Here is a 72,089-nt window from a genome sequence, read left to right as displayed (position 1 = left end):
TGCATACCACTATTCTCTGAACCTATGATCAGACCACTGGCCCTAGATCTGCAATGTTAATGAAACACCAAAGCACCACAGGTATCCAACTGTATTTCTTCTCAATAGCTGTCATCAGAACCTATGTTTCTCTGCATAAGCTGGTTGTTTATCATGGGGGGGGGATAATTGGTTCGTCTTGTTTGTCAGTCCACAGGCTCGAAGGGCCTGGAGTCTAGTTGTTCCCAGTCTGAGGGTGTCCTGCACATGGTGCTAGTTCCCACACTGGACTTGTTTCCTGATGTGGCTTTGTTCTCTCTATCCCCAGTCTCTGAACAACCTATAAACCCATTTTTGCATTTCATAAATAAATAAATTTAGTTATGTCTTATAATTCTTCAAATAAACATAATTTTGGTTTGTCAGCATTTTGTTGAGGATTTGTGAATCAATATTCATAAAGAAATGTTCCACAGTTTTCTTGTAATATTTTTGTTTGGCTTTGGTATCAGGAAAATGCTGTCATCTTAAAATGAGTTAGAAAGTCTCTCTCCTCTTCAATTTATTGGGAATGTTTGAGAAAAATTATTATTTGTTCTTTAATATTTTGTATCATTTCCTGATATAATCATCAGATCCAGAGCTTTTATTTTGTTTGAATATTTTTGATTAATCATTCAATCTTCATATTAGCATTAGGTCCTTTTCTGGAATCTCTGCCTATCATGTTTCCTTGTTAGATATTTTGCTTCTAGAAATTTGTCTGGTTTACCTATGTGTTTCAAATTTTGACATAGACTTTTTTCATAATATCACAATCTATCTTTTTTCAATAGAATGAATAGTAATCATCTCATTTACATTGCTAATATTAGGAATTTGAGTCTTCTACCTTTTTCTTTACCCACTTAACTACAAATTTGTCAATCTGTAGCTTTGCCGATTTTTTTGATGAATCAGTTATTATTTCTTTTAACTTCCTTGCTATATTCTCTTTATTATAATAATTTTCTTCTTAATCATTATTATTTTATTGCCTTTGCTATCTTTGGGTTTAGCTTTCTCTTTTACTGATTACTAAACTTTTAAAGTTAGATCATTTTTATAAGATATTTCTTATGCTGTAAAGTAAGCATTCACAGCTATAAATTTTGGACCAAATTGCTTTCAATATATCTTGTAAGTTTTAATATGTCATATTTTTCATTTTTACTTTTAGTCTTCTCTAAATCTTTCTAATATTCTTTATCATTTTTAACTCATTAGTTGAGTATATTACTTAATTTCTAAAAATTGTTGACTTTTCCAGTTCCACCTATTTTTGATTGCAAACTTCATGTCAATGTAAAGAGAGAAAATATTTTTTCAGATATGTTTAATCAATGACCAAAAGTTTGGACACAGTAACTGTGACTTGTACTGCTTTAACCTATTAAGATTTACTTTGTGGTTTGGCATTTAGTCTAACATGGAAGATATTCCCATGTGAGCTTCAGAATATGTGTGGCATCCTCATTGAGTAAAATGTACAATATGTACCTACTAGATCTCATTTTGGTAGCATTAATTCCCTATTTAAACATTATCCTTTCTCTATTATTTTATCCATTATTGTAGAAATGTTCACTTATCCTTTATATAAAGTTTTTGCTTTTATACTTGGATGGTTTGTAAATTTTTACAATTGTTTTATCTTCTGATTATATGAAACCTTTCATTACTATAGAATATCATTCTTTATCTCTTTCTTGAAAAATATTTTATGACTTAAATCTCTTTCTTTCTAATAATAATCTCTCTTTTGGTTACTATATGCCTGAGATATCTTTTTTACTCCATTACGTTCAGTATATTTGTGTCTTTCATTGTAAACCTAGAAAGTACACAGGTGAATCAGATGTTTTATGGACTCTCCTTATCTACATATTTGGTTGGAAAGTATAATTGCTCACATTTAGTAATTACTGATAAGGAGGGAATAATTATGCCATTGCAAGTTATATAAGCCTCATGGCTCTTTGTCCTTTAGTTTTTTTAATTATTGTCTTTTTTATGTTTTATTTTTGAACAGTGAAATGCTTAAATTCTATTTAAATGTTCTTTGTAATGTATTTTACAGCTTTTTTAAGTTATCACAGGGTTACATTTAATGTTCTAAAGTTATAGTACTTTAATTTGAATTGATAGTAGTTTAGCTCTACTATCATCCTAGAATTTTGTCTTTTACAGCATGGTCCTTACCCCTTTTGATTTTTCATATCATAAAATTATGTCTTTAAACATTATTCATCCTAAAGCAAAACTTTTCTGTTTTGAAAGAAATGAATTAGTCTTTTAAATTATGTAGTAAACAAAATTTTAGCAGCACCAACTTTGTTACCATAATACTAACTTTTACAACCACTTATATATTTGTTTCAGTAGGCCCTTCATTTCTTCATGCAAACCTGAGTTATTACTGTCTAGTGTCTCTTCATTTCACCCTGTATTCATCCTTTGAACTTTTCTTACAAAGTAAATCTAGAGTTAGAAATTCTTTCAGGATTATTTACTTAGGAATTTCTTAATTTATTCTTCTATTTTTATGGACAACTTTACAGCATATAAGATTCTTTACTGACATTTTTTTTCTTAGCACCTTGAATATATTGATCTACTGTCTTCTGATTTTACATTTTTTTATTCAAAATATGGTAATAATGTCATTGAAGAATCTTGTATATATGATTTGCTTCACTCTTGCTGGTTTATAATTCTTTGTCTTTCAGAAGTTTGATTATAAAGGATCTGGGTGTGAAGCTCTTTTTGTATACATCTCCTTTGGTGTTTATTCAGCTTTTTGAATATGTAGAGTCATGTTTTTTATAAAGTGAACAAAATTTAAGTCATTATTCTGTAAATATTCTGTCTTTCTCTTTCTTTCTCCTACTTTTGAGACTTCTACAATACATATGTTGGTCCGCTTCATGGTGTCACATATGGTCTTCAGTTTTGTTCACTTTTGTTTATAATCTTTTCTCTTTTGTTCCTCAGATATGAAATTTTCCATTGTTTATGCTTCAGATTCACTGCCAATAGTTTCTATTAGCTCAAATCTTCCTTTGATCTTTCCTAGTGAAATTTTAAAGGAATTATTATATTTTTCTGCTCTAGCATTCTTTGGGGGTGATTCTTTCAGATTTTCCCTTATTGATATTTCTATTTTAGTGTGATAAAATATTCTTGACTTTCTCCATATTTTCCTTTAGTTCTTTTTTTTTCTTTCTTTCTTTTTTGTCTTTTTTGTTTTTATTGGTACCAGGGATCGAAGTCACGACTGCCTGCTTGCAAGGCAGGCACTTATGCCGCTGAGCTAAATCCCCAGCCCCCATATTTTCCTTTAGTTCTTTAAACATCTGCAAGACCATTGTTTTAGTATTCACCTATTTTATCTGAGATCAAGTCTTTCTGAGGGACACTTTCTTTAGATTTGATTTTTTTCCTTTGGGTGGGCCAGTATTTCATATATTTGGAACTTAGAATTTTTTGTTATTGAAAAGAGAATGTTCGAATCTAATTGTATGGTAACATTGGAAAGCAAATTTCCTCCTTTCTCCAAGATTTTAAGTTTTTTTTTAATTAATATTATTACCAATAAAATTATTGTTTTCTGTCCCTGTGCCAAGGATAAGTCTACTTGAGTGTTTTTTCAGTCTTTCTCTGAGTGTGCAGAGTCACTTCCTAATTTTCTCTGTAAGTACAGTTATTTCGAGTTTCATTTCCAGTGACTAATGCTCAAAAGCAGAAAGTGACAAAACAGTGAAGAGGAGAGAAAAGGTGACATCCATTTAAGGTCCTTGGATGTCTTGTCAGTTGAAAAGAGAAGAGCTTGAAACAATGGAGGGAAGTGCAACAGTAATACTCACTTGTTTTTAGTACCTTTGCCATGAGAAGCTATAATCCCAGCATGGGTTGTCAACGCTGAGGGGAAAGTTTCTCTTTGTTCCTCCTGTTTCCTGCATGATGTTTTTAAGCTATGCCAGGGCCTTGTCATAGAGCTGGCAGTGAGAAGTAGTTTGCTACTACTACATGAAGATCAGATAATTACCGAAATCAATTTCAACTTACTACCCAAGCTTTTCTCTGGAAGTTGCAAACCTTCAGTATACTCTGGAATTTAAAATAATTACATCAGACATCATCTTCTTGTGCAGTTGACATATGGATGGGAAGATAGATCTCAGTACCTCATGTTACAACACCTCCCCAGAATTTTCTTTCTCAGTCTTTGTCTTTATCTATTCCTCAGTTTTGAATTGTAGCTTTTCTAGGTATCGTATTCTCTGATAATAATTATTTTTTTCCTTCAAGATTTGTTTTAATACATCATCTTATTTCTTTCTGGCCTGTAGGTTTTCTGCTGAAAAATCTGCCAATAGTCTAATAGAGGTTTCTTTGTACATTACTCTGATCTTGCTGTTATAAAAATTCTTTTTGATTTTAACTTTTGACAATTTGATTGCAATCTGAATCTCTCAGGATATCTTAAATGAGTCTTTTAGTTTTCCTATGTCTGGATGTCCATTTTGTTTTGTATTTTGTGATCATTTTCAGTTATTATTTTAAAATAACTTTTTATTCACTTCTGAACTCTCAAAATGCATGTATTGGCCTACTGCTTGTCAAGCTTACTGCAATACTGTCCCTAGCTGGTCTACATGCTTTAGTTCTGCACACCCTACAATCTTTTTCAAATGAGCAGGTAAAATGTAGACTGGCTGCAGACCTCTGTTTGCATTGGTGTAACATTCTTGCTCTGCAGAGGCTACTACCATACTCAGTTCTGGTTGACACATTAAATTTGGATTGGTATGGCTCGGTGCCCAGAGCAATCTGGTTTTATTCACTAACAGCAGCTCGCAGTTTTATTTGTACCATTAGAGAAAAATGTATGGAACTTCCCCCAAAGTACAATGGCACCATATATGCAAGAACCGCGGTATTTCTTATAGAGCATTTACTAGTGACCAGCTAGTATTAAATGATCCTTGGTCAATTTTGTTGAGGTGCACTATGTGATGGGTGAATAATTTCAAATGTTTAAACTGGGTACACTTACATTCATGTAGATAATGTAGTTTTCTATTAGCTTGTGTCTTACATTTGTGACATAGGATTATTAAACCTATTTTTCTTACTAAAATCACCTATTTTGGGAAATTTCCTTTCTATTTATTCTGATGAGAAGCATTTGGTTTTTATCCTTTTTAACAAATTACATAAAAGGCAATTGTGATACCACATGTGATCCCACTACATTAACCCACTTGCTGTGTGGCTGCATGTATTAACTCTGGGACTATATCTGTCTCCTTTACATTTAACATGAGTATTTTCCTACTTAATTTTCAGAGCCCCCTGAGGTATGGTGTTACTTGCAGGACATATAAACTGACAGGAGAGTGAATATCAATCAATCAAATATTTATTGTGTGCTTACTATGTGTAAGGTATTGTGCTAAGCTGGGTTTAAGCAGAGTATTAAGAGGAGTTGGAGATTTTTTTTTTTTAAGCTATTAGAGGCTGACTGTCAGACAGACGGGAAAAGCTATGTAGAATAATACTTTTCCAGACTGGAAAATTGTGAATTAGCTGCATTCAGCTCGTTGGTTTTTTTATTTCCTTTTCTTGATAAGTCTTCCCTTACATCTTTCCTTATTTTAACAGGCTCTTCATGTTTTTCCAAACTATACTATTCCGCCGGACATGATTTCCTGCAGCTGTACTAGCCCCACTTACACTTATTATAAGTATAATTTTAGATGCCATCCAATTGGGTAACAATCTGTTCCTTAGTCTCATCTATAAACTAATGGTGAAAAATCATCTAATATATTTATTTATCATAATCATTTACATTTTTAATAGGCGTTTTACACATGACAATATTTTCTCAAAGAAGCTCCTCAAGACCTTACTAACTGTCTTAAAATATTCTGCAGATTAAACAGGGAGATTTATTTTTAGGTAAGTATGAACTTTAGGAATCTTTCAAATCACACATCTCGTGACAGTCAGATATTTTATTCTAAAATAGAATTGATTCTATTCACTACTTGTTCACTTTTGTTCTCCCATGGATTCAATTTAAAAGAACTTTTAATTTCTTAAATTATCTAATTTCTCTTTCACAGTTTCATTTAACAGTCTGCTGAAAAGGAATAGAAAAGAGATTGCATTTTAGACTTCAGAAACCCAGAGTTGCTTTGATCACATTTTCCTGTGTTTGGGATTCACCTTCTAATGTGAAGGTGATCAGTTCTTTAGATTTCCAATAAATCTCATCTGTATTTTCCAAATCAGAAGCATTCTAATATGAATGCCATGCTGAAGTATTAATGGGATGCTAAGTGGATTTCAAAACTATTGCACTCTGTTAAAAATTGATTATAATTTTAGAAAAATAAAAAAGACAAAAGCTAAGTACATGAATGATGAGATTGAAGGGCAACACAGAAGATTGACAGCCAGAAAACTACTGGTCGTCACCAGGTCTTAAGAGAGTAAAGCCTGATGAAATGTGTGCACAGGTTTCCATGGCACACATGCATGAAATTGCCTGTGTGCTCAGCTAGAACCCTGGAAAGAATAAGAGTAAAATAGTGATCCAGGTGTAATGTATTTGGTTGCTAATTTGTGTAGATTATTTATCATACATCTTCTTAAATGAGTAAAAGAGTAAAATTTTAAAAATGGGATTTCTCTGCACTTTTGACATTTTGGGTTGGATAGTTGTTTGTTGTAAGGAGATATTTTGTATATTGTAGGATGTTGAACAGCAGCCCAACCACCTACTTACTAGACGCTAGTAGCGTTCTCTATAGTTACGAAACCCCAAATATTACTAGACACTGCTAAATATCTCCAGGGACAGTATCACTGCTGATTTTGAGAACCATTGCTTTAAACCCACTGCATTTTTCCTTCTCTTAAGATCTCCAATTTTGAAGAAGGAACAAATCAAAAACAAATGACAAAAGAAACAAACATCATATATTCATTTAAAACAATACCAGTAGCATTTCAGACACTATGATCATTCTAGCTACCCCACTCACAATGTGAGTGATTACTTAGAACATGTTATTAGCTGTCTCTTGGACTTGGGCAATGCTAGAGCCTTTTGGAAACATGAGACTAGACATAGTCAGCCTGTTCGCTACATTTTTCACCTCTGTGTGTGGGCAGTGAGATTTCAGGTCCTACTACACCATTTCCCCAAAGTAGAAAACTCTCCATTATGTTCAACATGCTATGTGAAAAATGGCAGGGAACCATTTCCTAAAAACATAGACGAAATTACAAAAGTTTTGTATATAACCTTCAGTTGTTCAGTTAGTATCCTGTAAATAGTGACTCATTCCTTAAATATTCTATTTATTTGAGGAAGTTGTTATAGTCTCAATAATAATTGTTCCTCCATGATATTTTGGCAAATAGTGAAAATAAATCCTAGTACTGGAAAGAGCTAGTTCATTCAATGATATTTATTTCAGCATATATTACCACCTGATGAAATCTACAATTCCAAACTCTGCCAGTAGCTTCAGGTAAATCTGTTTGTAATTATCTTATTATTTACTGGTTATTTCTTCTGCTGTTTCACAGCTCTGTATATTCTCTGAAAATGGTAAAAGTTGATAGTTTTCTCCTTTATTGGAATATTTCTCCTCTTTAACCAGTTTCATTCCTGGCTCCCATATAAGCTTTCCAGTGAAAGCTTTTAAGTCAAAGGTCTAGTTAAAATTTGAACAACCCAAAATGGTTTTTGGCAATCTGTAAGACCAGGGTAGCAGGACATTTTATTTTGGATACTGCATGTGCCAACTACTTTACTGCCATTTTCCTAAGCAGCTACAGATGCTGAAATTTTAAAAATTGTGAAATTGCACATATGTGATGCAAGAAATCTTTGTTTATTGTTATTTTTGTTTAAAATCTGAACCTTGTATACAATAAAAAATGAGCTAATGACTGAGTTTTTTTCCCTTGTTCTTCTCTTCCTCCTTCTTTTCCTTCTCTATCTCTTCCTTTACCTAGTCTTCCTCCTCTTCTTCCTCCTTCTTCTTCATTTGTGGTGGTACTAGGGAGACAAAGCAGAGCCTTCACACTATAAACTCAGACTTTTAAAATTTTATTTTGGAACAAAGTCTCATTAAGTCACTAAGTTGCTCAGGCTGAGTTCAAACTTGTGATTGTTTTGCTCCCCAGAGTGCTGGGATTATATGTACGCACCATCATACCTGGGTATTTCCTAGTTCCCTTCCTCCCAGTTCCTCTGCTCAAATACATGTCCTTTAATTTTAATAATGCTTCCCTTTAGAGTCATCCAAATCACCATCCCTGTGCTAGGAAAAACAGATATCTGTTGCATGTCTGCCACATATTGGACACTACACTCAAAAATTAGGATCTCTCATTGTCTTGACTTTATTTATTTATTTAGAGGTAGTGTTTCACTATGGAGAGTTCAGGCTGGCCTCTAATTTGGTATCTTTCTGCCTCAGCCTCCAAAGCAAACTTAGAAAGTCATATAATATGGTGCACAATATTATTATTGTCCTCCAAGAGACAAGAATAGTGAGGATTGGAGTACTGGTTAACCTGTCATTCTTGAAGTTCATATGTGACCTATAAGGTTCAAAGGGAAAATGAACGCTAGTGCTGGATTGTGTTCTCATATGAATGCACTTATCAAGACATGCAACTTAGTGATATGGTTGTCAGACCTTGTCAATAATCACCTTGATTTTCATCTGAATATCTAGTGAGTCACCCCCTCATCCTGCTAGAAGCAAAGTGCAAGCATAATAGAAGCATATACAGTATTTTCTCTTTGCACCCATTGTTTGCTTAATTTGCATTTTTAGCAGACCTTTTCTTTATTTTTTCTTTTCTTTCTTTTCCAAAGGGCAAGCTCTCTAATGATAAATAGATAAAATGATTTGCTGATGATGTCGTTTGATTCAATGATTGTCTAATGTTGTGTATATACCACTGGTCATTATTGTCCATCATCTTCTATCCCTGATTTTTGACAATATTTTAAAATTTAATTTCTTCAACAACCACTTGACCAATGGATGTAGGAATTTTGAATCTTGCCTTTGTTTACTGTCATCTGTGCAGTTCCTTGAGGGAACATGAAGTAGACTTCTGGAGGCATTGTTAGCCCTGTCAGGGTACAGAGAGAGATGAGAGGTCTTAATTTCATATTCATGAACCAGAAACCATGAATTACATAGTGAGAATTCCCATGTTTTCTTTTATGATTATGATAAAAATAAACAGCTGAAGTTCTCTGCGACTCTACTTTTTTTTTCCCATTCTGCCTTTCCTATAAGAAAAATAAATGTATCAAGTTATTTAATTTAACCTATTTAGGTTTCAGTTTCTGTATGTGTAAAACTGAAAGAAATAACAGTAATACCTACCTCATAGGGTCATTGTGAAAACTGGATGAATTAATAGATGTAAAGAGCTTGGATAAGTTAACATGTAAAAGTGCAAAATAAGTATGTGTTTTTATTATCCAGAGTAGCCTTCAGCGTGAGGGATTAACCAAAGAAATATCTCTAATGGTAATAACTTTTTAAACCTTTCAACAGAGGCCACTGACAATTGAATTGCAATTAGCTCTGCTTCTCCAGAGAAAGTGCCAAAGAAAAGGTCTTTTTAAGGGCTTTAAGATAAAAGCACTTTTTGCTTTTAATGGCCGGTATTTGGAAATGTTGAGAATATTGACTGAAACTTTTCCTAGCATTAGGACTAATTTCAGGATATGCAATAGAAGTTGAAATCATATAGCCAGTTACTTATGCATGAAGCAATCTTTAAAATATAGAAAAAATATATTGTAGTAATTTAAACACAGAAAATTTGTGTTGAGTTATATTACACATTACTATAAATAGTAATTTATAGAGATACTTTATGGAAAATCTGCTTATTATCATTTAACAATTATCTGGAGCTTTGCCAAATGCTAAAATATGAGAAAAATAGAATACACCACCTTTAAATGAGTACTTGCAGAAAAAATTTCCTCGAGTACAATTATTTTATGCTCTAGTTGCAGCATGAAGTTATTATCTTCTTCATCACTTTATTTCATTTTAATTTTCAAGGAATTGAAAAGCTGTCTCATAAGATGGAAAGTGAAAACAGGAGAAAAGTCAGTAAGAGATACACCATAAAATACAGCACAGTCAGTAAGTGTGGACTGAAAGCTTGTCTCTAAGCTTCTAATGGTGAAAGCAAGAAAAGAATATACGAACTGCAAGTTTTTTCTGACCATATAATAAATAGACCACTAAGTTTCTTAAGAGAAGAAAAGAATTTGTTAGCACTGAGGTCTAAGAAAAATTTCTCTAGTGGATTCTTATAACAGAAGTGTTGAATGAGGAGGTGGACGCTGTTTCTGGTCCCCTAGCAACCATAAATACAACAGTAAATATTATAAGATTCTTTCTTGGGTCCCTTACAGAGGTCAAGGCTGAACATTCACTCACTTCAGTAGGAAAAAAAACTCTGCAAGAGTATAAAGTAAGGTGGTTGGGGTTAAATATGACACCTTAACTGGATGACATGAGCATTTCTTCTTATAGCAGAATTTTAGGCACTCCTTGTACAGAGCTGAAAAATGTACTAGAGTAGGAGGTACAGTATCTGCCCTGGCCTGCTCACTGGTGATGTGGTCACAGGCACACCAACTCCAGTCCACATATGCTCCCTAGAAGCAAATTCTTGGACTTGGATACAAATGGCCTGTTAGGCTACTGCTTTCTGGAAAGTTCAGTCAGGAGTTTGGGAGCAGGACAGATCAAAGGCAGAAGCCAACAAGTAAGAGGGCAATTTCGGAAGAAATCTGTGCCTTAGTCTAATCTGTAGAAGTTAAACCTCACATAAGAATTTACTTGAAAGGGGCTGGGAATTTAGCTCAGCAGCATAAGCACTTTCTTGGCATGTGCAAGGTCGTGAGTTCGATCCTTGGGTCCACAAAAAAAAAAAAAAAAAAAAAAAAGAATTTGCTTGAAGGTAAAGCCTCTGAGATTTGCATCCATACATCCAATAGTTCTTGGCTGTTCTAAATTGAGTAGGGTTTCAGTAATGGGGAAAAGTAAGTCATCAAATTTCTCAGATCCCATGAAAATATAAGACCTTTGAGACTCACAGGAGATTCTCTAAATGACCAAGGGCAAAGTGTTAGCCACCAAGCAAAACAGAATCCTTTGAGTGAAGAACCAGAAGATTATTTTTCAAATTTTCTGGGTCTCACAACTTCATCTATAAGATAAAGTGGAAGAATTTGATGATCTTGTAGGCATTGCTAGTAATGACTATAAGTACATAGTTCCAAGTAATGACTATAAGTATATAGTACATAGTTCCGGAGCATCTTGTTTAAATTATAGCATGACTATGTGACTTTAAAAAATAGAAAGGGAAGAATTATGATCCTGTAGTAAAGCAAAGGTGAAATGTTGAACTGGGTAGATTGCTAGTTAATGTGCAAAGGCATCCAAGACAGTCTGTCTTAGTAGATACAGAGAGGGAAGGAACGCTTTCTAAGGGGAAGGAGGAGGTGGAGAAAAGCAAAGGGCTGAGCTTTGCTAGAAGGTGGCACAGCATAAAGTAGGTTGAAAGGTAATTATGATGGATGAAAACTGCTTTTTCTTGCAACCTCTGAGACACATGTTCAGGCCAGCTTTTTTTTTTTTTTCTACCTGTACAAGTGGAAGTATTGTGTAGATTCCAGGAGGCTTTGACTCTCATCTTCTGCTGGATATTCATTTCATCTTCATTCCATGGAACACAAGAGCATAGGAGGAGGTGAGATAGTTCATTTGCATTTATTCTATATATGAATGAACCTGACACATAATAAGCATGATACATGTTATTCTCATGTATAATACTAAAAATAATCAGAAACATATGTGAGAAAAGTAATCTATTAAAACAACCACATTGTAACAAAGACTAGAGAATATCTAGAAATACATTTTTTAGAAAGTGTTTTTTTTTAAAAAAAAACAAAGTATTTTAATTAAATGATGATTTAAACCAAATACCAGCAAATATTATTTTTTCCAGAAAGATCTAGAGAATATTTTTGGCTTCATAGTCCATATGATTTCAGTCACAATTATTTATTCATCTTTGCCACAACTTTACCATAGAAGTATGAAAACAGCCGTGGACAATACACCAGTGAAGACGCTGCATAGGTTATACTTTTCTAATCTTTGATTTAAAATGAGCGGTATAACATATCATATCCTTGAAAGAAAAAATTTGACAACCTACAAATGCATTTTTTTCAAACTAGGAAATAAAGACAGAAATGCATGGGGAATACAATTACATCAGAATAGTGAAAAAGATTAGTGCAGTTGAAGACAAAGTGCAGAATAACCTCTTCCTCTTCTCATTCTAAGCCTCCTTTCTCTCTGCTTATTTATCTAGAAGAAAAGTAAGGATCAATATTCATTCTACAAGTAAAATTTTCAAAATTAATTAAAAACTCTTTGAAGAAAGTTGTGTAAGAGCCAGGGATTTAACTCAGTTGCTCAAGCACTTGCCTGGTAAGTGCAAACTTGTGAGTTTGATCCCTAGTACCAAAAAAAAAAAAAAAAGGAAAGTTGCATAAGATATATACAATATTTTAAACCCAAAAAAGGAACCCTAGCGGGTATAAAATAAAAAGCATTTTTATCATATAAAATACAAGGACATTTGCATAGTAACAGATCCTATAAGAAAGAGCTGTAAGTAATAGAGTGAAAATGTTCTTTACCTTGCATATGAAAGAGAAACAATATTTAAGAATAAAAAGAGTTTTTAATATTGTTATTAAAAAGTAAAAACTTCAATAGAGACATCGGTAAGGCAATTCAGAGAAATGAAAATTTAAAATGCTAATAAAATATAAATGTATATTTAGCTTCAGTAATAGGTGGAATACTCCCTTATCAGACTGCTCATATAAGGATGTTTATTAGAGCACATTTTGTGAAGGGAAAAAGCAAAAAAGGGTTTCCTAGTCCATTTTTTTCCTATAGCAACATACCTAACAGTTAAGCCTGGATAATTTATGAAGAAAAAGGTTTATTAAAGTCACTTTTGATGATAAAACTCCAATATCAAGGGATCTTACAAAGTGAGGCTTTCATAAAAATGGTGACACAATAGTTGTGAGACTGGGCAGAAAAATTTACATGGCAAGAGAGGAAGGAAGAAGCTTGGGGGCCAGACTTACATTTATATTTATTGATTTATTTATTTTAAAGAGGGTAAAACAAAACAGAACAAAGCAGATCAGAAGAAAACAATGTAAGTGACACAGATCTCAAAGCAAGACAACAGGAGATCTACAGTGGCTACCATAATGTCTCTTGTTTTCCTCTAACTGGTTGTCTCTATCTTCACACATAATGAATTCATTCGAAGCAAAATAGTATAAAAGTGATCAAAACAGAGTCGTGAAGACATTAAAGACCTTCAAAACCAAACAATATTAAAATTAACAATGGCTACCATAATATCTCTTTGTTCTCTTCAAAATAGCTGTCCATACCTTCATGTATGTTGAAATTAAACAATACAAACAGACTAAAACCACTCTGAAGAAAGAACAGAAATATTGCTGGATTTCACAGCCTGACGAAATGGAATCATCAATGGATACCATAATGTCTCTTTTTTCTTCAAAGTACCTATTTATTTCATCATGCATAATATAATTGATTCTTGTAAACTGTTTAGGAGAAGTTCTACTCATGTCTAAGCCTCTACATGTATACTTATCCTTTCTGTATCAGAGGGAAAAACCAAACCAAACCAAAACAAAACAAATTACTAGAAAAACACGAAACAAAAAGGACAAATAAATAACAATAGCAAAGAGCCCAAAACAATGACAATATAGGCCTTCAAAACAAGGTGGTAGGAGCATAACTAGGGTTGTTATTCTACATAGTGATCTTCAAGAGTTCCTCAGGTCACCAGACACAAACATGTAAAAATTTTCCAGTCCTATGAATGTTAACTGTTTTGTTCCAACAACTTACGGAATTTGTAGCACAATCATCTTAGATATCCTAAGTGTATTTATACAAATTTAGATACTTTTTCTTTTCCCTTCCTTTTTCTTGAGATATTATTTATTATTTCCTTTTCCCTGAGATATTATTTTTCCCCTCTGAGCAAGCTTACATTTTAAAATGCTAATCCTCTATTGTGTAAACTAACTAGAACGCTACAAAACTACTACAGGAATCCTTCCTAAGGCAGTGCCTCAGTGATCTGATCGTTTTCCAACAGTCAGTTCTCAGTATCGTCATATTCATGATCAAATTTTTAACACATAAACCCTTGCGGGATGCATTCAACATAGATCCAAACCAGCACAGAGCAAATGTTTGTCAATTGCAGAATGGTTGGATATATTATGCTATATCTAAGTCCTAAATTCTATGTGGAGATTAAAAAGAATAAGTGATAGTTTTCGGGTTTTTTTTTTTTTTTTGAAAGCATTTATAAATGTTAAGGAGAAAAGCAAGTTGCAAAGGAATGTTTTAATATGATCTTTATATAAGTAATGAGCTTCCCTAAGTATTATTTTGCATAAATGTAGATATTTCTATGTAAATTATGTCAGTACAAAAAACTATGGAATATTGATTACTTAGAGGGACAGGAATGCAGGAATTTGGAAGGAGCCAAGATGCATGGACACACACAGATTATAAAGAAAAATATTATAATAAATATAAATCTCATTTAGGCAAAACTATATTTATATATCAAGGAGTATATTAAAAATATTTAACAACTGTTATGGTACAGAAACTGACCAGAGCAGATGCTGATTAGTACACCGAATGGGTATGTACTCACTGAATATCAATCCTGTCATTTCCCCTCATACTTGTGTCTTTATTTCTGTGGGATAGATTTCTTGCAGCAGGACTGCAGGGTCACAGGGTATATGTAATTTCTAATTTTAAAAGAAATTGACATACTTCCTTCTGAAAAGACTGGAGGCATTCACAACATTTTCCAGTGATGTATGAGAACACATTTACGCCCACATCCCAGAGGCAGTGGAGAGCATATCAATCACTGAGCAAGAAAATGTTCTAAGATAGGCAGGTATTCCGTCTCCCAGCTGGAAGTCTCAGCTGTTGAAAAGAGTGAAAGGAGCTTGTGGTTTAAAGGAAGGTCTCTGACATGCTAATCTTAAATTCTGACTGCCTTGTGCAGAGGTAGAATGTGAGCCAGCTGCTCCTGCCTGCCCCCACTGAAATCCCCTTCAGTTCCTCTTTGAGCCTTGGCCCCTCTTCCTGCACCAAGGTGATAATTTTATTGCTGTGGATGTTCCTATCTTGCAATTATGTGGTGCCATTTAAAGGTTTTATCATTAAACCCAGGATTTCTTGTTTCCCTCAGCAAATGGATACGATAATAACTTTCTACTATTTTTAGTAAACAAAAGTTCAGCTCAGAAAATTCCAGTGACAAGGGGATTGCTGTGGGTAATGCAGACTCATGGTCACTGGTGAACTTGTGTCGAAAGGGTAAAGAAGTGAATGATTTCTCTTTATAGAAATTTATAGTTCTTTGGTTTGGGTATTTGTCCCACTGAACATACAAAACTCTTAAAAGTTTGAAGGGTATAGAAAAGAAAAATATAGTTGAGTTTTCAGCATGGCTGATGGAATAAATAGTGATATATTTATAAAGGATAAAGATAAAATTAAAAAAGAAATTAAATGCAGTTTTGAACATTGACTTTCATCTAACAGAAACATTGATTGTGAGTTCTCTCTGTTTTGGTTCTGGACATATAGAGATCCATGCTACAGTCTTAACCCTGGACATACTGAATCTGGATCTATGAATGGATAATTGAAGTATGTTTTTCATGCTTTTGTTAAATTGAATATTTTATGATATTACAAGACAAGAGAAAAAGACACTCTATTCTAAATAAATGATCCTGGCACTGTTTCTGGCAATGGTGGAGTTAAGTTTATGCTAGGAACAGTGTAAGATGTAATGAGATGTAAGGAAAGGACATTCTAAGAGAAGGAAAATGTGTACAGAGGTAGGGCAAGTGGTGAGATACAGCTGGAATGTGAGCCCCACAAGGGCAGCAGTGGCAAGAAACAGAATAAAAAGCAGAATAATGAAGGGCCTTTTAAGCTGTGGTAAGGAATTTGAATTTTAATCTGAGTTGAGGTGACCAAATATTAATAAATCAGGTAAACAATGTACAAATTTGTGTTTAAAATAGACCATGGCCTCTGCAGGAAAAATGGAATTGAGAAATAGACTTGGTGGGATGAGAGACCAAGGGTCCCAGCCTTAGTGCTGCAAGCATTTTGGCGGGAGTTGATGAAATCCTAGGGCAGGGGAGGTAATTACAGTGTGGGGCTCCTTTTCACACCGGCTGACTTCAGACGTCTCTTGTCACCCCACACTGCACACTGAAGTGCTCATCACTGCCTGTTCCATTCCTGCGTGTTTCTATCTGCCGAGGTCTGTCTTCACTAGGGACTGGAATAAATGGCAAATTTACGATTGAATGGTGGATACTTCACAGGCTGATTTTAAGAGGACCACCCTTAATTCTAAGTTGAGGGCATTTCAGGTAGGCTATGTAGTTAAAAAGCCTATTTTGGAGCTGTGTAATGGTGTCATTTACATTTCATAGCTGGACACCTGCTCTGCCTGCTTATAAAATCAGCCTTGTGCTGTATACATCATAGTCAGAGGTGAACAAGTAAGATTTTTTTTCCTCTCCCACATTTCACAAGGTTCTTACATTAGTTTCCTTGTTTCATTGGTTGAAAAAACCAAAAACAACTTTGGGGAACTTGAGAAAAATAGAAGTTTTGAATATAACATGGGGAGAATTTCTTGGAAATGCGTATGTCAGCTAAGGGAATTAAAGGACAAATTGAACATCCAGGATGGAAAAGTAAGCAGCTCTAGTGATCTTTGGAGTCAGGTCCTGATAGGATGTCCCTCTGAAGTACTGTCCAAAAGGTAACTTTACACTCACTTTAGGTTTCAGAAGGAAAACACTTGATTGGCTTGATTTGTTTAATGTACCCATTTCTCAGGAAAGGCAGGATGCTTCAAATCTAATAGTCCAAGGGATATAACTACATGTATGTTTGAGTGTGTAGGATGGAAAACCATATTACTGAGCTTTTGTTGGATCACTGAACGGAACTATCTGCAATCTCACTCTATGAATGTCTACTTTATAAGCTTTAATTTTATAATTTGGACAACTGTTTCTAAGAAGACAATATGTAACCTATTAACTAGTGATTTTTTACTGTATATTTTTTTCTTGAAATTCTGTATTACTTGTACCCTTTTACTCCTTTGTTTTTTTTTAATGTCCTTTCTTTTTTCTCTTTAAAAAAAAATCCAATAGTCCTACATAAAGTAGAGGAAAGAATGTGATATTTGTCATAGGAATGAACAGGAAATGGATGCTAAGGCTAAAAATACAACAAATATCAAGTGTAGCATCATATTGTTAGGTTGTAAATGCAGGATACTAGATTTTTGAGTTTTATTCTTCCTCTGAACTTTTGGACATGGCTTAGAACTTCTCAATGCTTGTTCAATTCTGTGATTACTCTCTCTCAATACTTACTTTAATGAAATGATTTCAGCTTTATTTTCTTGGCTTTACCCAATCTGCATAGAATAGCAGCGTCTGCATGCTGGATATTTCCAATCAGTTTGTAGCAATAAAATAAAATCTAATTTTTAATGAATGAAGATATGAGAGAGGCCCTTACAGAGGTAGTGGAAAGATATATTTCACAGATTCCTGAAATGGACCATTTTAGAAATTAAATTTGTCATAAATACAAAATAATAAATATTGGGGCTGGGGATGTAGTTCAACAGCTTGGTGAGCACAAGGTCCTGAGTTCGATTCTCAGTACCGAAAATAAATAAATAAAGTGGTAAGTGTACATATTTTCTTCCAAGTTTTTGTCTGTGTATTATGTGTGTACATATGTTTCAAAATTGAGATGAGACTATAAGTGAAATATTCCTTCCTCTTTGCCTAACATTATATCTTTACCTCAGGTCATTAATAGTTTTGAAATATTTGGATAGCTGTATGACATGAATCCTCATAACCATTCGGGTTGTTCTTTTTGCCTAAATAAAAATGTGCTGCAGTAAACATTCTTATGCATTAGAAAAAAAAAAAGAAATTAGCATTGATTAAAAATGTGAACGCTTCAGTTTCAGGAATTTTCACTTTGTAGAGATCAAGAATATATACTAATAAGAATATGAAAATACAGTTTTTGCATCTCTGATCAAGTAATTATTGACAGTAGAAGTTGCTTAATCAGATTCTGTGTGTGTTAGTGCAGTAACCGCCATGAGGACGTTTCCGGACTTTGAAGAGTGCTGCTCCGGAGTGTCTGGCTTGCACAGCCTGAGCAGCAGCCTTTCTTTCTTATAGCAATAGCAGATGCTTGGCACACAAGTAGATGTTTGCCTCCTTAAGTTTCTTTGTATTCAGGACCATGAGATTCTTCCTGGCACTGTTCTGCTTCATTATGGAGCTTCTTCATTAGAGATGGGAGTAATTCTAGTGATCTGAGCTCTGGCTTTGATTTTTGAAGTAAATTTCAAGGAAAAATGTGTGTGCCTTTGACTCCTACCATTTCTTCTTGTTTGTATGTGACTAAATCTGAAATTATAAGCTTTTATTATTTTCCCCTTGAATGATTTTTAACTTGCTTTTAATAAATGGGAAAATAACCTAACTAGCACAAGAAAACCAGTGTCAGCATTAGAAAACCATGTGTAGCAGCGAATGGAAAACCAACATCTACAACTCATAAAAATTAATGGCAGGGTGTGGCACACAGCTGCCTGACTGATGAGAAGGCAGCTATATTGTGAATTGCTGGGGAATTAACTATTGTAAGAAGAGAAGCACAGTAATAGTAGATTTGAGCTTGTACCATCCGGGGAGAGAAATATTTAAACATTTGCCTGAGACTCAGTGAGTTTCTTTGATACACAGAGTTTCAGCATAGACATACTTGTGTTAATTATAGGAGTTATGACAATAGCTGCTGATTAAATAGAAAAACTAGAGTATTCTTAGAAAAGGAAGATTTTTCCTACATGTTTCCCTTATTAGCTGCCTCCTATAAATTTTCATATGTAATAGATTCATTATCATTCATTTCTAAATATTTTCTAATTTTTAATCTGCCAAGTTTGGCAGCAAATTTTATTATAATTTTTACCGGATCAGCAGAGTATTTCAAATGGAGTACTTATATAATATTACTAATTATAGTTTTCATCTATCATATATATGCTTAAATCACTCTACAAATCTGTATTTATGATTTTCTTCTTATAATTGTCGATTTAAATATATACATTGAATTTTTTTATAACTTGCCTACAAATTAAATATTGATTCAGTTCAACTAACTGTATATTTTTCATCAGGTAATGACTCTCTTTACTGTTGATAATAGTCCTTGACTTAAAATTATGTTGAAATAGTATTAATATAGCTATTTCAGTTGTATTTTACTTAATACTTGTAGATTGTGCTTAACACATTTTATTCTTTTATGTCCATTCTTTTTCATTTTCCTATGTTTAACTGGTTTTTTTTTTTTTTTTTTGGCTAAATTTTTTTTTTTTTTTTGTATTTCAACTGAAATTTTCTTTAGATTTACTTAGTATATTTACATTTATTGCAATTGTTGTTACATTTGGATTTTTCAGCTATCTCATTTTAGATTACTTTTTTTGGTTTGAAATAAAATAAGCTTGAATCCAAATCTACATGAAAGTGAGTTAACTGATCATAATTAGTGGGGCATTCAAGCAAATATATACAATACTACTTTTCAGTTCTTTTAGCAGTGAGTAGATATTTTCTTCCAGTCTCTCCTTTCACAGAATATGTACCTCTTTAGATGCTCAAATGTTATTTGGGTTATTTAGTTCTCTTTTTGTCTCTTTGGTTCAAGGCCTTATTTTCTATCCATCCATAATTACTGCAATCCAAATTTGCAACAGATTAATAAATAACTTTAGGTTACAAAGACCAATTCTAATTTTTACCTTCCTTTTTGCTTTTTGGTTCAGGGCTTTTTAAAATACAAATTCAATAACACAATTAAAAGAAACATTTTAACCAGTCTTTGTGGATGTTATGAAAGATATAATAATATTTCATCAGCGTATCTGATCCATTATCTTGCTGGTGATGGAACTACCATTTGTTTTCATTTTTTTTTTGAACAAAAGTGTACCACTACCCTATCTTCATCATGTCTTTTTTTCTGAGACATATACATCCTTCAAATTCCTTGCTGCAGCTAAAGCTACTAGATTCTTTTTTTAAAAAATAGACTCAGTATTTTCTATTACCTTTTCCTAAAGATTTAACCAAATAGAAGTGTGTTTGTGCTCTTGTTAAATTATGAAAAGTATCAGTATGAATTTTTATTTTCTTTAATTTTTACTTTTTAGTATATGTTTGCAATACATAATTTTATTCTTCACGATGGGCTAGCACATGCTCATCACACTTCTCAATTCTTTTTATATTCTCTTCCCTTCCCACTCACATCCCTTGATCAAGTTATTGATCACCTTCACTGTTACAAAAATCTACCTCTTTCCTATTATCTTTTCTTGTTTCAAACCTTAGAGAAAACAATTTTAGCTTTTCCTCATTTAATGTTAGCTGTGGGGTTTTTTAAATAGTTTTCATTATGTTGAGATACAATCCTAAATTGTTTATAGTTCTTATTATCAATATATATTGTATTTTTATCAGATAATCTCTCTGCATTGAGATTACTAGATAATTTGTATTCTTTATTCTATTGATGTACTGTGATACACTTACTGATCAGCTTATTTTTAATCTTCCTTATATCTCCAAGATGAATCCAACTTGATCCTAGAAACTGGTGGTGCAAATGTGATGTTGGATTTGATTTTCTACTTGTTTGTTGATTTACACACATCTACATTCATCAGGGCTATTTGTTTTATCATTTCCCTTTGTTGTGTCTTTGCCTGGTTTGAGCTTCGGAGTCATGCTGACCTTGAAATTAGATTGGAAGGGTTCCCTGCATTTTAGCTCTTTGAAATCATTTCAGGAAGTTTGACATTGGTCATTTTAAAAGTTCGTCAAAATTTAACAATGAAGTAATATATTTCAAGAGTAATATATTTCTCTCTTTGTTGAGAGACTTTTTATGGCTGATTCAAACTCAATACTCATTTTCAGGACATTTAGCTTTAATTTATCTTTATAGTTCAGTTTTGGAAGATTGTATATGCCTAGAAATGTGTCCAATTTTTTATTTTCCAAATTGTTGGTATGTGCTTTTTCATAATAGACTGTAATGCACCTTTGTATTTCTGTGTGTGGTACAAGTTTTAATGTCTCTTTTCTCACCTCTGATTTTATTTGTCTTTTCATTAGTCTAGCTACAATTTTGTTCGTTGAATTTAGCTTTTAAAAAATCTATTTGTTTCACTGATCTTTTGTAATATTTTAGGCTTTTATTTATTTTTGTCTCTCGTCTTTATTTGTTGTTTCCTTCTCTTAATTTTGAGTTTGGTTCATTCTTGTTTTTAAGTCCTTGAGATGAATTTTTACTTTTTTGTTTGTCTTTTATTATTTTTTTTATTTAAAGAAAAAAAAAACAAACAAAAAGGGTAGAAACATTACAGAATTTCAGAAAAATAAACAGTAAGAGATCACCAATCAATAAGTTACACAACGTCATCTTAGAAATAGTTGCTCGAGTTACAAAATTAAAGCATACAAAGTGATAGTCAAACAATGACACTGCAAATAGTTCTGTTCAACTATCCAACAAGAACTTAGTAATATGGTTATCAGTCCTACACACTTGTTTTTTATCTTAAAGAGGGTAAGATTAAACATAGCAAAACAGAACAAAACTGTTTATGTATAAAGAAACAATTTAAAGAAACATAGATTTCAAAGCAAGTCCACTGTGGATCTTCACTGTCTATCTTATTGTCTCTATTTTTCTTCCAAATAGTTGTCCCCATCTTCACATACATTGAATATATAGTGGACATTATAGAACTAATCAGATCATTACAGGATGATGAAGGCTTTTTAGGTCTTCAAGACCTGATTTTGGGGAAATCAATAATGTCTACCATAATGTTTCTCAGTCTCTTCGTAGTAGCTGTCTTTATGTATGCTGAAACTGAACAAAAGAGACTAGACTAACATCACTCTGAACAGTGAATGATAGTACTGCTAGATTTCATATCATAATGCTACAGAATTAGCACTGGGTTTTTTAGTGTCTCTTCTTCTTCAGAGCATCTGTTCATTACATGGTGTATTATATAATCTGTTCCCATAAATAGTTTAGAAATTCTTGCCATGTGTGACTCTCTACATGTGTATTTATCTTTTCTGTATTATAGGCAAAAACAAATCAAAACAAGACAATAAAATAAATTCCTAGAAAAACATGAAATGAAAAAGACATATGGGACCACAATATTAGGTGATCTACAGTAGTTACTATGCTTTCTCTTATTTTCAATAGAATTGTCCACATCATCAGGCATAATATAATTGAACATAACATTACATAGCTATTTTATTAAAGACACAACTTTGAAAATATTGTAGGACTTGAAAGCAGTTAATAATCAAAACCAAAATGGATATCTTTTACATCTTGTCATCTTCAGAGTAGTTGTCTATACTCCCAGACTTAATACTATCAAGGATACCACATTCAAATCAAATCAGTCAAGGCTAAACAGCAGTCTAATGAACCAGCTTCAAATAAGATCAGTCATAGTAAGACAATGTAAGTAATACAGGGTTTCAGTTTAAGTTAATAGGAAATTAAGGATAGTTACCATGGTAAAACCTGCTATTTTTGGATTAGCTGTCTATGCCCTCAAATCTAATATGGGTAGACAGACCAGAACAAAATATAATCAAACTAAACAGAGCAACAAGACTACTGTGACTTTTAAATCTTGATACACTATTAACAATGTCCTCTGCCTTCATTTTTTAGATAATTCCTCTCTTTTCCATTTCTCAGGGTGCTTTGTATATTTTGGGTCCCACTAGCTCTTTTAGTTTTAGATTAGGGGGCCAACCTGTTATCTATCTGAGTGTTGCTAAATATTTTTACCCCTGAGCTTGATCTTGAGCTGTACTCCTTTACTTACTAAAGTCACAAGGTTGTCCTTCCTTCTAGCTGTGTAGTTCTATACTGCTCAAAAGTGTCATAGCTTTCTAGTCTATCTGCGGCTGCTTGATGAGTTATCCCTATTTCTCTCTGGTTTCCTGTCACATATAGCATTGTTTTCTCATCTTTGACTCTTAGTTTATTAACCCTCTTCCAGGTTGAGTGTATATCCTATTCAGAGCATCTCAATGGATCCTGCCTCCTAGTCTACTCTGCCTGTGTTTCTTTTTTTGTTAGTGTATCAGGGCTATCTATATTAAAGATTATAGCTTACCATCTCTGCCTCATTTCTGCTATTTTGTTCTTCTGTCATTATTTGTCCACTTTACTCTTTCATTCCACTGTCTGCCCCATTCACTGAGGCCTCTCTGTCATTGTTGCTGAAATCCTGGTATTTTTTCCTCTCTCTCTCTCTGCAATGTCCTTCAGTATTTTTTGTAGGGTTGGGTTGATGGCCATGAACTCCCACAGTTCCTCCTTGTCTTAGAAACATCTTATTTCTCCATTAATTTTGAGAGAGAGTTTTTCTGGGTACATCAGTCTTGGTTGCAAATTATTTTCTTTCAGGGCTTGGACTATTTCCCCCCAGGCTCTTCTCGATTTGAGAATTTGTGTTGATAAGTCTGTTGTTATTTTGATAATTTTTCCATTGTAGGTAATCTGCTGCTTTTCTCTGGCTGCTTTTAATATTCTGTTCTTGTGGTGGATTTCTGGAATCTTGATTATTATATGTCTGTGTGTAGATCTGTTTTGGTTGTAGGTGGCTGGAGTTCTGTATGCCTCTCTTATCTGGATATCATTTCTTTTTCCTATGCTTGGGAAGTTTTCCTTAATTATATCGGTGAATATTCTTTGTAGTTACTCCTGCTTCTTCACTAACATTTTTTATTCTTAAGTTATAAATGCTCTTGTCATCTTCTAGCCTTTGAATTGTTTCTTCCTGGTTCCTTGTTATTTTTAAGAGATCTTTTCTGTCGCAATCATACACCATAAATCTCTCTTCTTCAAGTTTCAAAAGGCTAACTTTAGTTTCTGTCAATGCATTTTGCCAGTTTTAAATGGAATTTTTAGTTCCCTGGCAGTCTCTTTGGATCTGTTTCATGTATTCTAGATTTTGTTTATATTCTTCATAAAAGGTTTCTCTTCCTTTTCTGAGTTCCTCCATTCTTCCACCTGTGTTCTCTTGGGAGGGGCTTATCATTTCTTTAATTAACCTTTTTATATCTTGCCTCACTTGGATCAGAAGTACAGTTTTAAATTCGTCTATAAGGTCATGAAGGTATTTCTTTATGTCCACTGAAGCTGTATCTAATATTGCATGATTACTGCATTGTTTCTCTTCTGTATTTGTCTCTCTTGGGCTTATTTTTTCAGGGTTAGTGGCTGGAGATGTTTTTAAATTTCTATCTCTTGTTATGTTTCTGGTTTCTTTCAGACAGGTGTGTCCAGGGGGTTTCTGGCCCTCTCCATATTGCTTAGGGTCTTTCTGAAGTGTGCTGACTAGGGTTTTGCTACTCTCCCCAAATTGCTATTACCTGAGATATCTTAAACTCCCTCCCAGGGGGTTGTGTTTGTGCGGGGACATTCACCCCAGGCCGCCCAGTCCAGAGTTCAGGATACAGACAGGCAGGCCCAATTCCCTGAAGCCGGTGGATCACGGCAGGAAACCGGAACGTTCTGGTTCTGTATTTTTGATTACTGTCTGAAGAGGTGTTTTTAGAAGCAGCTTCTCTGGTCCCCGTTCGTGGTGGCAGCTCTGTGGGGCTCAGGTCGTATGGGCCACTGCCCAGATCTGGGAAGACAGCAGCGGCGGTAGTGGCAGTGGTGGTGGCAGCTCCATGGGGCTCTGGTCACGCTGCCTACCTGGGGACTTCAGGGTCACTTCGGTGGTGGGGCCTGCTCAGCGCCAACGCTGCGGGCTCAGGTCCTCACGCAAGTAGCGAGTGTGAAGATGACAATGCGTCTCAGCAATGCGGTCCCAAGCCCGCGGGCTGTAACCTCCCCTTTTCCTCCTGCCCTCCTGGAGTGGCCTGGGTCTGGGGAGGCTGCAGTGGTGGCAGGGGCGGGAGCAGCCAGTGAGTGCTGAGTTGTTTCACTCCCCCAGCCTCTGTTGGGCCCCTGGAGACAGAGTCAGAGGCCGAGGTTGGAGGCAATGGCGCGGGGATGGCCTGTCTCACTGGTGGTCTGGAGGCGCTCAGGGCTGCATGGTGGCACAGATAGCCAGGAGTGTATGTTTGATTCATTTTTCTCACCTTAGTTTCTTCTTGGGATGAGAGAGTTCCTCTCCCTCTATTTGTGCCTCCCCATGTTATATTATGTTGAATTGTAAGTTGACTATCTCATGATCCATTGTAGCCCGCTGTTATCTATCCACCATTTTAGCTCCGCCTGATTTTTGTTTTTTAAGACAGGGTTTCAGCCATCTGTTCAGGCTGGCCTTGAACTCATTTTACAGCCCTGGCTGGCTTTGGACTTTCACTTTAACCTCCTGAATGCTGGGATGGAGTTACAGGTATATGCCAACACTCACAGTTGTTGTTTGTTTGAAATAATTCTTTTCATTTTGATATAGATATTTATCCTGTAGGGTTGCCTTTAAATGCTGCATTTTATGTTTTGTGTATTGTTTTGTCCATATACATTTGTTTCAAGAAATTTTTAAATTTATTAATTTCTTATTTCATCAGTTCAGTGGGTTCACAATTTATTCAACTACGTATTGTCAGTCTAGAAATTGGTGTACTTTCTAAGGGCTTTTGTCTTTAATTTCTACTTTCATTTTATTGTGATTAGGCTTGCATCAATGTGTACTCCCATTGCTAGAGTGTGACAATTTTGTGGGCTCCACTTCATTTCCACTCCTGATCCTCACAGATGTGGTTATTATCCCAATGTGACCTCATGGGAACCCCCAATGCCTGATGCTGGTGATTGCTGAAGAGGCAACCATGTGGCTTCATGGTGAGACAGTGACACTCTGTGCGAGTGAACAAAAAAGAACAGCAGGTAGAAAGAAAAAGAGTGATGTCTAGGATGGAGGACATCTGGACATGTGGTAGGTTAGGCAAACTGCGCATGGGGAAAAACACAGAGGTAATCATAGGGTTTGCCCATTGAGAAAGGAACTGAGTGAGGGCATCTTGGCAGAACTCTAGAAGAGCCAAGTGTGATGCCAATTACACTGGACCTTGCTCTCTCCAAATAAACTATGGGGGTGGATTTTAGAGAGAAAAAGTGAATTGAACCATACGTAAGGAGATGCTTGTGGCCTAGAAAGACTCCTGATCCACAGACCTCCTTGCTTGCAGGCCAACAAGTAAGCAAACCACAAACCACAGTACAGGGAGGGGGCCACTCACAGAATTGTGATTGAACTCATACTGCAATTTAAATGGGCCTGTGAAAATAATTTGGTTTTGTAATTACACAACTGCATGAAGGGTGTCTGTGTGTGTGTGTGTGTGTGTGTGTGTGTGTGTGTGTGAAAGGATTGCTGCTGATTTTTATTTTTAAAAAGTTTTTTTCTCTCTTTCCCCTCCCTTTTTTTCAAATTTTCTCCTATAACTTCCTGCTTCTTTTTTTCTCTCCTTTATCCTTTTCATATCCACTTATCTTCCCTCTCTCCCTTTACAACTTTAATCTGGCATATATTTAGGAGGTTCCTGGATATGTACAAAAGAGATTAAGAATTAGCCAATACATGCACTTAAGTAAGAACTTTCACAGGTACGTCAAGATAACTTTTATCAAAATTGTAAACAGAAGATCTAAGCATAAACCAACCACTCTTCTATTAATAGGTTTTGACAATATCATAGCCTCACTCAATTTGTCATTGTATTTCCTTCCCTTTGAATTTCTCCAACTCCTACAAATATTCTTTCAAACTCCCTTTACTCCAGCTGTAAAAATGCTTCCAGGGTCAGAGATAGAGCTTAGTGGCACAACATCTACCTATCAGGTGTGAGGTCATGAGTTCTATCCCTGGTATTAAAAGAAAAAAGTTCCAGCAAGGTCTGAACTTGTGTCTGTTTATCTGTTATAGATGTTTTTCTTTGTTTCCTTCCTTCTTACTGACTTACAGTTTCTTTTTCTTTTCTGTTTTTCTTTCTCTCTCCCTCCACATCCCAGTCTTTCAGTAGCAGTATAATGCAGTCGGTAAGAGGCATTGATAAAATTGTGAAATTGATAAATACCAGTGTAATGTACATAATTGGTGTAGTGTCAAATATGTTGATATTGTTTTAGCCAGTTGAAATTATCTCCTTACACCCCAGGGACTGAATTCAATCCTACTTTAAAATGAATAGGTCAAAGTTGTAGATAATACCAAGATGCAGATAAAGCCACTGTCACATTATTGAAAATCAGGCACTAGTTAAAGAGATTGACATACTATCAACACAGTCTTCTTCTAGTTGATCCCCCATTGTCAGCCAAAAAAAAAAAAAAAAAAAACTTGGAGTCTACAATAACCTCCCAAATTCCCCAAGGCAGACCCAAGGGGCGTCAATGGGGAAGAAATCAAAACTTGATTACTGAATTATACAAAATAGAACAGGAATTAATAAGGAAATTCAATGAGTTCAAAAACAATAAAATTAAATAGATGATAAACAGTAAAGAAATCTATCAGTGAGCTTGAAGATAGTTCAAATAAACATTTAGCAAAATTAAAGTGATTCAAAACATGAATGACCAATTTAACAAAGAAATCAAGTTTATAAAAAGGTGTGAAACAGAAATCCAAGAGATAAAATACTCACCTAAAACTAATGGAAATTATAGACAGCATGAGTGTTATGAAAATGTCTGTTCACAGAAATCATAGCAAGAATTTTGCAAACATGGAAAAAGAATTCAATGTACAGGGAAGTTATTCATACAGTACTTCGCAGAGCCATAATTTAAAAAGAACTTCACAATATATCATAGTCAAACTCTCAGAAGTACAAAACAAGGACAGGTTCTTAAACCCCTTCAGATTATCGTAGACTTTTCAACACAAATGTAAGCCTAGGAAAACATGGAGTGAAATGTTTTAAATGTTCAAAGAAAAATGTTTTAACATGGGCTAAAATATCCTGCAAAACTATCTTTCAGAATTGATGAAACAATTAGGACCAAAAATACTCTAACAAATTCATGGTCACCAAACCAGCACGCCAAAACATTCTCAAGAGTGTCACAGAGATAATGAAGCAACAATGCTAAACAATTTGATGGAATAAATACATCAAGAAGTGTGAGCAGGTCAGCAAAAGGAAAAAAGAATAAAAGAAACAGTAACAGAAAAACAATGCAGTAACAAGAATATGTCAACAGTTTTTAGTAATGACTGTATGAAATATACCAATGAAAAGACACAGTTTGGCAGAATGGATCAAAAAAAGCTTTATTTAACCTATAAGAAGTACATTTAATACAAAAAGAAATTTATAGACTAAGCATCAAAGACTAGGAAGCAATATTTCATATAATATAACCCCCCCACACACAAAAAAACAGTAGTACCATGTTTTTAGATAAAGCAGACTTCCACCAAAGTTAATCAGATGAGGCAATGGTAATTAAATTTTTATGGAGTGAGCTTAAATTTTGTTCAGTAGGAAGAGATGACTATTGTAAATCTATATACACTGAGTACCAGCACACTCAACTTCATAAAATCAATACCATGAGGCAAAAATATCAAATAAGCACTAACACAGCCATAGCAGAGGCGTCTCAATACATTATTATCAAAATACAATAACTAGGCACATATTTAAGAAGGAAATATCAGAACTGAACCACATCTTCAAGCATTTGAAATTAATAGGGATCTACAGATTGCTCCACCCCACAATGATAGAATGCATATTTTTTTGCAATACATGGAATTTTCGCCAAAACAGGCAATGTACTAGACCAGGAAGTGTTCTTAAATGAACACCAAAAAATCAAAATTATCCTATGTACGTTATCAAACAGTGCAATGAAACAAGAAATCAGTGACGAAGCACACCACAGAAAGTTTGAGAACAGCTGTAAATTAAGTAACACAATCTTGAAAGACCGATGAATTAGAGAAGAAACCAAGAAAAGTATTGAACAACTCTAGAATCAAATGATAATGCCAATGCAACATACTAGAATTTATGAGACATGATGAAATCCATTACTAAGAGGGAACTTTATGTCTGTGAATGCCCACATCTTTAAAACAGAGCACGACTAAATGATATACCTCAAAGTCATAGGAAAGCAAGAGCAACCCAAACCCAAGACAGTACAGGGGAAGAAATTATAAAGATCAGAGAAGAAACCAACAAATTTAAGACTAAAAAATTACAAAGAATCAGTGAGTTAAAGAGGGGGTTCTTTGAAAGAATGATCAGAATAGACAAACTTTCAGTCAGTCTTACCCAAAAAACTAAAAAGAGATCCAAATCAATGCAATTGGAATTAAAAATGTGAAATCACAATGAACATTGCCAAAATTTTTAATATTATTAGCAATTACTTCACAAACCTGTATGTCAATAAATTGGAGAATTCCAAAGACATGATATTCTACGTAGAACACCAAAAAATTTCACAAGAAGACTCTTAGAATTAATAATGAAATTCAGCAATGTTGCAGGATACAAAATTAACACACCAAGATCAATAGAATTCATGTATAGTAATAATGAACTCAATGAGAAAGAATTAGAGAAAAGATAATAGTCACATTAGCATCAAGAAAAATTAAATAGTTAGGAATTAATCTAACCAAGAAAGTGAAAAACCTTTATAGTGGAAACTGCAGTACTTTTTAAAAGAAAACTGAAGAAGACATTAGTAAATTGAAAACTATCCTCAATTACTTAACAGGCAGGATAGATGTAGTGAAAAATGGCCATACTTCCAAAACTGAAATATGTATTCAACATAATTGCCTACAGCATTCTTCACGTAACTGAAAAAACTGTTCTAAAATTCATATGAAACCAGAAGAGCAAAAGTAATCTTGGGAAACAAGAGCTAAGCAGGAGATTCATCACAATTCCATAGTATAAGTTATATTACATAGAAACAGAATGGAACTGGCAAAAAACACGGATGGATCAATGGAAAATAGTAGAAAATGTAAAAGCAACCGCAGGTACCATCACCTAACTGTTGACAAAAGGAACAACTCTCACCACATACTAACCTAAAATCAAAATGGATCAAAGATCTAAATGTTAAAAAATACATACCCTAATAAAAAAATAAGTAAAACTCTTGAAGTCATAGGCATAAGGGAAGACTTTCTGAGAAAAACCACAAAACCCCAGTTGCACAGCAAATAATACTCTGCAAATAAGAATCAACATAATAAATTAAATTAAAACTCTCTTCTATTGCAAAAAAAGAAAAAAACAGAATGAAGAGACAACTTGCAAAATGAGAAACAATGATCAATTATTGCTCAGATGACTAATATTTATCATATGTAAATAACTCAAAAATAGACTGCCCCACAATAAAAGAGCTAATCATATAATAGGCAAGTGTAATGAATAGACAGTTCATATGAATACCAATGATCAATAAATTTGTGAAGAAACATTCAAAGTCACTGTCATTAGACACTGAGATTTCATGTTACCTCAGAAAGAGCGACTATCATTTAAAAATGATAGTAACAAATCTTATGGGGAAAAAGAAAAATTTCTACATTGTTGATGAAAAAATAAGTTAGTATAATCACTATGAAAGTCAGTGTGGAGAGTCCTCAAAAAAATTAAAACAGAAAATTCCATTTGATTCAATTCTTCCCATTCAGCTGTCTTCTTAAAAGAGTTAAAGACCTCGTATTACAGTGAGACATGAATATCCATGATCATAGTAGAATAATTTTGAAAACTAAATATTGAAAGTGACTGCCACACCCATTAACAGATCAATCAATAAGAAAATATGATATTTACAAAAAATGAAGCACTACTCTCAATAAAGCAGGAGGATAAACTTGAATTGTTTGTAGTGGATGCAGTTTAAAATCATAATGTTAAGTGAAAAAAAATCCAACACTCACGCTTAAATATTGCATTGTTTCTCTCTATGAAAAACCTACAATGTAAATAAAGAGCAAAATAAAAGATAAAGAATAGATGGAAGGGAGACAGATGTTTCTTACATGTGAAGAGAATCAAGAAATGGGAGGAGGGGGAAGGAAGAAGAGGACAAAGGATTGTAAAAAGAATTAGGATTTGTTATGCACCTGTGTCAACTTTCCAAAGAAATTTACTTATGGTGAAAATGTGCTAATAAAGCAAAGCTAACTAACTAAACAAATACCAACCAAGGAAAGCAGGAACTGGGGTTCCTGCTGCATTACCATTGAATTTTATAAGATAGTCAGTGGTGTTTAAATGGCAGTAATCCTGAATCCATTTAATGAATTAAAAGAGGAGTATTTCCAATCTCATTCATGGAAGCTAAACATTACTTTGATTTCAAAACCAGACAAGGATTCAAGTAAAAAAAGTGAATTATAGACCAATTTCTTTAATCAACATGAAGTGAAAAATCCTCAATAAGATACTGACTGATATAACAAGATATATCAAGAAGATCACACATCTTGACCAAGTTGGATTTATTCCACAGATGCAAGAGTGGCTAAATATTCAGAAATCAGTCAATATAACAAAAATTGCTTTTAGCTCTTTTGGATAAAATCAAGTGATGTAACAGTAAATGTGCTACATCACATAAGCAGAAATCAGAATGAAAAATCACACAATTATCCCTTTAAATACAGAGAAACCCTTTCACAAAATCCAACATTCATTAATGTTGAAACCTAAAGAAAGTAAGTTATTAAATCTTATCTATTATAAAGTTTTTCACAGCAAGAGAAACCACTAAAAGAGTGAAGAGACAACCCACAGCACAGAAAAACAAATTGCCAGCTGTTCCTTTGACAAACACTATTATATTGACCATATAAATAACTCAAAGAATCAGAATCTCCAAAACTTAAAGGCCCAGTGTAATAAAGTGCATCTGAAATGAATAGATATCTCACATGAAGAAGTAGAAATGCCAAAAAAAATGAAAACAAGTTCAATGTCACTGAACATTTGAGAGATGCAAATTAAAACAATGCTAATATTCCATTTCACTCCAGAAATGAGGACTATCATCAAGGAATAAACCAGTAACAAATGCTAGCTGGGCTCTTGAGTAAAAGGAACTCTTACCTACTGTTGGTGGTAGAGTAGACTGGTGCAGCACCTGTGGAAATCAATGTGATAATTCCTCAAAAAACTAAAACTAGAGGTACCATTTAACCAGCTATTTTCTTTCTGGGTATCTTCCCAAAAAGTTAAAAAAACATTATATCACAATGGTAAAGGCACATACATGCTTACTGTGGCACAGTTTATAACAGCTAAATTTTGGAAACAGCCCAAACACCCATTAACCAATGAGCAGATGAAGATAATAGGGATTTTTATATGATGGAGAGCTATTCAGCCATAAATAATGATAATCTTGAGGCATTTCTATATAAATGGATGCGCCTTGAAACTGTACTCCTAAGTGAGATAAATAAGATATACAGGTTTAAATACTACATTGATTCTCTGGTGTGACAAAGTAAATGTATAAATAAGGGCCAAAATGTTCTTATTAACAGATACTAGAAAATGGAAAGAAAATGTTCAAATGGTAAGGTGTGCATGGGAGGGGAGATGGAGGAAGGAAGTAAAGGGCAAGAAATGAGAGAATACAAGGAAAACTGGAAACAAATCCTTTGTAAAATAAGGAGAGGCAGAGGGATTGAAAGGAGGGAAAGGGCGCAGGAAAAAAAGATGCTGGGAATATATCTCAGTGGCACAGCACCTGCGTGGGAAGTACAAGGTCATGAGTCTGATTCCCAGTACAAAAATAAGTACATAAATAAATAATCAAGATACGTCGTGTACAGGTGCGAATTTCTTGTGTTAAATGCTAGCATCAAGTATACTTAAAATGTACCAATAAGATAAAAATAAAAAGACTAAGATTTTTTTAAAAAGTATACTTACATTGAAAACAAAACTCAATATCAGTTTTGGGGGAAACAAACCAAATACAAACCATAGAGATGGGAAGCTGTAAAGAATCATCCAATGATTTCAAGGAAAGTTACATAGCTGTGGAGATAAAACAGCATAGTCCCTGCAAAAAAACAGAGATACGGATTAATGGAAGAGAACAGAGTAGCATTTTGTGTTATATTCAGCCATCTGATCTTTGAGAAAGGGGCAAAAATGATGCACTGCAGGAATGAGGACCTCTTTAGCAAATGGTGTTTTTAAAACTGGCTCTCCACATTCAGAAGATTGAATATAGACCCATATCTATCAAAGATATGAATAGTAAAACATAAACACTTAATCTGCTGGAAGATAAAGGAAGTAAAATTCTTTTAGACACAGAAACATGTAAAGACTTTGAATGAAACAATAGTTGCACAATGTAACACAGACTAAACAAATAGGACTATATAATAAATGAAAAAGATTATGCAGAGCAAAGGGAAGAAGCTAAAGGATGAAGAAACAAACTTCAGAATGAGAAAAAAATTGCCAGCTCATTCTGTAACAGAGGATTGAAATAAAAGATACAAATATTTAAAAGCTTGAGATACATTAGGTTGTTTATTTGTGTTCACTCTGTTTTCCCGATGTGAGAATTCACTAGTATAAATTTCCCTCTTGTGACTGCTTTATTGTGGCTCACAGGTTCCATTATTTTGTGTCTGAATTCTTGTTTAATTGTAGATATTAATTGCTTCTTTCATTTCATCTGTGATCCATTGGTTGTTCAGGAGAGGGTTATTAAAAATTTCCATATGTATATGAAATTTTTGTAGTTTCTTTTGCTATTAATTTCTAATTACATTGCACTATGGTCAAATAATATGCATTTAAAAATTTTAATTCCTTTATGTTTACTTAAGCATTTCTATGAGTGAATATATGGTCTATTTTAGAGCACATATCATGTGCAGCTTAGAAGAATGTGTACTTTGATGTTGGTGGAACACTGTATACTAAATCCGTTTGTTCAAAGTTTCACTACAGTTCTAGTATTTGTTAGCTGATATTTGGTCTATTAGAGCTATCTCTGTGACAAAAAAGCATTAAGACCCCCTGTTACAATTGTGTTTGTGTTTATTTTGTTTTCATGTCAATAAATACTTGTCTTATATAGTTGGGCTTCCATTTTTGATGCATATATATTTACAATTGTTATTTCTTCTTGACCTTTTCCCCTATCAAGCATGTAGTGGCCTTTATCTCTTTTGATCATTCTTTGTTTGAAGTTCACATTGTCTGCAAACAGAATAGCTGTGCCTGCTTCTTCTTCTAATATTCCATTTCACTCCAGAAATGAGGACTGTTGTATGGAGTATTGTTTTTCATCCTTCTTTCACCCTACAAACTTCTTTCTGAGTTAAATGTGTTTCTTATATACAGCATATTGCTGGATTTTTTTTTTTTTTTTTTGGCACTGGGGATCGAATTCATGACCTTGTGTTTGCCAAGTGAATTTTGTTTCTTGATCACTTCTGGAAGTCTATTTATTTTGACTGGTGAATTGAGTCCTTTACATTGATAGTTACAACTGATCTGTATTGGCTTATTTTCGTCATGTTATTTTCCCACTGTTGGTTCCCTGATTTTTCATCCTGTTTAATTGCTTGTCATGCTTTGTGGTTTCTGTTGCTCTTCTTGGAATTGTGGTCATTTTTGTCACTGTATAGCATATTTTTCAATACCCTTTGTAGTGCTGGTTTAGTGGAAATGAATTTCTTCGGTTTTTGTTTGTCAGGAAAGTGTTTTATTTCTCAATTAATTTTGAAAGGTATTTTTGCAAGGTGTATCAGTCTGGATTGGAAGTTGTTTTCTTTCAGGACTTGAAATACTTCACTCTGAGCTCTTCTTGATTTGAGGGACTATGTTGAGAAGTATGCCATAATTCTGATGGACTTTCCTTTATAAGTGATCTGTTTCTTTTCTCTAACAACTGTTAATCCAAAAATGGACACCTGAGATGAATACACACTTCTCAGATGAAGAAATATAAATGGTAAATAAATATATGAAAAATATTCATCATAACTGAGAAATGCAAATTAAAACAACAATGAAATTCCATCTCACATTGGAAAGAATGGCTATCATCAAGAAACAACCAGTAACAAATGCCGGTGGGCTCTGAAGAAAAAGGAACTCCTCTCCACTGTTGGGACAGTTAGACTGGTATAACCACTGTGGAAACCAGTGAGAGGACTCCTCAGGAAACTAGAGTTGGCAGTATGTTGTGATTTCCCTTCTGGGTATCTTCTCAGAAGTATTAACAGCATCACACTACAGTGATATATGTATAACCATGTTTATAGCAGCGTAATTTGTAATAGCTAAATCCTGTAAATAACCCAAATGCTCATCAATCAAGGAAAGGATAAAAAAAGTTGTCTTTTTATACAATAGAGTACTATTCATCCATAAAAAGAATAAACTTGATACTTTTATAGGTAAATGTACGCAAATTGAAAACATAATCCATAAATGAAATAAATCAGTCCCAGACGTGTAAACATCATATTGCTTTCTTAGTGTGAGAAACTGAAAGAGTAAATAAGGTCTAAAATGTACAATAAATATTGTCAAATGGGAAATAGCTGTCGCAAAGAAAAAAAGAACTAGGATGGGGGAAAGGGGAAAGAAAGGAGGTCTAAAGGGGAAAAACGCAGTACTGTTAGTGTCTCTTAGTTTGTAGAAAAAGAAAGTTTGCATTAGTATCAATTGGAGAATTTTTCATGCCCATATCTTATACACTGAATAAATACTTTAAAGATAATAATATGCAATATATTAACTATTGTTGTTCTACCAACATGCTGTTATGATATTTTGTTTTCCCTTTTCCCTTAAGAAAGAATTAAAAAATGAAACCCCTTAATAAAAATTCTAATAAAAAATGAGTAATTGAAATGAGTAGACACTTCTCAGAAATACAAGTAGCCAGTAAATATAGAAAAGCATGTTAAACATCACTGATCATGAGAAAATGCAAATTAATACAATGTATAGTTTCCATCTTACTCCAGGAAAAATGACTATGATCAAGAAATGAAATAATAATTGTTGATGAGGCTGTGTAATAAAAGGAAACCTTTGATTTTCTTTTTCTTTTCTCTTTTAAAAACAAAGAATAAAAATGATGATGAAGAATTTCAAAACGAAAAAGAGATTAACACTAGTTAATATATTGCAAATTGTTATCTTCAAAGTAGCTGTTCAGATTACAAGACATAAACTTAAAAAATGGTCAAGGAATAAAACAATGAAAGCACAAACTACTTTTTGATGAACTAATACTGATTAGTAGTATAGCTATACATCCTGTGCATATATATAGTTATCTATCTTGGGCATATATCCATACACTGTATATAGACATATAATCTTCCCTTCGTTATTTTCTCCTTTTTTCTGGAACACTTCCGCATTAGTAATGGAATATATACTACTACCACCACTGTGGAAATAAGTAGAGAGATTACTCAAAAACTAAGTCAGAATAGTTAAAACATGTAAGCATTTTATACATTCATCAACAATAGAGGAGTGGATAAAGAAAATATTATATGCATATAGATACATATATAAATACATATGTGTACAATGTATTATATAATTGATAGTACTTAGCCTTTAAAAGGAAAAAATTGAGTCATCTCTTGGAAAACGGATCATCTTAAGAGTAAAATACTAAGTGAAATAAATGAATCATGGAAGCACACATGTCACATGGTTTCTCTTAATGAGAAACTTAATTTATAAATATCTAAAAGAGCCAAAAAAGTATACATAGTCAAAAATAGGAAGACGGATTCTCCCAAACTGAGAGGGGTAATGGGAAATGGAGGGAAGGGGAAGGAAGAGAAGACAAAGGGAAGTGAAAAAAGTTAATGTGGTATGTACATGAACCAAATCCCTAGAATCCCAAACCCCAGGGATGTAAAATATATAGAAATAAACATTACAGCATTATGAAGAGAATTTTAAGAATTTTTATGTGTACTTTTCAGTATAATTAATGTCCTTGGTCTAGCTTCAATAAAGTACACATTAAATAAAGAGCGCATTGGCAGCACAGGTTATGGCGTGGTGAGTGCTTCAGTTTTGATTGTTAACTTACAGTATGCTGCTTTCTACTTTTCTTAATACACTTAAAGTCAGACACATTTTGGCTATTTAAAGCCTCAAATTACCCTAACAGAAGAATCAAAGCTAATGTCAGGTAATTATTTTCCATGTTTGTCTAACATTTTTTCCTCATCTGCCGAAGTCATGAAATATGTTCTATTTGGTGAGATGTAAATTGTAAGTACCTTTTCCAACCTTCACTGCTGCAAATCTCCTAAGCAAGATCTCTGTCCATGCTTATCTAGCAACCAGCATTGTGTTGCTGGGATGAGGGTTGCCCCACGTGAACTTTTCAATCATCAGGCCTGACATAGATCCACTAAACATACTAAATTCTTTTCATCTCCAGAAAAGCCACATCCCAGGCACACAAACTAAATGAAAACAGAGGCTATCCCTTACTCTGCTCAACTGGCAAGGGAAATGGAGCTGTAAGGACATCTAAAAATTTTTTACAAAATGTGATATCAAGGGGCTGGGGATTTAGCTCAGCGGCATAAGCGCCTGCCTTACAAGCAGGCAGTCGTGAGTTCGATCCCTGGTACCGATAAAAACGAAAAAGACAAAAAAAAAATGTGATATCATTTATCACTATTATGTCTTAGTAATCTATGTCACAACAACAGTCAGATGTTCCTTATATGCAAAGCACTGTGCAACCTACCCTATTGATCTAGGATTGAATAATTCTAATCATACTCTGTCATCTCTCATCAGAAAGGACTTGTGCTTATTAATTAGCTACACTGACCTCCTCAAATACTACTGAAATAAAGTTGCTCTTTTCTCTATAACGCTTCAGGGATTCTTATACCTTACAAGATAAAGTATAAAATTTGAATTTCATATCTTGGTATCGAAGCTCTTTTATCTTATTTTTTATAAATATAGTTTGTATTTTGTATTCTTTAGGACATACGTCTTTCCATTCTTTGCTTTTCCAGACTTGCAAGTCTCTGCACACTTTGTCACATGTTTATAGTAGTATACATCAGTTGCTTGTAATACGCCATTAGATTCCTTGAATTTTAGTGATTTTTAAAAAATGCTCCTTTGCTAAGTTTGGAGAGCAAGTGCAAAACACATCAATGATTGTGTGTGTGTGTGTGCGTGTGTGTTCATGACTGCACATTACACAATATAGTCACCTGGTGAGTAATTTTTGGTGACAACAAGGATAAGTACAATGGTTAGTACTTGTCTACACTTTATAAGAATACTTAGAAAATTAACATTATCTCATTTTTTATTAAAGTCTCTATTTTACGAGACACATAATCAGTTATGTCAACATGCATATGGCCATTTGAAAAATTTTTTAATCTCAAATACTAATGGAATTCTTATGCATGTATTTAAAGTAAACCATTATGTGGTATACATTATTGGCCACAGTGGTCACTAGATGGCACACCACAAGTTCCTGTGGGACAGTTACACAAGTTAACCCATTGGAAAATCTGTGAAGATTCAGGCAATTTTTTAAGGAAAAATGTCATCAAACGTGATGTTCCTGTTTACTTTGAAAATTTTTTCAAGGTAGAAACTAGATTTACAATTTATTTTACCCTGACATCTGTTGCTATAATAGAATATTTAAGACTGAGAATTTATAATTAGAAGAGGTTTGTTTTAACTCACAATTCTAGAGACTGGAATTCCAAGAACATAGCACTAGCACCTACTTTAGGTATTGGGGAGGGCATTATGTTGCTTCCTAGCATGAAAAACATCAACTTGGTAAACAACGATATGCAAGAGGCAAGAAAAAAGGCCCAGCTATTCTTTATAACTCACTTTCAAAGTAACTAATGCAGTTTTCTGAGGACTGCATTATTTTCTTAAGTGACCTAATTCCCTCTTCAAGGTCCCACCACCTCTTAAGAGTTTTACATTGAAATTTAAATTTCAAGATGAGTCTTTTTGGAAGAACAAATCATAAAGATGGGAAGCTGTAAAGAAGCATTCAGTGAATAATTATTGTATTAAAAATGTTACTTAAAAGACACTGGGTCAGACCCTGAAGAAGACAGCATGATAAGACCTGGACCCGGTTGACACATACCAAAGACAAAATGTAAGTCTTCACTATGCCTCCCAACATTTGGATATTTACCATGATGATGAAGCAAGCAAGGGTTCCTTCTAAAGTGAAAACTGTGATGTAGTGTTATCACATCATGGTCTTTTTTGAAATACAATTTATAAATACAAATTGTATTTTTGAAATACAATAGTGATGAATAAAATGAAGTCTAAATAAGCACTTTCATCATTTAATAAATACAATGGTAATATTTAACAATGGCTTGCTTTTTTGGCCTTTATTCTTGTGTTTCTGTATTTCATGTCATTTTTTTCCAAATAGATGTGCATTTACAGTGAGTTTAAAATAAAGAAGAATTATAAGAAGAGATTAGAAATGTAGAACATGTCAGGATACTTGTGCTTCGCTAAATTCTAGCTTCTAGGAATTATTTTGCTTCCCATGGATTTGCTATTTGATAGCCTTGGCATTCACCTTTAGCTCCTTAGAATTAAATATCGTTTCTGGATAAATATTTGCTCAGCGTCTATGTCCTGCTACTGTTACTTGCACTGTGTCTCCTCATTCCTCTTTCATGCTGTCCCCTAGTTTAGAATTCTTTAACCTCCTCCTCCAAATTTCAGGATGAAAGTCTAGCACCTTGTTAAGCAGAAAAATCCTTGCATGATTTTGCTGTTCTCTACATTTCCAGCCTCCTTGCATGCCACTTTGTGTTATCTTGAAAATAGCCAAAAGGTACAATTCGGCATTCCAGACAAGCTGTATTCTTTTATGCTTGGTACTGTTAGCTCATTCTTCTCAATAGTTTCTGTTTCCCATCGCTTAGGTATGTAGGTAAGTCCTTCTTAGGCTGCCAGTTCCTACTAACACATTATGTTCCTCGTACCTTCTTTAACCTCTGTAACTCTAACCAAATTTATTAATTCTATCCTGTGCTTTTGCATATATTCTCCTTTTCATTAACTATAACCTCTCAAGGTGAATAAGTGGATCTCATACATTATCACAAAGCTTTATACTGTGCCTAAATAGCCAGGCTCTTAATAAATGCTGAGTGAATGAGATTCCTGTAGGCAAATTTGCAAAATTACTTTGGAGATTACTGAGGGATGATTGAAAATATTTAAAGTACAAAACTTAAAAAAAATACATTGCAAACCAAAAAGTGACATTTGTTCTGAAAAATAAGCCAAGAGTAAACCAAAATAAAACAAAAAATAGATTGTATAATGCCTGATAAATACTTGAGAAGTAGAAGAAGGATAGAAGGCAAAGTGCCAGTAATCTACAGTGTACTTTAATTTCAATAGAATATTTTCTACGTCAGTAAATCCAAGGTCACTCTATGTTATGAAAGGTTTATGTTGATTTTTGGCTGTACATATGTAGGACCCCACAGATTTCTGTGTAGAACTGTAATTCTATGTGCTTTATATAACCAACAAACAGCACAAAAATAACTCATAATGTAATAAGCCTGAAATCAAATATTCTATGTATAATGGGTAATAAAAATGTGATGTTTAAATTTTTTAAATTACCATAAAAGACACACATATAACAGTTGCATTGTTCCTCTGGGGTGAAAAACTGAAAGTGTAAATAAGGACTAAAATGTGTAATAGCAATTGTGAAATAGGAAGAAATTATTCAAAAGGGAAAGGGAACAGAGAGCCGCAGGGAAAAGGAAGGAAAGGACAAGAAAAATCAATGAGATAAGAATGATAAACTAGAAACAAGGAGGGAAAGAGAGGTTGCAGGTAAGAGAGGGGAATGGGAAAAAGAAAGATGAATCAAAATATATCATGTATGGGTACAAATTCTCTATAATGTATATGATCAATATGTGCATCTAAATTCTGTCAATGAATTTAACTAACAAATTAGAGTAAAAGACACATGACCACTAATTTCCTTGAAAAAACTCCCCCTCAATTCAAACATGATTTCCAAATTGGTTCTAGAAGTCCTTTTTTATGAGCATCTTCACAAGCTTTACAAGTTGTAAAGATGCCACTGAGTGCCATTCACTAGAAAGGCTGGTTTGTAGAAACATTATGCTGGAGCCTCGTGTGCTTTATTCAGTAACTCTGGCAGCATGGAACTTCCAGCTTTTCCCCAAAGCCAAAATGATTATGAAGTGCTGTGAATCATTTTAGGCCACAACAGTGCAACTAAAGTCAGTCATGTAAAAACATTTCAAGAAATGCTTCTGAAAGTGGCATGATGATGGAATCCGTGTGTTTCAAGTATGTGGGGAGCATTGTGAGGAGGATTAATGGAAATGCACATATTTGTCATAATTTTTAAAACAAGCACTATATTTCTGATCATATCTCACATGAGGATGTTTGCTATGGTCCTCAGCATGTGGTGTGACCTAGAAGGAAAGCATTTCGTTATTGTGCTTACACCTATATTCACAGAGGCAAATGATCCCACTGTTTTCTCTCTGTTAAGGTTTACATCTAAAGTATAATAGTCTTCTGTGAATAAAAAGTGATTGCATTATAGGGGTCTACTCATCAGAGAAGTCACGCAAGGTGAGTTCAGTAACTCTGTGAGCTATTTGCAGATGGGGCCTGGCTGTAGTTGGGCCCCTGGGGTGAGATCTGGAAGAGCATATTCTTGTCTTGGCTCCTGCTCTTGCTCTGTTTCCTGGTTGCCATGGGTTGAACAGTGTTTCTCCACCAAGCCCTTCCACAGTGACATTTCTATCTCGGAACCAGGAGAGCAAGACTAAAGCTACAAGCCAAAATAAACTCTCTTCTTTCAAAACGTAGGTGTTGGGTATTTTGTCCGAGTGGCTGGAAAGTGACTAATACATCTTTTCTAGCAACAGTTATGCGCCTTAGCTTCATCCACGATGATCTCACACAGGAGGGCTACACAGCCTCCCTCTGATCTTGCTTAAAAGTTGGAGTTCAGTCTTTCTCTGAACCTGTTTTCAAGAATGATTGGTTATTGATATTCACACATAGTTCTTAGGCCATGCTTACTGTCCATGGCTTCTATCTTCAAAATCTACTTAATCCTAATCAAGTATTCATCTCTTTTCTTCATTTGTGACCTTTTCAGAGCATCTGATTTATTTTTATTTCTAATACTATAGTACTAATTATATTTTCATAAATAAAATTTTAAAATCTTTAATTTTTCCATCGTAAGTAATATATTTTATAGAAAAATGAGGAAATTTAAGTAAAAGTTTTTATAATTTCTGTTCTTTTATCCCATATGACTGCTAATATCTTAGTGTATTTTTTGCCTGGCCTTTTAAATTCACATTTTCTGTCACAAATCCTATATACTAAATTTTTGTTAAACATTATAGTAAAAGCAGTTTTGTATTTTTGTGAACTTGACAAAAGCATACATGTATTGCACATTTTACTGCATGTTTCAGAATAGGCTATGTGCTCATCACACTGACTTTCAGGCATACAATAGGTGTACTTTTCAGTCTTCTTTGCAGTTAGTTTGGAACTACATGATTATCAATCAATGGAATGTAAGCAAAACATTGAAAACTTCTTCAGAAAACTTTTTCTTAACAATAACTGGTAAAATCTTTCTTTTCTTTTGAAAAACACACATTGCAACTATCACAAATATTTGTTACTGTGGCATCATGCAGACTATATGGACAAATTCTGATATGATTATTTTCTTTTCATTGAATTTTTCATATTCTATTTCTGGTAATTCCCTTTAGATGGACTTCCACAGGTAGATTTTTTTTCTAATTAAAGGATATAATGCTTTAGTGCCTATCCACAACTTTTATATTGCCCTTCTTAAAGTATTATATAATAAGTATATTAACTGCTGTGAATGTGCAGCTTATTCAAAACTAGAATCAGTATTTTGCTTATTGATATATGTCCACTTTCTTACTATAGTGTCTTTCAAAGAAAAGCCGCTGAAAGTATTTGCAGAATGCAGGAGTGAATATGGACCATTACACAATAGTTATCAGTCTCATGATTTAGCATGGAAAATGATAAATGCATCTCTAAAAGGTTAGAATGGCACATATTTTATTTTTAGGTAAAAAAGTAAGCATTAGCTTAAGGTTAATATTTAACCACCATGCATTTATAAAATGATAAAAATATATTTAAATTTATGAATGAAAATAATCACTCTTCACAGAGCTAGAAAGGCTCTTATCTGACCTGTATAATCTTTTATGTCCTGTAAAGCTAAACACGATGTAGATAAATGTAATATAAAAATATATTATATAATAATAATTTAGATTATTTGAATGATTACCTAAATAGATGGGTTATAGGATTAATGCAGATCAGTTGTCTATTTTCTGCTTCTAATGGTTATATTAATCAGTGTTAAATTTCATTTAAGAATGATGCATTTTATGTCTGCCATAGTGTAGTACTCTGTTAGTATATTAATAAAGTATATCCTTATTGCATACATTTAATCGCTTCACAGGTGAGATCAGACTTCTTATGTTCTGCAGAATATATAATTATAACATGTAAAAATCAATCAATGATTTTATTTATGCAATTACAGAGACTGATCATGTGCATGAAGAACAGTTGGAAAGGAAAAGTTAAACTGACAAGGTGTGTATAGCCAAGTGTGTTTGTGAGGAGGGCAGGAGGTAGTCCTTTATTTGTGGATCCAGAAGCAATGTTTTTCCTGAGTATTGGTGAACTGATGGCTATCCCGAAGAGTCATCCTATCAGTAGTTTTCATTAAGTCTGTACATAATTCCCCAAGATTTTCCTTTCCTCCTAGCAAATATTTCTTTGATTCTCACACTGTTTCTCACTCATATCCAATCAATCACCTCATCCAAGTTTCTCATAAAGAGAATGAATGAAGATCATCTCTACTTTCTCATGTTCTCTCCCTCCTTGATTCACACAGTGATCTTGATAGTGCCTGGTCTAGACTGCAACTTTTACATGAAAATTCAGTAGACACTTTTCAACTGTCATCCCACTCAACCATCTGAGGTCTTGATTCTGATGATCTTAAAACCATCTTCTCAATGAAGCACACCACATCTCCTTGCTTACCCCAATGTGATTTAACTTCACTGTTTTCTTCAAATATTGTTTCCTAGGTTACATCATTTGTCTTCTCATTTGTGCTGTGGTCAGCCTCTTTTAACCTACATTCAAATTCTGCCTCAACTTTAGTTTTGCACTAAATAAAGTTTGAGCAGAATGCCATGTGTCGAACACAATTAAAATGTTCTTATCATTGTAGAGATCCAGGTTTAGCAAGCCCCTCCACTCTTCTTCCACATTTATTGCACTTAATCTTATAAAATCAAGGAGTAGATTTTTATCTTATCTAAAATGCATGAAATTCAAAATTAATGTCTTTCAATGATATAATGTGCTGTAGTACAATTGGCATCAGAAAGATGAAACTATTTATCACATTATATTTTAATGATCTTTGCACATGGTTGAATGCAGTCAAATTAGTCACTCTCTGAAGGAAGCCATAAAAAATACACAGCAGGTTATGAATACAAACTATATTGAGGAAGTCACTGTGTGAATTAGGATAGTATAAAACTTGAGTGAAAATGTAGAAGAATGGAGAGAGATGAGTGATAATGTGCATTAAAGTGTGAAATACAGTGGCATCTATTAGATTTAACTTCCTGAAATTTATGACAGGACAGATAAAGCTACCTTCTTTTGTTGAAGGTATGCTCTCAGACTTCTTAGTATCCTGGGATATGATATAAAAAGGAATGTGAAAGCTTCGTTTAGTGAATATCTTTAAAAAATGACACATTGAGAATATGTCAGATTTTTTAAATTTAGAAAGTAACAGGTGTTGATGTTTGGGACAGTCTATTTACTTGCTGATATTTAAATTGTGAAATCATGATTAATTTCCTGACCTCACACAGTGCTGTTAACACTATCCTTCTGCTTTCATTACTACTCTTCAGTGATGATAACATAATAGGATTTTAATCACTTTAATTTAAAAATGACAACTTATTTTGTCAAATTGCCATAATTATTAAAATACCATATGGAAAATCTATTTTTTTTCAAAATTTTTGAGATGAAAAAACTCGGTATAAAGTCATATGCCAAGAACTCTATTAATGTTAGGAAAACAATTCCATTCAGTGGATTAATAACTTAGAAAGTTTCCTGGAGAAACATGGAAAATGATAGTGTTGATAGATAAAATTAAATGCAGTCATTTCTCCTTAGCTGTTATTTACATTAAAAGATCACCAAAGTGGGATTTCTCTAAAGATGCACATTAGAAATATAAGGACAAAGAGAATTGGGCAGTGTTAAAGCACAAATATGCTTTAGAATCACCAGTGTGTTGTGTGTGTGTGCATCTGTGATATACGTAGGTTTGTCTGTCTGTTTTGCTTTGTTCAGAACTTTGGACTATTGAACTGACTCAGAGATGGAAAAGTAACTCTACTTTTTAGAAAAAAGATTATATATAGGGTTCTCTGAGAACTGTTGGTCTATGTTGAATATCCCACAGATGGGGTCAGAACTAAACCTGACAAATGAAAACAGGTCTGGGAGGGAGAACAATTTTCAGGTCATAGGTATGTCTCTACTGTGTAAGGCAAACATAGATTCAAAACATTGTTACCATGATAATGATAAATGAATACGTAAAGTTAATGCACAGATTACTAAAATTTTCTATGTGTGTCATTTTCTAAATTTACTGTAGTCTAACTTCCTGTGAAAATAACACACTGTTTCCTGACAAATAAAAGTAGGCTTATATTACGTAGCTGGAGTAGGATGCAAGAAATAAAAATCAGTAGAAAGAAAATGGTACTTTTAAAAGTATATTTGTTTAGAGATAATTCCAGAATAAAATTCTGATGTCCACCTTAAAAAATAGATAAAATTAAATTGTATGTCTAAGAAAAATTGTAACTTCCAGGCACAATTACCCAAGATTGTATTTTTCCTTCCAGGAAACTCACTAAAAAATTCCTAAAGATCTGAAAGGTACAATAACCCAGTAAGTTTGACCAACGCTTTTCACCTGAGGCTTTCACAACCTACAACCACAACAGCAGCACTGTCAAGTGGGTGCCCTATCTCTAAACCATGAACACAGGAAAATTGCTCGCCCTGTAACGTAGCCCACCCGACAGAAACCAGGAATTTGCATCCTAGGTCACTCATCTTGAAAATACTCTCCACACCACACAAAAATCCTCAGGCACAGATCACACTTCTTTCTTTTCTTTTGTATTTCAAAGAGAAAAAAATAATGAAAACAATAATACAAAATTTGAAAACAAAAGAGTAACAAGGGTTAATATTTGAGTGGGTATGTCTTTAATTTTCCCTTTTTATGCCTCTTAGTGAGAGTCTAATAATTCTTTTCTGTGACTTAAGTCAAGAAACCTACAACAAGCTACTTTGTTACTGGGGACAGTTGTGGTCACCGTTCCTTCTTTGGGGACATCCTTAAATCCCATCCAGTGACTAGATAGACATCATCAGTTGGGATTCATAGCTGCAACCTAATAAATGTATCTTAGCTAATTGAAGTAAAAAAGTAATTTATCAAATCTTATTTGTTATTTATAGAATACATAGAAAGTTAAAGCTGAGCCTGATAAATGGAAGGGGTTAGAGTGGCTGGGAAACCAGTTACATTGGACAACTGCTGCAGGGGCCGCACAAAGGAGATTTGACCCGGAGGATCACTGCCTGCCGTAGTTTGGAGTCCACACCCTTATTGGACTCCCCATACCCAAGCTGCCAGAAGAGATCATTGCTGCGCCTGCTTCTCTGTGGCACCAACACTCATGTCTGAGGCAAAGGAATCTGGTACCTAAATACAGGCTATATGCTCACATCCTTGTTAGCATACAAGTTGGAACACAAAATATTTGGTCTTTTCAGCCTCCACAGTGGGAAGCAGCTTTGTCTGTGTGTAAAACTCATATGGGGGAGGACAGGAACAGAAAGAGGGTTTACATATGGTGTACGTGTGGGGTGGAGGGGTTATATCACTTACTGTTTGAGGAATATGGTCTTCTGGTTAGCAGGATTTTCTGGTTAACTTGCAACTTGATATGATAAGTGTTTCTGAAGTATTAGCATGTTTTATTCTTTAATATGAGATAATTTTGTGTTTGAAACAGCTCTACATACTACTTAAACCTGAACAAATTATGACTTTTAATCTTTTTCTTCATTTGTAAATGGTAATTTTAGTAGCTCTTACCTCTCAAGAGTTTTAGCTCAAATTGATGTATTCTCAGTGACTTGCATTTTATTTTTCTTTTTAAGAGTAGGAAGAATTTATTGAGAGAAAGAAACTTCTATCTAGAAGGAACAGAATGGGTCCCAAAAAGTGGCTTTCTCACCAATACCACTTCTCAAGGATGTTTTACTGAGCAAAACCATGAGGTGATGTGGGCTTAAGGGACAGAACTGTAATCAGTCAATAACATTACAAGTATAGAGTGATTTGTATTTTTAAAACACTAAATAACTATTCATCCTTGTTATGATTCTTTCGGTGTCTTGTTTCATTAGTTTTAACTTCATACATATGGCTACTGATACAGAAAGTATAGAAAAATTTCCTGGAAATTTATCTTTCTCCTAAAATTAGGATATGAAGAATTATCATGAAATGAGTAATATGACTATCTGAAGTCTGATTAAGAGTGGGATGGTATGTGGTAGTAGCTTATCATTTGGTTTATGAAATTACTGATTATTGGAATTAAGGTATTTTTGTCTTATGGCACATACTATGGCTTCAATTCATTAATATATTCATTAATTCTCTGTACAACATTTAAGCATTCTTACCATATGCCTGATAGTAGGGATACTAGATGGTTTAAACATAATCTTCATCTTCCTAGATTCCAACCAAATATACATGTGTGTAGAAACACTAACAAACACATATAAATTATAGTATCTATATTATTTCATTAGAAACGTATAATTTGAAAAAGGCATTTAATTTACATACTAAAGTCACTGAAGCTATTTAGATTAAAATGAGATTTTAAGTGTAAATTTGGTATAAGTAGCATGAATTATAATCCTGAACTTTTTGTGCTAAATTTGAATTATTTATAAATTTTCAATACAAGGCTTTGTGAAATTAGACAAGTATTACTTTGTTAAATTATATTCATGATTTGCACTGACATAGTTAATCAGATTTGTAACATGACAATATAATGTTTTATGTCAGTTAATTGTACTTTTCTGGTCTAATTCTCTATTAGATCCCTTGGTAATAAATTCAGTCATATTGAACTGACTTATTTTCTAAATACACAGCATCCCAGGACGTTTGCTTGTTCTGTTGGCTTGCCCTGAAATTCTTTTTTTGTCAATCAGACTCTTGCTTATTCTTTTAAAAATTAGTTCAAATATCACTCCTTTATTGACATTCTTTTTTTCAGTCTTCTAAACCAGAATTCAGAGCTTTTTCCCCTTGTAGTTTCAAGAACTGTGACATTTACAATACAATTTACTCATTTTCTTTAAGTGGAAGATCCTTCAGGTGACACAACTGCTTGAGGATCATCACTAGGAGCATAGGTTGAGTGAAGAGGCTGGGGTTGTGACAACACTTTGGGTCAGAATGCAAGAGTAAATATTAAAGTCCCTAAACTGAAAAGCAGAGGTGCTAGTAAATTTCTTGCTTCAGTGAGGCATTGAATTTATGAAGAATGAAGGTCACTTGAAGCTGTTGCTGGGATGAATTAATGAAGGTGAAGGTCAATATGTGGGTTTGTAAGCAGAGGGGTGTCCATTACTCCAGCATTTGCAGGAAAGTAACTGGGGGTAACAAGGGACAGTATGGAAATAGGATGGTAGGAATTAGAGTCCTAGGAAGTTAAAAAGATGGCAATAGAAATGAAAGATAAAGACTTGGCAGCTGAAAAAATACAACAAAGATACCTGTGCATTATCCTGAAACCAGTTGTTTTCCTAAGGAAAAATTCTTAAAGGGGAAATGATAAGTCCCAATAACGGATATGTTTATATAGTCGTTTAGGAAGTGAGTTAGAGGAAGCCCTGTAAAATATTTAAAAGTAGAGCACAACATCATGCATTACACTGGTTATGAAGAATTAAGTCTTATTCCAGTTTTATGATAAAGTTTATTCAAAATACATCATTACCTGACCCAAAGTGCATTTTTTGAGACAGGGTTTTTACTCTGATCAACTGAGCCAGAATTGTAACTCAGATCTTTCTCTTACACAGGATCTTGAGGCAAGCTACTTATCATCTCTTAGTCTCATTTTTATCATTATGCTGTTCTGCCAGATTGTAGAGTACTTCTATCATTAATTTTTTACTGTAGTGTTAGGATTGAACCCAGAGCTTTGACTATGCTGGGCAAGCATTTTACTACTGAGCTGTATGCCCAGTTCTGTAGTATATTTTTAAACAGATACTGAGCCCCTTAAAAATTATTAAGTAAAAATTTTTAAAAGTAAAAAAATATATAGAGATAAAGAAATTATAGCATGGTGAAGGTAGTGGTAGCATTAATTATCTGGATGATTTTTAAAAACGTTCCACTTCAATGTGTGTCATATACCAAAAAACTGAAGAAGAATATGTTTTTAAAGGTTTAGCTGTTTATTTTTCTTATTATATTTTAGTTTCATCACCTGGGTGAAGTCAAGATGTATTGGGAAATTTCCTGTAGGTCATTATGTTCCCACACAAATGATGCAATACAAAAATAACACACAGGCAGTGGAAATGATTAGATTTTGTTATTGCACAAAGAAATTTTGGTTGACTGTGTGATATACTGGAAATATACCTTGGATTCCAATACGTCACTGCTATCTGTTGACCATCTAATTTTTTTTATCTGCCTAAAGTTTAGAGTCAACATAAAATACTTTGAAAACAGTTTTTTAAAAATAAAATTCATGTACAAATCTCTATGTTTGGAGTCTCATGCTGGAAGATATTATAGGTAAAACTGTTGAAGGCCTTGATATAGGCAAAGACTTTGTGAATAAAACCCCAATCACAGAAAATCAACTATTAACATCTCATCTTGTTAGCAAGCTTTCTTGTGGCAAGAGAAATAGAGTGAATAGATAACCCACAATGTGGGAAAAATGTTTTCCAGCTGTCTTTCAGATAAAAGATTACTATCGAGAACATATAGAGAACTCAAAACAATCAGCTCTCAAATTTAAAACTCAATCCAAAAATGGGCATCTGAAATGAACACACACTTCTCAAATGAAGAAATAAAAACAGCAAACAAATATATGAAAACATATTTAACAATACAGGTCATTTGGGAAATACAAATTTTAAAAACACTGAGATTCCATCTTGTCCTAGAAAGAATGACTATTGTTAAGAAATCAACCAATATCAAATGTTGGAGGGACTGTATGGAAAAAGAACCCTTTCTACACTGTTGGTGATGTGTAGACTGGTGCAACCACTGTGGAAATCAGTGTGGAGATTTCTAAAAAACTTGGATTGGAAGTCTCATTTGACTCTGCTATTTCCATTCTGGGTATCCTCCCAGAAGAATTAAAAACATTGTACCACATATTTACACCCATATTTATGGGCATAAAAATTTGTAACACCTAGACCTTCAAAACAATTCAAATGCCCCTCAAATAAGGAATGGATAAAAAGATGGTCTTTTGGGGGCTGGGGATTTAGCTCAGCGGCATAAGCGCCTGCCTTGCAAGCAGGCAGTCCTGAGTTCGATCCCTGGTACTGATAAAAAGGAAAAAGACCAAAAAAAATAAATTAAAAAAAAGGATGGTCTTTTTATGCAATGGAGTACTACCCAGCCATAAAGAAGGATAAGCTGGAGACTTTTATAGGCAAAGGAGTACAAATCAAGGCCATAATCATAAGTGAAATAAACCTGACATGTATGTGTCAACATTATATTTTCTCCCTAGTGTAAGCAACAGAAAGTGTAAATAACATCCAAAATGTACAATAGATATTGTAAAATGTGAAGATACTTCAAAAAGAAAGAGAAACTGGGACGGAGGAGTGCAGGAAAGAAGGAAGAGAAGTTATATATCTATATCTTCCCTAAATCTATATAGGGATAGATATAAAGGAACAAAAAGACAGAAAGGGCAGAGACAAGATGAAGAATTCCAATCAAGTCTTGTTTATTCACCAAAGGAGGAACAAATGTATAGGGTATTGAGGAGGAGGGATTTGAGCATATCATACACATACATATATGTATGATAGTTAAGACAGTTGTAATTTCTCTTAGTTCACTAAAAAGAAGCAATATTGTGCTAATATGGTTTGGACAATTAAATGCCAGCATCTTATACACTGAGTAACTAATTTAAAGATAACAAAAACAATGTATTTATCCTTGTTACCCTCCTATTTTCTTGTTTTGAAATTTTGTTTTACTTTTATTCCTCTTTAAAATGAAAAGAAAAGTTAGTGCTAATATTAAAGTTAAATGTCTATGTGTTGTGCTCTGAGTAACTGTCATGGTTTATGTTGGTGGCCCCCAGGCCTCATGCATTTGCATTGTGCATTTGTGATTGGTTCATTGTCTAGCGCTTGGATTGGGGGTGTGAGTGCTACACTGGCCTAGGCGTAGAGCCAGGAGTAATGTAATGGCAGGAAGAAGATGTACAGCTCTCTTTTGCTGGTTTCTGGCTAGCTGTTGGCAGCCACCATGAACTGCGGCCCTGCCATGCCACCCTGCTTGGAGCCAACTGAGTATGGACTGAAAACTCCAAAAATTGTGAGAAATACACCTTTCCTTTCCCAACTTTGGGCATCAGGTATTTTGTCTCAGTGACAAGTTAAAAGTAACTAAGACAGTGAGTAATTTAAAGATCACAATACCCAATGTGTTAACCACTGTTCCTCTTCTATTGTCCTTTTAGAAATTTAGTTGTATCTTTTTTCTGTTTAAAATAAAAATTTTAAAAATAAGCCATTTTATTCATTATAGCCAAAGCAGACATAAAGTAAAAGTTATAAATATTGGGTTCTCATCAACCTCATAGTTCTCCTTAAATATCACACACAGCTCCAGTGCTTACATATGTATCACCAAAAAGATCATTTAAAATATGATGTTGATGAATATACTTCTCATACAGTCCAGTTTGTTTCATTTATTGATGGTGCTTTAACTCAAAAGCATTGGTAAAATGTGTACAGTAAAATGTTATACCAATACTGTAGACTATGTCCTCTTTTCTACTCTTTGTTAGTATTATTATTATTTGATGGTACTGAGTATCAAACTCACAATCTTAAGCTTGCTAGGAAGGTGCTTATGCCACTGAGCTAAATCCCCACCCCTTTTCTGCTCTTTCTAGTCATTTTTACAAATATGTTCTGTTAGTTGTGGGGAGCCCTGTAATTGGCTGCCACCTTATATCTGCAGGCCACACCACTTTAACATCTGCGGGCTGTACCATTTTAACATTTGCAGACTGTACCACCTTAACATCTGCAGGCTGTACCACCTTAACTCCCTCTAGGAGTCAAGTTTGGTAGGTAAGCAGCACCTTGTCTCCCTAGCTTGATTGATCTATTCAGGAATTATGTTAATCAACCCACGAAATTATGAGCCCAGGAAATTTGAATTGACCTATAACCCTCGGTCCTGCCACTGTTGCTAGGTTGCCTGCTGACTTCTCAGAACCCAAATCCCTCCTCCTCAATACCCTATATATTTGTTCCTCCTTTGGTGAATAAACAAGACTTGACTGGAATTCTTCATCTTGTCTCTGCCCTTTCTATCTTTTTGTTCCTTTTCATCCTCACTCCCCCTCTAGGGTCTCCGTGGACTTACCTGCAGGCCGGGACAGTTAGTTACTAGAAAGAAGATTGTTTCATTGCCAATTTATGAATAACCTTTTTTAGTATAGTTTAGTTTTAGAACTCTGTAAGAAGGCTGCTTGAATTTAGTTTTAAAATTGTTTTATTTTAAAGAGAAAGAAAAACACAGAAAAGAAAAACAAAAGTCAAAAGACATACAAACATCTACAAGAACAGCAAAAAATGCAAAATTATAAATATACACTTTTGAAACAAGATGATAGAAATTTAACAATGATTGTAATATTGCATGTTGCTATCTTCAAGAGTTGCTTAGGTTACCAGGTATCATATGATTATTAATTGGCTTTATAGGACTAATAAAATTAATACTATAGCTATATTAGCTATTTTATGTATATATGAACAAATGTATTTCTTTTTCTTTTTCCCTTCCTTTTTACCTTTCCCTATCTTATGAATAATGTTATCTGAGAAGAAACTAATTTATAGATAGTTCACTATTAGATGGTCACCTGGAAAACTGAAGTAATTGTTGTCTTGGATTATTGAATTATTTAAATATTTCTTAATAAAAGATAGTTTGGTGCCTGAATTTGATAATTGTGTTGTGCATGCATTTAATCTACTGTTTTATAACTAATGATAATCTTCACTTTAATCTCAAAATTGAAAATAGTATATTCAAAGCTTTAAAAGATATGACATTGCCTGAGTTTTTCATTTTTAAAGAAAATATTTCAGTAGAAAATGTATTCTCTTATATTTGTGAAAACATGTGAGTGGAAATGTGTTCTTAAAAAATCTTTTTGTAGTACTTGCAGACCTGGTTGAGTTCATCCATCTCTCCTGTTGTTTTTATTTTATAAGGTTGACTGTAAATAATGCAGAATTTATTAGATATTTTACAAATCCCTGATTAGATATAATTCAATGTTCCTAGACAAGCAGTTAGATTTGCCTGTTATTATTTTTCCTTTACAATATTGTTACTCACTCAGGCCAATTACTATGTAAGGGAGGATTATGTCTTTCTACCTGTTTTCATACAGGAGTATTTTTACACTCTGTTAAGTAAGCAGAAAGATAAAGAATGCAGACTTCTTGTATAGGTCCCTGCAACTCAGAATGGAGTAGCTAATCTAATTTTTCAGCCATTGGGATTCTTTGTGGAACATTATATATATGTGGAGTTATTGCTCCTTACAAGCTAAAAACAGGTCCACTTTGTCTTTTCAAAAGTTTGCTTCAGGGAGCAGTAAAAAAGGAGCTGGCGACTCTGGCATTATCCAGTTCTTGTGTTTGTCTATCAGCCAGAGGCCTCCAGATGTAGAGGAATAGAGGGATTTAGTGATAAAGAGTTACCCCTCTTCCAGACTTTAAATTGTAAGAAAAAAATCTGCGTGAATTTTTTCCTCAATTTTTTCTTCCTTTATTTTAAAGGATGATCCATCAATCACAATATTCTATTGGACCATTAGGAAATTTTCTAAAGGACTGTGTTCTCATTACCCAATGAAAACTGACCAAAAATAGTTATATCATGAATAACACAGCTTGGATATTGCAGAATAATGTTACATTTCTTTCAATATAAATGACCTAATAGATATCTGATAGATGATATTATATTCTACCTTGGTAAGTAAAAAGTCTGACTGAGCAGTTAGAGAATATGTATTTTCTCATTGATTCTGTGATTTCTAGTGGGTTTTTTGCTTATACTCTACAGTAATACAGTTGGTTCACTAATGCTTCTGTTTGTAACAATCAGTTTGTAAACAAAAACATTTGGCAAAATTTTGCTTCCATTCGCAAACTTTAGAACTCTGTAAGAAAGCTACTTGAACCAGGGAGATATTCCCCACACAAACACAAACACAAAAGCAGTCATCTTCCCCCAAATCTTAAAAAAAATGAAGCTCTAAAGAAAGCAACCACTATATTTGTTTTGCAATTTAATGAATAGTAGCAAGACTTCTAGCATATTTGTTTTTTTAGAAATAAAATTTTTATTTTTGCTTATTTCATTTTAATATTGATAGCCCGCTGATACAGTAATGCCACTTTAGAGATTAAAGTCCTTCAGTAGTTACTTTATCTTTAAGAATAAAGATAAAATGCCTAAATTGATACTTGTCAGACATTTCAAGATCAGATTCCTACACATTTTTCTAATATCCAACTACAAAAAGTACTTAAAATCCAATTTCAGAGAATATAATCTGTCTTGCAGGTAAAATTTTCCAATGTCCTTCTTTACACTTGCTCAATTCATTTTTTTCTCATATCCGATTATTCAGAACCCCTTTGTTTTTGGCTGTATAACTGGGCATGGTGACTCTTTTCACCTTTCTGTTACTTTTAAGTGACTGAGTTCTTTCTCTGGTTTGTAAGTCTTGCTTTTGATCTTGATTATGAGTATGTAACTTGTGGCTTCCCTTTACTTTCAGCTTTTCCTATAATCCTCTCCACAGTGAAAACCTCTGTCCTTACCTCACATTTGTCCCTGTCTCCCTTCAAAAGTCATAGATTCAGTTGCTCGGAAAGCACAGAATTTAAAAAGTGAGTGAGTTGGAAGATCTTAATGTTGATGCTATCCCCGTATGTCTTATATAGAAGAGTCTACCAAAGGAAATAGATGCTTGTAACTTTTGTCCAGGTGTCCAGAGGTGAAGATAGAGAATACAAAATTCAATCATTTACTAATGTCCCTTTCTAATGACCATTTTTTTGATGTTAGCAACTTTACTTTTCATCACACAAGACACAATACCACTGCTGAAGTTACATTTTGGATATGATAATTTAGAGTTTCCTACAAGGTGAGATATAGTCTATATTCTAAAGAATATAGACTTCAAGTCTATATTCTATTATTCATCAATGAATTATTTTTGCAGAAAATTTTTAAAAAGAATTTTATTCTAAAATAATAACTATACAGTAAGTATTAGGGATTCTTGTTATGTTATGCTCCAAAAATTCAGACATGCTAACATGAGCATTGATATTTATCATTCTTTTGGTTGTATAATGTTACAACTAGGCTATATTGATAATAAGCATACTATTATTTAATATAAAAATAGGCAGAAAAACAGTTGTTTAGTTTGAGGAATATATTCAATGGTTGCCTTAACTTTTTCTATTGTGAGTGGTTTCGTGTCTCCAAACACAAATGCCAGTATTTGTTTACAGCTTGCTTCCTCTAACAGCTCCTACCTTGGCTGCATCCCATAACTGTCCAAAAGGGGCTTCATAAGGAAGTGTGATGTAATGGTATTGGAATGTATTTTGGGACAATGGATTAGTTTTCCCTACCTTCTTATCATATTTCACTGTAGACTTTGAGTTTTAGAATAGCTGTGACCCAGTGAAGTAGCTCTCTAAAGCAGACCTGATTATCCCAGACTTGACAAAGCTCCAGAAGGGATCTCAGTGTGAGAACCTGGAGCTGTACTCACAGAATTGGCAGGTAGGTGTATCTGACCTAGTGTGAAATAACAATGATGATGCGGATAAAAGCCCATGAATGGAGCACAGCGGTCAACATAAGTAGAGTTTGTTTCTATAAAAGTGGTAGGCGTAGGTAAAGATGTCTTTTCCAGAAGTGCTGACTTTCTGAGGTTGATGAAAATGGACTGAATAAACAATCCAAGTGAAGTCTATAAAAATACCCAAAATATGAAGGAGTCAAAACTGATTTTCCAGTTACAAACAGGTCAGTTGGAGCCACTTGGCCTACATCTCAAAGAGTCCTCTGTTAGTCTAATTAAACTGCACCCTCCCCCAACACTTGCAAGGGATCTAATAGTTTTCATATTTAAAAAAGTTAGAGCAAGTAGAGACAATAAAACTAAAATGTTGTTCATTAGATAATGGTTCATGATTTTTGTTCCCAAATTCTAATCTCAGGGAAAAACCAAGAGATCAACGAGATTAACCATCTCCCCATTTCCACTTTTCATATATATATATGTATCTTCTGGAGAGTAAGGATGGGATATAAGGAAGAAACTTTAGTATTTAATTACTTTACCCTCTATTTATATCATCCCAAAGAGTGACAGTGAGAAATCAGCAAACATTTACTTAATCTTGGAACTATGTTTAGGCTCAGTATGGCGTTATCTGATAGTGCCACTGAGACTAAATGAAGTCCAAATGCTTACCAGCCTCATTACTAAATGGAGGAACACTCTACTAGGCTTGCTTCCTGGCTAAGACGAAAGCATTTTCACCCAACATCTAACACATTGCTTTTGGCCCAAAGGCCAGGAGACTGAAATTTGAGTATAATTGACTCTAAGTCTGGGAGCCTCATTTTCTTGGCTCTGTCTCATAAGCACCCTATTCTCATTTGTTGATTCTCCTTCACTTTCTACTACATTTCCCATCATCTTCTACATATGAGGGTTTTGCTAAAATCACACTTTCCACTTTAACAGCCAGGATATACAAATACTTTCCAGTTGACACTAAACTTAGATTTTTTAAATAAAAATAACTATATTGAATAAAAGTTACAAAGATTGAAGTTTAAGATTTTTAAGACTTAAATTAAATAATGATAAATTATTTTCACAACTGTATAATTATCACTATGTTGCAAGGAACTGGCTTTTTAATGTGCCCTATTTACATATAATGGGAACTCATAGAGTACCTGAAATTATCAGGATCTAGATTTGAGTTGGGACAATGTCTTAACATGCTGTGAAACAGCTGGGTATGTGGAATGATATCACAGAGTTCTTGAAAAGCTGCATAGGAAAGCCAAGATTAAATGTTTTATTTTTGAAAAAAAAAATCACAATGGCCTAGAAACCATCTCTAGTGCTAGATAGATCAAAATGCTAAGGCAATTGTGGGGAAAAGAGAACACTCCAACATGGTTGATGAGAATGTAAACTTAGAACAACTATAGTGAAAATCAGACTGGACATTACTTGAAAACTAAAAATAGAAATTCTATTTGACCTCATTATATCTCCTGGTATCTTCTGGGAATTACTGCAGTGATATATGCACACTCATACTCACACATACGCTTAAAAAAACAATTCATAATGGATAAATTTTGGAAAGGAATGATATTCACATTGACAAATAAATGAATAAAGAAAATTTGGTGTACATACACACAGTAGGATGCTACTCAACCATAGAAAAAGATAAATTTAATACATTTTAAAGAAAATGGACATATTTTGAGGCCATAATGCAGAGTGAAATAAACCAGACCAGGTTACATATTGCATGGTTTCCTTATATGACAAACTCAAAATATAAATAATTTGGAGAGCAAAATAAAAGTAGACAACAGCAAAGAGAGAAGTAGACTTTGTGGGGACATGAAGGGGACTCAGACAGGAGGAGACAGGAAGGCAGAGAACGGAAGGGGAATTAAAAATTATTAAGAAGCAGTATATATTTCAATATACCTCAGTTCCCCAAGATAACTGTAATTATTATCTACCACATATATTATGTTAATGATGCACTCTCATTAAATATGCTATAGACTTTAGGACTGTGGCTGTATTTGGGGCTGGCCAAAAAATACTTGAGTCGTGATATTTTGGTTCAAACATCTACTCAGAAACCTGAAAAATGCAACTTATTGGTGTATTCTATTAGGAAACACTGATGAGTATATTTCTATCACAGAGAGTAAGGATAAACTAGTAACCCAATTAGCCCTTAAAAATGATCTCTATTCTAGAAACTGTATTTGTTGAAGAAGATAAATTTGAATGGATCACCCAGCAATTGGTTATTTATAAACTCTATGAGGAGTAGCTGGTAATATTTTTTTTTTTGCATTCTGTAAATTGTCTCTTGACTCTGTCATTGGTTCTTTCCTATGTTAGAGCTTTTTAATTTGATACGATTCTAGTTGTTGAATCATTGTAATTTTTCCTGTACCACCAAGATTATGTTCATAAAGTCTTTGCCTAATCTATGTCTTCACAAGTTTCATCTATTCTACCTTTCAGTGATCTTGTTTCTGTTTTAATATTTAGTTCTTTGATCCATTTTTATTTTAACTTTGTACATGGTGAGAGACATGGGTCTATGTTCAACTTTCAGCATATGGAAATCCAGTTTTCACATCACCACTTATTAAAAAGGCTATCTTTATTGCAGGGAAGGTGTTGGACCCTTTGTACAAAATAGGTGGCTGAGTGTGTTTGGAATTGCATCTTCAACTTCTATTTTCTTCCATTGATCCTCAAATCTGGCTTTTTTTTTTTGTCTTTGTCATTGTAGCTTTGTAGTTCATTTTTAAATCAGAGATTGTGATGTCCCATGCCTTGTCTTTGCTGCCAAGAATTAATTAGTTTCTCAAATTTAAAGACTCAACCTAAAAATAGACATATAAAATGAACACATAATTCTCACATGAAGAACTACAAAGAGAAAGTATATACAAGAAACAATGTTCAACATCACTGGTCATTCAAGTGATACAAATTAAAACAACACTAATATCCCATCTCACTCCAGAAAGAAGGGATATTATTAAGAAATCAGCCAGTAGAAAATGCTATTGGTTAGGCTGCAGGGAAAAGGAAACCTTCTTCACTGTTGTTAGGAGTATAAATGGTACATGTGGAAATCAATAGAGAGATTCCTCCAAATGCTAAAACTAGAGATCTCATTTGATCCAGTTATTCTCCTTCTAGGTGTCTTCCCTAAAGACATAAAAGCTTCATACCATAGTGAAATATGAATACATATGCTTATAGCAGCACAATTTATAATAGCTACTCTCAGAAATAACCCATATACCCATCAACAGATGGATGGATAAAGACAATGTGGTATACAGTGGAGCAGTATTCTGCTTTAAAGAAGGACAAACTTGAAATGTTTTTAGGTATGTGTGTGCGTCTTCAAACCATAATTTAAGTGAAATAATCAGACAAACAAGTTTAAACATTACACTGTTTCCCTGTGTGAGCAATCCAATGGGAAAATAAGAAGTAAAATGGAGGACAGATATTGGGAAGTGGGAAGAGCTTTTTCAAATGAGAATGGAAACAAGGGAGGGGGAAAGGTAGAAAGGGAAAAGGTTTTGGTTTTGTTGTTGTTGTTGTTGTTGTTGTTGTTGTTTTGTTTTGTTTTGTTTTTTTTTGAAGAGTGAATGGAAGGAAAAATGGAAAAAAAGCTTTTATAAAATGGAAAGGGAAGAAAGGTTGAAGGGAGAGGTAGGAAACGGGGAGAAAGTTAAGATACAATATGTACAGTTACAAATTCCTTATAGTGAGTATGATCATTATGTGAGGCAGATTTATTAATTAAAAAACCGTATACTTTATGAATCCTGCTTGTTTAATAGCATATGTTATTTGAGGGTATCTCGGTTTTTCTCATTACTGGGACAAAATACTCAACACCTCAAGTGAAGGAAGGAAGAGGTTTATATAGCTCTTTATTAATGGAGGTTTCAGTCCATAATCAGCTGGCTCCAAGGCAGGGTGGCATGGCCCTGGGGCATCACTTCAAGGCAGCAGCCAAAGCAAAAGGGAACAAAACAAGTCTCTTCTCCTGCCTTATATTGTACACAGGACACTTACCCCATTTTAGGGCCCCTGTAGTGCTCAGAAAAATCTCTTTGCCCTCCTTCTTACAGGATATTTACAAAGTAAGAATGCTGTTCCCTCCTGAGTCTCCTAGTCAAATTTCTCAAGTTGACACAATGTATCACGCTTAACAAAGGGCAGTAACAACAGAACCATCGGATATGTAGGCTTTGCAGCAGAAATTCTTATGAGGCAGGCTTTACTACTTATCTATCAGATATCTATCTATAGATCAATACAATATCTTCTAGACAGCAAACACTCTTTCCTTGGGCACAACCACTTTCCTTGGACACTGTCAAACCTCTTAAGGAAATCCTTTTTTCTCCTATAGTTGTTAGATATTCCAGTTCTCTTTGTGTAAGAAAGTTGTACCTATTTTCAAGGTAAAGTTTGCCCCCTCTTTTGATATTGCCTTCTAAAAACAGCTTTACATCCTTTTCCTACCTGGGCCTTTAGGTGAATTATGTATACAGCCCATATATTCTGTTTTCTTATTTAATATTTAGAGTTGTCTTTTGTCTAGTTGTGTAAATTTAGAATGTCTTCAGGGTATTTTTGCTTTTGCGAAGGGAAAAGCATTAGAAGAAAATAAGTTGAAATTATTTTCACTTGTGTTGAGTCTGAAAAGACTATACGCCACTAAAATGGAACTGACTGATAGTTCAGTAGTTAATGGGCCAATATGTCATAGAAAGAGTCTGCTTAGAACAGTATTATAAATATGTGAAGCCATGGAAATATGAGATACCACCCAGACAGCGAGCAGAGTGTAAAAAATAAAGTAAAAGTTGTATCTCAGGAATGCAGCCTTCAAAAAGTAAAAAGAAGATCTAATAAAGAAAATCACGCAAGAATAATTTGAACACACGGGAAACCATGATGAAGGAAGAAAATCAAGATGTTATGGCAGACTGCAAAGAAATAGTGCACTTTACTTAGCGTGAAGCTTTCCTTAACCATTTTATTTAAATAGCAACTCAGTCTCAACTATTCAGAATTTTTCATGCCTCCTCTGTTTTATTTTACTCAAAGTTAGTTTTACTGCCAAGTTTCTATACATGTTTACTTTATTTCTTGTCATGTTTGCTATGCTATTGTAATGTCTAAAATACTTCCTGACAAATAATGAACAATCGCCAATATTTGCAGAACACACGACATAAGGGGGTTGCATTTCTGGTCAAATGGTACCAAGTGGTTGGTTAAAATGAATTCAGAAGAGCAACAGTGCTTTTGTGACTAACAGAATATTAGTGGCATTTTCTAGAATGACTGTGGCTGAAGCATGAATCTAGGGAGTTGAATAGTAAAGTTTGAGAAATATTAGACTAGACTCTAAACCACTGATTCTCTAACTGAAGTAAAGTATCCACTTGTTATCCTTTTGTAAAAACAATATAAGCTACTAAGAAAATTAAATAAAATACAAAGATGTGTAAAATACAAGCTCCCAATTTTTCCTGTTATTGTGTCTGTTTATATCTGTAGCCTTTTTTCCTTTCACAGTTCATGTTTGAAAGGCATATTCAGTTGTTTGAAAACCAAATAATGAAAGCAGTTTGCTTTTCCTCACTGGACTGCTCAGGAAAATTTGAATAAGGAAGAAACAACTTTCATTTATACAAGACTAAAAGGTAAAAATCAAATGACTGGAAAAGTCTATGACTACACTGCTGGAATTCTGTTTTATATTGTCTTAGTGGTCATTTTAAAGCTAACATTATGTTGTTTTGATGACTATTGTCATTTCATGCAGTTAGGTAGTAACTAAACCTCAACTTTGTTTTACCTTTGCATGAGTTCTTAGTCTATGTTGTTTGATTTTTTGGTAGAAATTTAAAAATCAACTTATCAAATTCAAGAAAAAACCCAGAAAAACAAAGTATTCAGACTTTTACTGGGATTGAATTGAATTGAATCCATACATCAATTAGGGAACAGCTGACAATGTAGTTCATCTTTTTTCCACTTATCTCTTCAATTTCTCAGTAATGTGCTTTAGTTTCACAATGTAAAGTTCTTGAACGTCTTTTCTTAAATTTATTTTTAGTATTTTGTTTTCTGATGTTATTAAAATTTTTTACTAAAATAATTCAAATTGCTTACTCCTAATATTATAAGCATGTTGGTTTACATAAGTTGACCTTGCATCTTATCACTGTGCTTGATTTGTGTTTTTATTTTGATAGTTATTTTGTAATTTCATTCGAATTTTCAATATAGATAAGCAGGCTGATTTTTAAATAGGGATAGTTTCACTTTTTCATTTCTGTTTCTTGTGTCCTTTGTTTTTTCTTGCCTTAGTGTAATAGGTAGAAACTCAAACATCATGATGAAGAAGTGCTACTAGGTGTCTTTGACTTTTGCTCTACTTTGAGAGGAATATTTTGCAATTCACGTTCAAGTATGTGTTAGCTAAAGATTTTTGAAGATATTTTCCATCATGTTAATTAATTTTACTTTTATTCCTATTTTGCTAAGATTTGTTTTGTTTTCTAATTTATAATGGACATTAAAGCTTTTCAAGTGATTTTGCTTCATCCTTTCAAATCTTCATATCATTTTTCAAAATTCTGTTAAAATGATGAATTACACTGATTGATTTTCAGCCCTTTAAATTCTGAGATGAGTTTACTAATAACTATTATCATTTGTACATATTGCTACATTTAATTTTGTTTCTTCACTTAATTTTGTAACTAGCTTAATGAAAGTTACTTTTTCCTCATTTTTTTCTTTCTCCATCCTCTCTCTCCTTTTCTTGTTTCTTTCTTTTTTCCTCTTCTTTTTCTTTCCATATAAATTTTCTCAGTTTTTGATATTTGGGTTATACTGGTTTTACTACTCAAGTTGGAATTTTTTTTTCCTTTTTTTTAAATTACTACATGATATTTGTACAATAATTTCAATATTTATTTAATATGTAAATTAATAGTAATAATAATTTAAACACCGACTTCTTCATTTGGATTTTATAAGTTTGGGGAGCAGGCACCTCCCTCTTCCTCCCCTTGCCCTTCCCCTAATCCCTGTCCCTTGCTTTCCCGTTGCCCCCTCATTCTTCTTTTGTCTTTTGTCTAACTGACATATTTTAAGGGTACTTCCCTCAGCTTCAGAAGTGATCCTTCTTGATGCAGTCTCTTACTGAGGCTTTCAATTGCAGTTTTCATTTGAGTTCTTCAGTTCCAAAATTTCTGCTTGGTAGTATTTAATGGTGTTAATATCTTAGGTGAATTTCTTATTTATATCCAAAATTGACTTCATAATTGAATTGAATTGAATTATATATCTATTCGCTGTTGTATGTCCTTGAGTTTTCACAGAATCCTCCTTTTCAATTCTTTACCTGGCATTTAATCCTTATCTTTTACTTTGATGTCTACTACTAGAAAGTTACTGTACTGAAATGTCATATCACACTATTTTTTCATAATTCTTTGTCCTTATATTGGTATTTATGTGTTTGTGATCATATACTTCTATCAATTTTGTAAGATATTTGTAGCAATAAAAATTCTTCTCTTAGAGATGTGTCACAAGGTGTTGGTTCAGTAGGTTCCCTTGGGTTTAGTTCCAGTTGTGAGCCATACTGTGTTCCAACTTCTTCTACTGAAATAAGTGGTTTTCAGCATGGTGTATGCAATGGTGGGGTTGAAAAACCTGTCTGAAGTTGGGGTGCTCTACCTGCCTCTGGAAAGTGTAATGAGCACAGCAGTATGGATGGGGGACTCATTCTGTGGCTACCCAGCAGTGGGAGTGGTGGTGCTGAGGATGTAGTGTGCGGTGAATGTTTCCTTACAGGCTGATGAGTCTTTGGCAGTAACAACAGTGCTACCAGGAGTGTGGAATTTGATAGATGGGGGTTATATGTTCAGTATATTTTCATATCATAATCTCAGTGCATGGAGAATTTGTAATACTTCTTTTATATTTATACTGGTAATTTTTGCTTTCTCTAAGTTTTTCCCTTTTGTTAGGATAGGTATGAACTTTCAATTTTACTGATTGCTTTAAAAAAATCAACTTTTGTTTTTATTAATTTTATGTTGGTTTTTGTCCATCATTATTTTCTTCTAATTTTTATTCTGATTAGCTCTGTACTTCCTGGTTAATTTTCCCTATTATCATTATGCACTTAGATATCTGTAGTTAGGCTCTTTATCTTTGTGTTTATTTTTATCTGATGCTAACATTGTAATATCAATCTTATGTTTACTATTTGATATATATTTTTCCATTTATACATGGGTTTAGAGTTTTCTTGTCATATAATATTGCTAATCTGCTATTGTATACAGCCTTTTAGTAGCATCTTTAACATATGTAGTTAATTCTTGACTTTCATATTTTCATAATAAAATATTACACCATAGCTAAGTCTATGTGCATGCATGCTTTGTGTGTGTGTGTGTGTGTGTGTGTGTGTGTGATGCTGGGGATTGAAGCCAGGGTCTTGTACATGCAAAGCAAAAGTGAGCTACATCCCCAGCAAGTCTCCTTATGCTTGTTGTGTCTGCATAATTTTTTTTTTTTTATGTTCTGGCATACCTGCTAAATGCTTTTGCTGTTGTTGAAAGCTGGAGATACTATATTAGGCAATGTAAACTAAACGAAATAGAATATTGGCCTGAGATTTTGCAATAATCTGGCTACGAGTTGGGCTTTGTTTAATATTTCCTATAGCTGTAAGTGCCAGAAACTTCAAATTACTCTAGGGGCTTAGTATTTGTCACTAAGTCTTGACTTGGGCGTCCCTAATCGTTCCTCCTCAGAGACAGTCTGTGCCTTACAGCCCTTTCACACACAATGGGCTGTTACGCTCTAGCCCTGTTAGTATGTGGTAATTTTAGCAAGGGTGGGGTGGAGGGGTGGGAGAAGGAATGTTTTATAATTTCATTGAATCTCATAGTTTTAGTAGACTCGTATATCAGGGATGTAAGCTTCAGAACTGTTGATCCACTGATATAAGTTTTTTTGCCCACTTTTCATTCTGACTTCCTTTAACCTTTCCTGGGTATGGTGTCCTAATTTATTTTCTTGAAGACCCAATCTCTGTTGACTATGCTACTGCTGCTCTTAAGTAATACAAGAGGTCCATCAATGGCTGGAGTAGGAGTCAATTTCCTTTAAAAATCAACCAATGTGACAGAATATTCCTTGAATATATTTCATAAAGATATTTTCTTATATACCAGCCTGAACAAGGAAGGGATCTTTCTTGGGTCTTCATTGTGAGAATGCAGTGTTCCTGCAGGCAAAGCCTAATGTACAGTGCTTGGGAGACTGTCAGTCTCAGAACGGCACTCTCAGGATTTGGCCTCCATTATATTATCAGAATTACTATTTAAATGTTTACATATTTAGCATCTTCTTCTGTAGGTACTGAGATCTTGGTTTTGTTTGTGTATTTAACTGTCTTGGTATATCATGAGATGGCATTTTGCCCTCCATTCACTTTTCTTTGAGAGACCCCAAAAACGTTGTTGATATCCAGCTCTTCTACATTTTTCTTATAAGGATGGTAATGATGATTCTCAAGCTATTTAGATTTACAACATCTATCTATTTTTATCTTATTGATGTTTTTATGCTTATGATGTATCTTTTCTAGGTACTATTTAAGTAGGTCTTTTTTCTGGTAGTCTGTCTCTTAACTGGTGTGTGTGTGTGTGTGTGTGTGTGTGTGTGTATGTGGTGGTGGTACTAAGCATTAAAACCCAGACCTTGCACATGCCAGGTAAGTGTCCTGTTACTGGGCTACATCCCTAGAGCACACTCAATTTAGAATTAGGGTAATGCTTCTCCTAATATGAGAACTTTCTGTTTTTTTTCTTTTTTGATTCCTAGTTTATCTATACTTATGTCCAGGTTTATATCTATGTCTACATCTCTATCAATGTCTACATCTGTCTATATCTATAAATATATGTCTATATCTATGCCAGTAAAAAGCATATCAAATAGACCAACATATATACTGCTAATTTCTTTTTTATTTTAAAGAAAATAAAACAAAATAAAGCAAGTCAGAACAGAGTAATACAAATGATGCAGGACTTCCAAACAACACAACAGGAAATGAACAATAGCTACCATGTCTCTTATTTTTTTTTAAATAACTGTCCATACCTTCACACATAATAAAATCAAACCAAACAAAACAATAAAACCAATCAAAACAAAAGAATGAAAGCATTTTCATTTTAGGACTTTGAAACAAAATAATAGGAAACCAATAGTGATAACCATAATATACCCTATTATTTTCAAAATAGATGCCCGTACCATCAGACACAGTAAAATGTAACAAAAAGACAGAATAAAACCAAACCTAACAAAGTAATGAGAATGATACAAGAATTCAAAACAAGGTAATAGAACATTAACAGAAGTTACCACTTTCTCTTTTTAGATATTTCCTCTCCTACCAATTTCATAATACATATTTGTGCTTTGGGGATCTCACTAACTCCTTCAGTTTCTTACGCTAGGGAGATAACTCAATGCTCACCCGTTTGAGTCCAAACTGTTTTACCCATGAGGATGATCTCCAGTTGCATCTATTTACCTACAAGCCCTCAAATTATCCTACTTTATTGCTGGTAGCTTTCCATTGTATGAAAATACTGTATCTTCCTTATCCATTTTGCAGTTGATGGGAAAGCTACCCTTGCTTTCTTGCTGGTTTCCTGTTGTTCTGAACAATGGTTTTCTCTGTGATTTTCAGTCAGTGAATTTCTTTTCAAGTTATGTGTTTCTTCTATACAGTATATTGGTAGATCTTGTTTCTAGATCCACTCTCCCTGTGTTTCTTTTTATTGGTGCATTGAGGCCAACTACTTAATGGTTACAAATACAAATATGTTATCCTCCTTCTGTTGGCCCTCCACATTTTCCCGTCAATTAATTACCTGTTATTTTAGGTGAGCCCCCACTGCTGCTGTTCCTGGAACTACAGTTATCTTTATCTCTCTCTCTACAGTATCCTTCAGCATTCTCTTTGGTGGGTGTGAATTCCTTCAATTGTTCTTTATCACAGAAGTATCTTATTTTTCCATCAATTTTTAAAGATAGTTTTGCAGGATATACATCAATCTGGGTTAGAAGTTAAATTCTTTCAGCATTTGAAACACTTCACTCCAAACTCTTCTTGACTTGGTGGTTTGTGTTAAGAAGTCTGTCATGATTCAGGTGGGTTTTTCTTCTAGGGATCTGTTTCTTTTCTCTAATAGCTTTTGCTATTCTGTTCTTGCGCTAAATTTCTGGAATCTTGATTATTACATGCCTGAGTATATATTTATTTTGACTAAGGCTAGTTGGAGTCCTATATGCCTCACTTATCTGTATACCAGATCCTTTTCCTGTGTTTGGGAGGTTTTTTGCTATTACTTCTGTAAGTATTCTTTGTATTTCATTCATATTGACCCCTACTTCTTTGCTGATATCTTTCACTCTTAAATTATTTTTCTTTGCATCATCTTGCAGTAGTTGAATATTTTTATTTTCTGCTTCCTTGTTATTTTTAAGAGATCTTTCCTTTCATGAAGTTGTTTCTTTATTTCAGTTGCTATCCTTTCAGAGATTTCAGGTGGGTGACTTCCATTTTCTTCTATGATTGTGTCTTTCAGACTTGTTCTGAGTGGACTGGAGGTCTGAGATTACTTTCTGCTCCTTTGTCTTGACATCCTCCTGGTTTCCTCCCCACAAGTCAGTTGTGGGTTCCCAGGCACTTCTCATGTTGGCTGCAGGGGATTGGGACAGGCACCTGGGTTACTCCGAACCTAGGTTCTCAGGGAGGTAGCAGGGAATGGGATGGGCTTCTCCAGACCCACGCAGCTACACTGAGGTTTCCCTGACCACCAAGGGTGCATGGTGGCAGAACTGTTTCTTCCCTCAGCCTGTGTGTCTACACCAGGACTCCCCAGATGGCAGCAGGCTCACAGGTGTGTGTTTTTCTGATGCTCCCAGTGGGTGCCAGATGCCTGAAGGAAGCAAGGGTTTTATATTAGAATTTCAGCTGCTTTGCTAGGGTGTCAACTACCACCTAAAATTAGATCGTTTTATCCTCTAAGTTCCTTCTTCCAAGTGTCAACTCCCATCTAGAATCTGCCTGTCATTTTCACTCTCAAGTACCTTCAGGTTCTTGCACTTTTGTGCATTAGTTTTAAGTTTGTAAATCCTGTCTTCAGAGTTTAAGTGAAAAAGGAGAATCTTAATAGGTCTGTTAATGGTCTCTTTTCTAACTCAAACATGTTTGTCATTTCTTACACTGTTTCTAATGTTTGATTTTATGTTTGCTTACAGGTTACATTTTCCCATTTATTTGCTGTTTAAGAGAATTTTAATTTTGAATATTTGTTATTCTGTTTATTTTAGGAGTTACAGGCCTGGTTTTGTGACCTATATGACTCATCAATTTAGAATTAGAGTAACCCTATTTCTAAAGTGTGAACATTCTGAGGATTCCAAGTAATATAAGGTATTTAACAATCTCTAGTCCTCTCTGGCTGTCACATCGTATCTCAGTCCTTTTTTTTGTCTGTAGCATATTTATTCAATTCAGAAATAATTATTTTCTTCAGTGACTTGCAAAATCATTCCATTTATTTTTTTTTGTTTCAATATGTATTAATTCAACATGTGCATACAATGTGCACAGTTTAACTTGGAGTAATCATCATTTTCGTCCCCTTTCATTTCTTTGGGGGTAGAGACTTTGAGATGTTCTGGATTATCATAAAGTATATACATATTATTAAAATTAAATTTCTAAAAAGATGAAGTACTATACATTGGTTAATTCCAAGTTTCTTCCACTTTGTAATGATTAAATTGTTGATAAATTTCAGCAGAAGTAGTTTATTAAACTGATGTTCATTTCAGCTTAATTTTTAAGACAAAATTTAAAGAGACTTTTTAAGCACTTCTTTGTCTTGGAAACATCTGTCAGTAATGCTGGACTCTTATCTGTGTTCTTAACTTCACTATGATCAGTGTACTTTCATTGCAACCCATTTTCTGCAATATGTTATAGAAAATGATTACAGGCACACAGCTGGTGCAACTTGGTGCTTGTTGCATTTATTTTCTTAGGCATCATAATCCTGCACTGTATGTTTTTAAAAAGTCTGAAGACTGCTATTTCACATTTTTCCCTTTTTTATAGCTATTTATAATGGAGGAAAATAATCTATGACACAGTAATTCTGCAATAGCCAGAAGAAGGAGTCTATCTTGGTACAAAAATTTAAAACTTCAAATTACCAAGTCTTAACCTACAAAGGCACTGACTATATAAGTCTTCAGTAGAAATCAAGAATTTTCGTATTAGTAATCCCTTCCTTTTCATACTGGAGCAAGGAAGGATTGTGAAAAACTGCCATCTGAGATTTGTGGATACTGAGATTAAAGTCAGATTAGAGGTCAAATGTCAGCAGAGCCATAACTCAAATAATACAGATAAAGTAAAGAAATAGGCCATTGGAAGGAGAAACTAAAACCTTTTAGGGATTGGCAATACTCTGATTAAATCTTGGACCACAGAAATAATATTACTGCTTCAAATAGTAACTGGAAGTAACTGAAAACATAAGAGGACAATCTTCATGCCAGAAGGGGAAGATACTGGTAGATGCACAGATTAAAGAGGCTTTGCTCCAGCTTTAGCCTCTGGTCACTCTCAACATAATACTTGAGTGCAGACTAAAAGCCAGAGACATGAATCCCCTGTGATCTATGGTGCCACATTTCTCACCAAAAAACTTTGCAGCCAAATATTCCTCAGCCCCTCTGGGTTGTTCTAAGCAGAGCTGCCATGCTTCCTGGCAGATCCTACTTAGTTCTTGTCAACCTGGTTTCAGGAACGGTCTAAAAGAGCAAAAAGATTTATTGCTCAAAGGAGATGAAAGATTGAAGAGCCCAGAGATCTTACTCAAAGAGAACTCACTAAAGATATTTTGCCTCATCAGAGGTTATCTGCATGCCAACTTGGTAAAAAGGAACATCTACAAACAGATCTATATAAAGACAGATGGTAGGTAAGAAGACACTAGCAGAATTTGTTTACCCTGAAGTCACAAATAGAATTCATACAGCTATGTTGCCATGCAATAATTTTAATGCAATAATTGGTTTTCCTCCCAGACCTCGTCTTATGAATCATTATTGAGATGATTTTTTTGGAGAATGATTTCCTGAATTCTTGATTTTATGAAGATTTCTACTTTTCCTTAAAGTCATCACACCCCACCTTAAATTATGCTTGAAGGCAAAGCTGGATGTGTAAATGTGAAATAATTTTCTACACTTTAAAACAGCAAGCAAGGTTTACTCTTACCTATGTCTCTAGAGGTTAACCTCAGGCTGTAGCTTTCAGATACCTCTGGAGAGTTGTCAGTGTTTTGAAATCCCCACCAGAGCCATTCCTTTATGTTTCTAAGAGTTCTATATCAGATCCCAGAAATGCTGGCATTACAGTTCCCTTGAAGCCGCCCGTCAACAATCCTGCTCTCAAATATGTATCTAGTTGCCAAACCTCACTGCAGGGTACAAAGCAGAAGGGGGGATGGGTGATGCTGTCATATGAAATCACAAATGAAAATATCAGACAGTTTTAAAGGCACCAGATTATCTCCACAGTTTGAATTGCCAGCCTCTGTCAATGAGTGAGACAGTGTTTTCTGATGTGTTGAAAGCAGCCCTGTGATGAAAGAAAGATAATGCCCTTATCCAGCTGAAATTCTGCACTGGATACCATGGGAAGTTTTGTATACAGTGTTTGACTCATCACAATAAAGACTGGCTGCTGACAGCTCATCAGCTTTGACTTCTGGCTAAGACTTCAACACTAAGATTTCTCCCCTCCACCAGCCTTCTTCTCTCAAATTCCTCCATCTCTCCTTTTTTAATTTCTTCCATCTACGGTTTAGGAACTGAAGGTTTCCCTGCGTCTGAAGACAATCATGGCGCCACAGAAGCATTGTTCACTGGCTCGTTTTCTGTACCATGTTGAGCATTTAGGGTTCTAACACTCGCAATATAGCTAATATTTATAAATCCCTGTGGTAGATGCTAGG

The sequence above is a fragment of the Cavia porcellus genome, unplaced genomic scaffold (assembly GCF_034190915.1).
Source record: "Cavia porcellus strain 051 isolate PalLab524CR breed Dunkin Hartley unplaced genomic scaffold, mCavPor4.1 scaffold_1, whole genome shotgun sequence".
Lineage (NCBI taxonomy): Eukaryota > Metazoa > Chordata > Mammalia > Rodentia > Caviidae > Cavia > Cavia porcellus.
Note: the sequence above shows the minus strand (reverse complement) of the source record.